At 35.8% G+C, this 72089-nt stretch overlaps 3 protein-coding genes across 3 annotated transcripts in view; 2 read left to right on the top strand and 1 right to left on the bottom strand.

Annotated features, from left to right (window-relative positions):
• The first annotated feature begins 3640 nt into the window (after positions 1-3640).
• LOC136218103 (disease resistance protein RPV1) lies at positions 3641-14389 on the top strand. Its single transcript, XM_066004858.1, has 8 exons — positions 3641-4461; positions 4982-6056; positions 6748-7173; positions 8837-10408; positions 10487-11326; positions 11645-13014; positions 13097-13716; positions 13825-14389. Exons 1-5 carry the CDS (start codon positions 3983-3985, stop codon positions 11003-11005), a joined length of 4071 nt encoding a protein of 1356 aa, XP_065860930.1. The 5' UTR covers positions 3641-3982; the 3' UTR covers positions 11006-11326; positions 11645-13014; positions 13097-13716; positions 13825-14389.
• Positions 14390-64695: 50306 nt separating this feature from the next.
• Positions 64696-68656, top strand: LOC136218104 (serine/threonine-protein phosphatase PP2A catalytic subunit). The gene is made up of 6 exons (XM_066004859.1): positions 64696-65332; positions 66015-66129; positions 67054-67162; positions 67241-67318; positions 67899-68090; positions 68184-68656. Exons 1-6 carry the CDS (start codon positions 65080-65082, stop codon positions 68355-68357), a joined length of 921 nt encoding a protein of 306 aa, XP_065860931.1. The 5' UTR covers positions 64696-65079; the 3' UTR covers positions 68358-68656.
• A 703-nt stretch (positions 68657-69359) lies between these two features.
• LOC136218105 (uncharacterized) overlaps positions 69360-72089 on the bottom strand; it is a 3795-nt gene continuing 1065 nt past the window's right edge. Inside the window, exons 3-4 of the mRNA XM_066004860.1 lie at positions 70946-71242; positions 69360-69641 (exon numbers count right to left, since the gene is read on the bottom strand). Of these exons, the coding sequence (XP_065860932.1) occupies positions 69528-69641; positions 70946-71242 (411 nt within the window). The 3' untranslated portion in view covers positions 69360-69527. The remainder of the gene's footprint in view (positions 69642-70945; positions 71243-72089) is intronic.

Genomic DNA, 72089 nt, shown 5'->3' on the forward strand with positions numbered 1-72089 from the left:
TTGCTAGGTGTTATCGTTTCGATTGCTAACTCTTAACTAAAATTTAGATTTTCGGCTTTATATGAACTCAATTTTTGGCTTTCTCAATTGTGTTGTTGTTTTATTTTTATTAAACAATTGTTGTTATAGTTTCATCTTTCAGAGATGAAATTCCATTTCTGTCGTTATCCAGATTCCATACCTCTCGCTACCTTATCCATGTTTTCTTATTTATTTATTTATTTTTCAAAATGACTAAAATAAAGATTTTGTATATTTGCATTCTTTTTTAGTATATGTTCCTATGTGTTATTGTTTTGATTGTTAACTCTAACTAAAATTTAGATTTTCGGCTTTTTATGAACTAAATTTTTAGTTTTAATTGAAGTTGGATTAATTTTTCTAATTCGGAACATGTTGAAATCCACTCATTTTTTTAGTTTGAGTTTAGCTAATTGATATGGATTGTATTTTTTATTTTTATGCATTTTGGTACAAATAAATATAAAGTTTCACACGATAGTTGTTCATTGAAGTTTGAGACATATTAAATAAAATATTAAAGAGATATTGGAATATTATACTTACAATGAAGTTTATTTCAATATAAATTATGTTATATTATTATTATTATTATTATTATTTTATCAAGAAGTTATTTTTTCTCAATTTTCTAGACAAGGAGATTGTAAGCGCCTAATACGCTTGATAAGATGTTTATTCTTGAAGAATGTGGATTATGCTAGATACGAATTCAAAATCAAGGTAAATAAAAATAAATTTTGATGCTCAAAATCCTAAAAATGTACATTAATTATGGATATTGAGATAATTGCTTTTGCAACATTGACTTATATAATTTTTAACTATTATATTATGGTTCGTACAAAATTGTTAGTATTTTAAGAGTTTTTAACAGATGAAAATGAAATCTTCTCAAAAAAAAAAAAAAAAAACAGATGAAAATGAAATATGATCATAGGACAAATTATTGAAAAATATTAATTAAGAAAATATTATTATTTGAATCTCTTCAAATTCTCAAATGTTGAGCATAATGATTCTAATTAATATAATTAATTTCACATATTAATTATAAAACGTTTTTTTTTGTACTGAGTGGTTACAATTACGATTTAATTCTACTTAACTAAAATTAATTTATGGACTTAATACTTCATTAAGAAAAAATAAAATGTTTAATTAATGGACAAAAAAATATTTTCACTCTCCTCTTTATACGCTTATGTCTCGACATTCTCTCTTATTTCAAACCCCCCCCCAGAGGAAGATGGTTCTCTCCTAATTATCTTTTTTGTCCCTTCATTTTTTTTCCAATTCTTTTGTTTGTTTTTCTTACTTACAAAATTCAAGAATATATAATTATTAGAAAATATTAATGAAGTCAAATAAGTGATATCTGCGATTATGGCTGATATTCTATATAGTGAAAGAATGAAGAACAAATTGATCGAATGTCTTGATGAGATATTACAAGATGAAAATAGGAGAAATCACCATCTTAAACTGATTCAATTAGATATATTGGGTTATTGTAGCAGAATGAATAATTGAATTCGAATACTTGGTGATCATGAAATTCCATCAACCAAAATAATTATCATCAAGATGAATTTGTGACTAATTCTTACGAATTTTATTTTTTTTATATGTAACATATTCAATTGATAAAGTTTCTTCATATGCAACATTAGAAACGTATTGATTGTAATAGTTTATAGAATAATATATTGATGTTGCTTCCATTTTAACATAGATTGTAATTCTTTTGTATCGTAGATATAATATTTAATTTTAATTGTAGTTTAATTCAATTTTTGTTTAACCTATATTGTAATTCTTTTGTATCGTAAATATAATATTTAATTTTAATTATAGTTTAATTCAATTTTTGGTTTTTTTATTATATTCTAATATATTTCTTAATTAATCTGCTATTTTATTATTATTGTTTCACAGAATATTTGGAATATGAAAATGTATTAAAATTCCTAAAAAGCACAAATCATTGAATTTTGTAAAAATAAATAAATCATTCATCTTTAGTTAAAAATCTATAAAAAAAAGTAGTCAACTATTTTTAAAATTAATTTAATTTGAATTATCATTAAAATATATATATTAATTTCAAATATACATAATATAATTTTTTTTTCATAGCATGATATAAAATTATTTAAAAGTAAATATGTCAATTTATTTATTTATCTAAATTATATAAAAGTTTCATACCCCGTGCATCGTACGGGTTTTCGACTAGTATATATAGATATACATACTTAGGATAATTTAGCAAAATATGAATCTATAGTTTTTTTTTTTTTGAAATTTAAATCTAGTTGAATTTCATCTCTAACTATTCTCAGTGCATTCAAAAGTTCCGGTGTATCCTTGTCAAATTGTAACAAAAAATTGTAAAGAGTGGATGATGTTATAATTGCTTCCTTTCCTTTGACTGGTTTCAAAAGTACCGAATTATCCTCAGCTTCATCCTCATTTTTTGTATGATTTGAAACAACACTCCATCTAAATTTATATAGTAATTCATTAACTATGACGGGGCGTTTGGTATTCCATTCGGATAGGGATAAAGATAAAGGTTGAGATAAAGATAAGAATAATTGGTTGGGATAAAGATAAAAATATGATAATCGAGAATTATTATTCAATGTTTGGTATATGGGATAGAGATAAGGATAAAATAATACATTTTACTATTTTAACATTATTTAAACTATATAACATTAATTTGATGGATATGATGGACTTTTCCATCCTATTAAAATAGGAGCTTATCTCATCTCCTTATACCACCATTGGATATAGGATTCGAGGGGTAACATGTTTATCCCTCATCTGTCTCACTCCTCTATCTCCCAAACAAACACATGATAACTTATCTCGTATTTTTTTTATCCATATCTCACCTCCTATATCCCTTCTAACAAACACCCCGTGAATATTTTTAACATAAACACAATGAACTTCCAAGTTCAATTAACTTATATAATGCACATTTAATTTTATTTGTTCATTGATTTTAGAAAAAAACTTTATTTAAATTAGTAATTTAAAATTTATTTTTAAAAATTTTAAAAACCACTCTATAAATTAATAATTATTAATTTATCGATTAATTAATAACTCTATAAATTAATAAAATTCAATGGTCCCAACATTATTAATTTATAGAGGTTTTACTGTATGTGGTTGCAACTTTTGATCCGAATGTTCGAAAGGATATCCGAATGTTCGAAAGGATATGAGCGATGAAGATCGGATTGAAGTTCCTCTATCATCCAATGGTGAAAACCACACCAAGTAATGGTACTTTGTAAAAAACAAAGTAACCATAGCGAACACCCATTTTATAGATTTTGTAATGTTTTATTGTTTGTGATATTCTTATTGTATTTATACGTTTTTCATCTAATGAAAATATAAGTATTTGGATAAAAAAAATTGACATCAAAAAATAAATAAATTAGAATTGACTTCAAAAAAGTTAAATTAGAATTGAATTTATAAAAATTTAAATATATCTATTATTTTTACTTGTCATTTTTTATTTTTTAAAAACTAAATATACCTTTGAAAATTAGCCCGAAGCGGATCCATCAGATCAAAAAAAAAAAAAAAAAACCCCAGGTTTGAAACTGTTTGAATTACAGTAGACTAGCCCTAGGGGAGCAACATGAACCAAATCCCAGTTAGAGTCAAGACTCGCTTCTCCACAAAATCAGAATCTTCCATCTCGTTTTTATCGATTAAATTAAACTCCATTCTCACTCTATCTTCGATCTACCATCTGCTGATTGGTTGCGACTTGGGTGTAACTATTATAAAATTTCTGGTTGCTAATATTTAATATAAAACCTCAAATTTCTGTTACTACCTTCCGCTTGTTGACTAAACTCCATTTCCAAATTCCTTCACTTTTTTCTAAATGACTACTTCTCTCTAACGAAGAAAACCAGCAATAATGGACGCCTCTGGCGACGACGATCCAACTTCAGCGCCGTCGTTTCGGTTCCGTTGGGACGTGTTCTTGAGCTTCAGAGGTGAAGACACCCGCCATAATTTCACAGAGGATCTTTACAGGAAGCTTCAAAAGCATGGCGTCCGAGCATTTCGTGACGATGAGGAGCTGCAGAGAGGGGAAGAGATTGCTCCTAGCTTACTCGACGCCATTGAGGATTCAGCTGCTGCCATTGCTGTTATTTCCAAAAGATATGCCGATTCCAGGTGGTGCCTTGAAGAGCTGGCCAGGATACTCGAATGCAAACGTTTTTTGCTTCCTGTGTTTTATCAAGTTGATCCATCTGATGTCAGGAAACAGAAGGGCCCGTTTGAGAAGGATTTCCGGATTTTAGAAGAGAGGTTTGGGGTGGACAAGGTTCTCCGATGGAGGAACGCCATGGAGAAGGCTGGAGGAATCTCTGGCTGGCATTCTCAACCTGGGTACCTTTTTATTTATTTTTTTAATATTACTTTAATATTCCTTCAATAACAGAACGCGATAAGACATAAATTAATGCACAAGGTTGTTTGGACCAGAATTTTGCGAATTTGAACTCATTAATTATATAGGATAATTAATTGCTTACAAAGTTATTTTAGCCCATTAATCAAATGACTAGTTAATGGTTCCATACCCTAATCACACAATATGATTGCCTTTATTGTTTGCTTTGCGTAGTTTAATTAGTTGTACTTGAGATTTTCCAACCTATTTAATATCCAATTTTATGGATAAACAGAAGTTAATTGATCTAGACCTATAATGCACGTCTAAACTTTAGATTGGAGAAAGTGGCATAGTGGTGAATTTCTTAGGAATTTCTGGCCAAACCCTTCACTTGCTAGAGTAGAGAACCAAATTCCATTGTATCACATTCCCTTGTTAATGTTATTTCCTTCTTCCTCCTTCAGTCAGACGACTATATTGTGATTTTGATATTGTTTTGGCATGGCATGGCAGGGAAGAACACAGCAGGTTAATAGAGACTCTAGTAAAGAAAGTTTTGACTAAATTAAGTAATAGTCCACTGGGTATACCTAGATATCCAGTTGGACTTGATTCTCGTCTACAGGAGTTGATGAGACTGCTAGATATCAATGGAAATGGTGTCAAATTTTTGGGAATTTATGGAATGGGTGGAGCTGGTAAAACTACCCTTGCAAAGGCTCTCTTTAACAAAATCGTCATGCATTTCAAGCGCCGCAGCTTCATCTCTAGTGTCAAAGAAACTTCCCACCAAAAGGATGGTTTAGCAAGCCTTCAAAAGAGACTTATTCACGATCTTTCTTCTAATGCAACACCACATGAATCACTGAGAGAGATAATTCATGAAGAACCAGTTCTGATAGTTTTAGATGATATTGATGATGCAGCTCGATATGATCCCCTAATTGGAAAAAGACATTGGTATTATGAAGGAAGTAGAATCATCATCACTACAAGAGATAAGCAAACAATGCCTGACAACATAGTGGATGTCATTTATGAGATGAATGGGTTAGGTTCTCATGAGGCTCTTCAATTATTTAGTTATCATGCATTTGGAAGAGAGAAACCATTATCTGAATTTGCAGATATCTCTGAAAAAATTGTGCATCTCACCGGAAATCTGCCTTTGGCTTTGGAAGTTTTTGGTTCCTCTCTCTTTCACAAGAGGAAAAGAAACCTCTGGCTAGAGGCATTGCAAAGCCTGGGACATAATCCTCCTGGTCTCCAAAAGGTGTTAGAAATAAGCTTTAATGAGCTAGATGATCAACAGAAATGTGCATTCCTTGATATTGCATGTTTCTTTATTAAAATGAAGTCAGAAGATGTGGGTTACATATTGAAAGGTTATGTATCTAGTTCCAAGACGTTGATCGTAGATCTTGCGGCCAAATCGTTGGTCAAAATTGTTGAAGGTGATATCATGTGGATGCATGATCTACTCAGGGACATGGGGAGACAAATTGTTCGCAGAGAAAGTCCTGATAATGGTATGCGCAGTAGGCTTTGGGATCATGATGATGTTCTCAATGTGTTGAAGCATAAAAAGGTATAATTCTCATCATATATCTGGCATGAAAGTATTGCTTACTGCTATGCTCTCAATTTTTGTGTTTTAAACCTTTTTTTAAGCTACTCGCAAACTCAGAAAGAATTATCTAACAAGACAGTTGACCATTTTCAGTTGCGTTTCCTATCATATCAGTACAAAATTGTGAATGGTAAAAATATAATAGGTATTTGTTTACAGCGTGATAATACCTCTTCTTAATAATAAAAATTTCCATTCAAGTGGTTCACTTGTTTCCTTGGCAAAGCAATCCTAAATGAGATCTATTCCATTCCATTGTAATCACGTTTTTATTCACGATTAACATTCATTAGGATTTTGGAGATTGTTAAATGTGCATGAAAGTTTTTGTAAACTGCTGATATTGTTCATGATTGACATTCATTAGGAGATTAGAGATTGTTAAGTGTGCATGGAAGGTTTTGTAACCAGCTGATCGAAGTGGAGAATTGGTGCTTGCATCTATGAATGAAGCCCTTACCTTCCACAAATTTATTTCAACCAATTGATTATGTACACAAAATTCATATGCAAGGTCGAAGTATCTCAATGTATTATGCTCATGAACATTGACTAATTGCAGCATGCCTGTTATGCCCATGAATTTCATAATATTGATATCACTTCAATTTCTCCTTCTTGCATTATTATCATTAAATTGACTTTTTAGGGAACCAGAAGGATTCAAGGTATTGCTCTTGACTTGGGGAAAAACTTGCATGAAGTTAGCACTCGAGATGAATATTATCTGAAGTTTCAAATGATGCCTACTTTTACTTCGGCACTCATGTACATGAAGGAGATATATAAAAATCTATTCCATTCTGTAGTTGAGAATGTAAAAGATGAGATTCTGTGCACAAGGTCATTTAAACAAATGATTAACCTAAGGTTACTTCAAATCAATGGTGTGGATTTTAAAGGGAGTTTCAAATATATGCCTCCGGAATTGAAGTTTCTACAATGGAAAGGATGTCATCTGAAAAATCTTCCTGAAGAATTTTGCATGCAGAATTGTGCTGTCCTTGATCTCTCAGATAGCAAGATTACAAAATTGTGGGAACAGAGATGGTACAATTTGCACTCCAGTAACAAGGTATGTCTCTATTCCATATTTTAATGGTATATAATTTGTAGATCTTTTCTAATGATAGTTGACAAGTTACTCCATCTGCATATTTTAATGACTTGCATTCTTTTTTAGAATTATTTGCATAGCTAATTGAGATTTAGTAACTTATTATTTCATATTAAAGTGCTACTTAGTGGAGGTTTGTTTCTCTTTTTTTACCTCATGTTTGCCTTTTAACTCCTCACAAATATCCTACTGTTTGTTTAGTAGGAATCAACTGCTGTTTCAAAAGGCAGTAAAATACTACTTTTCCTATACAAATTTGCCCCCCTAACTATCCTCATGAAAAACTCTCCTTTAGCTTTTTCTACAACTCCAATTTTAGGTTTTAACAAAATCCTTCCCAATTCAAGAAATAATAATTCGACGCATGACCAATTCAATCTATATCATCGTTGTAAATATACTTTAAAATTTAATGAATCTAAAGCTCAAATTCTTTTCTTTTAAGATTTAATAAAAAAAAACGATAAATTCTATCTAGCTATATATATAAGAACGTACATATTATTCATTTTATAAACAAAGAAATATTGTGATTGTTTCAATGAAAGTAAACAATTATATTATTATAAAAAAAATACACGATTATATTCGAAGAAATGCATTATTAGATTCAACATAAAGAAATTGGAGCAACTCAGATTAATGTTTTAAGAAATCAAATCGCTTATAGCTAATTAAGTGCAAAAAATGATTTTTAAAGTGAAAAAAAGATTAAAGAAATTTTTGTAGTTATGTAAACTTTAAAAAAATACTATAGACATTTATGAAAAAATAAAGTTTATATTTTTGTTTTTTTTAATTTTTATTTAATTATTTGGATTATTTTTATTAAGTTTTGTATTGCATTTATATAATCGATGATTGATTTAAAACATGTCCATATTAGTCATTTGACATATAACAACAATTAATCATAATTTTATCAAATACGTTCAAATATAGTACGTAAAGATCCTCTGTGAAATTCGAAATGATTGAGAAATTCTGGAAAATACGTTCAAATATATTACTTGCTATACGTTTCTTGTTTCGAAAAATTTAGAGAATAGAGTATGCTACTCCTTAAAAATATATGGGTACAAGGGTTGATGTTAGAGTCTTTTTTTTATTTTTTTTATTAAAGGCTGGTTATCGAGGAGGAGCCGAAGACGGACATCCCAGCTATGCTGGCACCCCCGACCTCAACCCCATGACCCCGAACCAATATTGTTGATGTTAGAGTCTTTTAGGATATAATAAAAAATATAAATATCGCTTTATAACTAAGAGAGTATTTCCTCTATGATTATTCTGTTTTCTTAGTCGTTGACTGCTATAGATCCATATCGCTAGTTATGCTACATTTCCAGAAAACAAATACTGTAACTTCAGCAGATGATCAAAATACAAAGCGTATCCGGCTATACTAAAAAGGACTTGACTTATATTTCAATTTTTCGATAGGCCTTGTTAGTGTCACCCAAACACCATTTAGACACTAGAGCTTTCAAATCAGATCTAGCTGCATCTATTTTCTGTGGATGTTTATCTTCTTTCTTACATTCTTGCGGTGGTTATGGTGTAAAATTCTATGATAGATGCCTCTACTTTAACTAACAAATGATTTTTTTTTTCTTGATAGAGAGCTGAGAGGTTGTTGGTTATAAATCTCCAAAACTGCTATCGTCTGACTGATCTCCCTGATTTCTCTGTTCATCCTGCCTTGGAAAAACTGATTCTTACGAATTGCAAGGCACTGGTTCGGATTCATAATTCAGTGGGAGACTTGCAGAAACTTATTCATTTGAACCTGGAAAACTGTTCAGAACTTATCGATTTTCCAAGTGATGTATCTGGGTTAAAGCATCTTGAGATCCTTAATCTTTGTGGCTGCTTAAAAGTAAAAGAATTACCAGAGGATATGAGAAGTATGAAATGCTTGAGGGAGCTTCTGATTGATGACACAGCAATCGTTCAACTACCTGATTCCATTTTCCACCTAAAGAAACTCGAAAGGTTTAGTCTAAAGGGCTGTAAGTTGTTGAGACATCTTCCTGTACACATAGGGAAACTAAGTTCACTTATAGAGCTTTCTCTTGATGGTTCTGGACTGGAAGAGTTACCTGAAACAATAGGTTTATTGCCAGACCTTGAGATACTAAGTCTTAGGAGGTGTTATTCACTCACTGCACTTCCTGATTCGATTGGAAAACTTACATCCTTAGTTGATCTCTTTCTAAACAGTAGTTCAGTTATTGAATTGCCGGAATCAACTGGTGCATTATCTCATTTGAAGAATCTTTCAGTTAGCAATTGTAGATCTCTGAGTAAGTTACCTGATTCAATAGGAGGTCTAGCATCATTGGTTGGACTTTGGTTAGATGGAATACAAATCACAGAGATACCTAATGAGGTTGGCTCTTTGAGCATGCTTGAAAGGCTTTACATGGAAAACTGTGTATCCCTTAGATTCTTACCTGAATCTATCGCAAAGATGCTTAGCATAACAACTTTGGTGTTGAACAATTCCACCATCACAGAATTGCCAGAGTCTATAGGAATGCTGGAAAAACTCAACACGTTGTATTTAAACAAGTGTAAGCAGCTCCAACTACTGCCACCCTCAATTGGTAATCTAAAAAGTCTCAGGTATTTTTATATGTTAGACAGTTGTGTTTCAAAATTGCCCAATGAAATTGGGGGGCTCTCCAGCTTATTGATATTGAAAATGGGAAAAGACCACACTCGTCGGCCACAAAATACTGCAAGCTCTACTCTACCTGTATCATTGTCAAACCTCTACTCACTGGTAGTATTAGATGCTCGTGCCTGGAAAATAATTGGTGAAATTCCTGATGAACTTGGGAAGTTAGCATCTCTGCAGGAATTACAACTTAGCCACAACAATTTCCACAGCCTTCCATCTACTCTGAGGGACCTTTCAATTCTCAAAGATCTAGTCTTGGCCCACTGCAAGCAGCTGAAATCGCTTCCCATACTTCCCTCAAGTTTGGTTAGGTTGAATGTTGCAAATTGTATTGCACTGGAAAGTATTTCTGATCTATCAAACTTAGAGAATCTGCAAGATTTTGACTTAACAAATTGCAATAGAATAATGGATGTCCCAGGCTTGGAATGCTGCAAGTCTCTGAGGAGGTTATTCGCCAGTGGTTGCATCGCATGTTCTCCAGCTATAAAGAACAGACTTTCAAAGGTTTATTATTTCTCTCCCTAAAACTGAAAATTTGAAATTCCGAAGATTATAAATTATAATTGATTTAAGTACATGTAGGTTGGTTTGAAGCGTTTGTTCAATTTGAGCATCCCAGGAAAAGTTGTCCCTGATTGGTTTGTTGAGCAAATTCCGAGATTCGCAACCCCTAAAAACCGTGACATCAAAGGCATAATAATAGGTGTTGTGATCAGTCTTGATCAACAGACAACAGACAGATTTAGAGATAAGCTGCCGGCGATAGTGGACATTCAAGCAAAGGTGTTGAGAGTCCAGGAAGCAATATACACGACAACACTCAAGTTAATTGGAGTTCCAAACACAAACGAGGATCAACTCTACTTATCTCGATATCCAGATTTTCGTCAGCTAGTTTTGATGCTGAAACAAGGTGATAAATTAGAGATTGCAATGCGAGAGAAACCCTATTTTGATGGGCTTAGATTAAAGAAATATGGGATTCATTTAATTTTTGAAAACGATGATGACTTTGATGATGATGAAGATGAAGAATCACTGGATGAATCTCAGAGGTCGGTTTCATGGAAACTGGCCAATTTTATTGGATCCTTGGAATAAGTCTTATAATTGCTTTCAGATCTGATTGTATTGTATTGTATGTATAATGTATTCCTAAGAAATTAATACACATCTTTCTCTCCATTCTAAACCGTGCATGCATAATTGCCATTTGGTAAGTGGGTTACTAAACCCAGCCCCATATTCACACTTCCAGCCCCGAAAAAAGACCTAACCGCCCTTTGAACAAAAACTGAAAATTTGAATCCCTCCCAAACTCTCTCAAACTCATTTTCATCCGAATCAAAGACAACACGTTTGATGGAAGACAATCCGTTATCACCGAAAGTAGAAGGGAGTGATGCTACGTCCGAATTCGAGGTATTTTTCCGATTTAACTTCCTTGCATTTCTGTAATTTGAATTGGAAAAAAAAAATCTGGTTCGGCACTCGGGCGTGTGAGCATCACGCCCCACCACATGGTGGGGCGTATGAGTATCACGTCCCACCATGTGGTGGGACGTGATAGCCACACGCCTCACCATGAGGTGGGACGTGATGTTCATACGCCCCACCATGAGGTGGGGCGTAATGCTCACACGCCCGAGCATATTTGTGGCTGTTTTTCGGGTCTAGACATCGAAACGCTATAGAAATGTCACGTTTTGGAATGTAATGTTCGTTATTAATCATTTACAGGAGGTTTCGTGGGAAGAATTTGATGGAAACGGCATAGATTACAGCTCGCAGTTTTTTCCCAAACAAACATTTCAAACATATCATGAAGCTGTTAACTGGGCAAAACAGACGGCAATTGGGATCGGGTTTGAGTTAACCACAGCGTCGCACAAGACGGGGCGCAAGTCAAAGTGGATATTGGTTAAATGTGCTCGTGGTGTTAAGAATTATAAAAGGAAAAAGGATGTGGATATGGATGTTATACTACGGAAGAATACAAAAACAAAATACTGTGGTTGCAAATTCCAGATAAAGGTTATGGAAATCGGCGAATTGGACGGTTGGGTGGTGAATGGGATTCCTGGAGATAGAGGACAGCACTGTCATCAGTTGGCTGTATATCATCAAGGCTACAGACAGATGAGCGGACTAAGCCCGGCTTCCAAAAAACTTGTTCGTGAAATGAGTTCAGCTCAAGCTAAGCCTTGTGCTATTTTTGCTGCAATCAAAGAAAAACATCCGGAGGATTGCCCGACACAAAGACATATCTATAACTACAGGGAGAAAATCAGGACTGAGAGCTTTGAGGGTCGGGATGTAATCGGTCAGTTTTATCGGCTTGCTATAGATAAGGACTATATATATTGGACGCAAGCGGTGCCGGGCAGCAATGTCGTGACTCACTTATTTATGGCACATCCAACATCGATCACACTGTTCCGATCTTATTACTTGTTTGTTGGTGTGGATTCAACATATAAAACAAACAAGTATAAGATGCCATTCTTTGAAATCATTGGAATGACGCATTCTAACAAAAAATTCTTGATCGCCTATGCAATCATGAAGGATGAAACCGAGGGTAGTTACATGTGGGTGTTACAAAAATTGAAGCTTTTGCTCCAACCTGATGTGCATCCGACAGTCATTGCTACAGACCGGGAGTTAGGACTGATGCGGCCGGTTCGTGAGGTATTTCCTCATTCTCATCATTTATTGTGCACATGACATATTAATAAAGATGTGGAGGATAGAGTTGGCAAGTTGAGTGGAATGAAGAAGTTTGGTGAAATTTTTAAAAATTCCAAATGGAAACGTATAATTGAAGCCCCAACAGAAGCTGAATATGAGGCGGCAGTGGTAGCCATGAAGAATACTACTGGCAACTGGCCTGGTGTGATTCAGTACGTGGAGACCACGTGGCTAGTGCATAAAGAGAAGTTTTATCGAGCATGGACGAACAAGGTGTTGCACTTAGAAAATACCACAACCTGTCGAGTGGAGAGTTCACATGCACAGTTGAAACAGTGGTTGAATTCATCTACTGGTGCACTTGATACAGTGTGGGCGAAGGTGCACAAGGACATTGAGGCGCAGATCGAGGCGATCAAGTAAGACATTTATTCTGTTATTTGCTTTAATCTTTTAAAATTTAATACATTAGTTTTGTAATCCGTCATTGTATATAATCAGATACTCACTCGAGGACTCGAGAAGAAGATCTGCGGTGAATCACTGTGGACAACCTTTCACGTATCTCGACTTACACGTTTCACATTACTGCTTGGCTGTACTAAATGATGAGCTCAAGCGTATGCACGAATTGAGTATGGATGTGGTAACTGAATGCGGATGCGTGTTGCCCATGACTCATGGCATTCCGTGTGCATGTGAGCTTAAAACATATATTGACACAAATGAATCGGTCCGTGTTGACCGCATCCATCCTTTTTGGAGATCTCTTGCGTTTGAAGGGTTGAGTGACATACCAGTTACTGCTCCAGTATATGCTGACGGGTCTGAGGATCACCGATTTTTTCAATCTCTTGTGGAAAAGGTTGAAAAATTAGATCCTTCAATGGTGCGTAGCATATCGATGTACATTCATGATCAGATAAACCCGGAACAAAGTGGCTTTAAAGAACCTGAGGTCAAAGACACTGTTAGGGGTAGACCAAAGGGAAATTCATCAACAAAACGAAATCCAAGTGCATGGGAGTACAATCAGTCACCACGAGGGTCCTCAGGTTCGAGGAGTAGTCGTAGTCGAGGCCGTTCTTCATCCTCATCTGTGCATAACAGCCAAATGCCGGGTATATTTTATTTCATTTATATATATGTTGAAGTTAAAGTAAATATATTTTTATTGATAAATTTCATATATTAATATTTTCAATCGGATTTGATGCGGATATCGCCAGTTACCACCATTTACATCGGGTTCAAGGTCTCATCGTACCATTTATTACTGGATTCCATGATGTTGTAGCAGATGGTAACTGTGGATTTCGTGTTTTAGCCGATGCCATCATTTTTAACCAAGAGGAGTGGAAGCTGATGAGAGTGCTCATAGAGAATGAGATGCGGGCAAACCGTGATCTGTATGTGCCAGTGTATGGGAACGGATTTGATGCTGCCCTCACACGTATTAAATGGGTAGGAGCGGGATGTGGTGAGTCCCACTGGATGGTGAGTCCGGATGACTTATTTGCTGCTGCATCTGTATTGAACGCAGTAATTTTCTCTTTACTACAGAACAATTAGGATGTTGCACTATACTGCCGATGCGTTCGGACGATGGAAGACCACCTGAGCGAGAGATTGTGATTTGTCATTTGGGGAGTTATCGTCACTACATACGTCTTTATTTACATCCTTCGTTTCCAGTGCCTCCCATTGCCACCCAATGGCGATTATTTTGTCATCAGAGTGTTCGTCACTTGGAGAATTTATACGCTGAAAGGAGAGAGGCTTGGACTAGATTATATTAGTTTTATATGTTGTGATTAATAATATTTATTAATTAACTTATATTATTTTTTGGTTTTAAGTACAATTCTGTAGTTACGGGTTTAACCGCATATTTACGGGTTTAACAAACTATTTACGGGTTTGACGAACTATTTACGGGATAAAAAAGCTATTTTTTTGCCAATTCGACACGCGGGCGTGTGGCCATCACGCCTCACCTCGCGGTCGGACGTGATAGCCTCACGCCTCACCGCGCGGTCGGTCGTGACAGCCACACGCCTGACCGTAAGGTCGGGCATGTGGCTATCACGGTCGACCGCGCGGTGAGGCGTGAGGCTATCACGTCCGACCGCGAGGTGAGGCGTGATGGCCACACGCCCACGTGTCGAATTGGTAAAAAAAAAATAGCTTTTCCCCTCCCAAAACCCATGAAAGGGCATTTTCATCCTTTCACGGGGCTAGGGGTGGGAAAATGGGGCTGGGTTTAACAACACCCTTTGGTAATCTGTATGTATGAGGTTGTACAAAATGTAATACTTCCCAAGTTTTGAGATGCTTCAGTAACTGGGGTAAATTACACCTATGGCCATTGAACTTTACCCATTTTCACATTATGGCCACTGAACTTCATTTCTTCCCAGTATGGCCACTGAACTTTACACTTTTTAACACCGGTGGCCACTCAATGCCTCAAAACGACCGTTGACGGCTAAAAATAAAAAATCCAATGCGCTAATAATATTTTAAGGAACTTTAATTCTTGAAAATTTTCGTTTTGAGGTCATTTAGGTGTTGTTTGGTTAGGAGAGAGAAAGTGAATTTTTAGAGAGAGAAAGTTCCAAAAAATGTGATTTTTGAAAATAAAAAGTGTGGTTTCATGGTAAATATCATTTTGAACAACTTTAATTCTTGAATATTTTCATTTTGAGGTCGTTAACGATCGTCAACGGTCATTTTGAGAAGTTAGTTAAAATTGAGTGGCCATTGGTGTTAAAAAGTGTAAAGTTCAGTGGCCATACTGGGAAGAAATGAAGTTCAGTGGCCATAATGTGAAATAATCAATTCCCTCAACTAAACTGATTAACTTGTTAGTCACAAATAACGAATTAGTTCCCGATGTTAATTAATTAATTGATTCTCATTTATTAAATACACTTTATGTATTCAATGCTTTAACTTTGTTCCACACGTTCATTTATGAACGATCCTATGGGTCCGTCCTCAGTTAGTTGTGGGCCTAGGGCCTACTAAATATAAGTGGGTTCCAGCAAACTATTATAGCCCCCAACTAATACGAGTTAGTTCAACCTTCTCAAGGAGAGATGAACACCATGTAGATAACTTCAATAATCTTTTACCAACAGCATATCAATATCATAAGTCCGAGGCATGGTTTAATTCATCCTTTCATGCTTATTATATTCCTTGATCCCGAGTAAACTAACGAACAGATAAGCAACCTACTTATCAGGGTATGGCTATACACTTCTCAATTTAACTCGTCAAGAGGCCGGTGATATCTTCTCACTGTTAGGTGAGTAATAATTCCCCCCCCCCCCATTTCAACTATCAGTAAGTATGTGTTCACTAATCCATCCAACGTACCCATATTTGGCATCATGTTACAGACCTGTTAGGCATACATCAAAGTGTAACAGATTCCACATCGTATACTATATTGAAATTGGGTCTAAAGATCACTAAGATCTACATTGTGGAAAGACCAACGACACTTCAACCATGTGTCTTTCCAGATCGAATCGGTCCAGTCTCGTGCTAGGCAACACACACCTACATTCATACCCCATTATACAAGTGCCACATCTATGCAACCTACACAACATGTTCATTCCCATGAGTAGGAGTAGCTTCGAATAATTTTATGATTATAATCAATGGATACTTCATTCACTATACTATATCACAACATACAAAAAGTCGAATCAATTAATGCCTTATTCATAAAACACAAACAATGTATTACAATAAGATACACCAATGTCTAATATAATGTGTGAGCCACTATGCCTAAGAACTAGGGCACACCAACAATCTCCCATTTGACCTAGGTCCAAGTAGGTATCACCCTAATCCCTATAGATCTGTAATTACCATCATGCTTCGCCTGCGCTAATGCCTTGGTCAATGGATTTTCAACATTGTCCTTTGTGTCTACCCTCTATAGTGTGATGTCACCTCTACTCACAATCTCTCGAATGAGGTGAAACTTCTAAATCTATTAAGACTCATTCCAATCCTATTGTCTAAGCATATCATCATGTGTTTCAATCCGTGAACTAAATCTATCTATTCTAACAGGTTTAATATTTATTCCAGAACCCTTTAACCCGTAATTAATCGCATTTTACATTTTGGAGTATATATATGCCTAATTATGCCTAATTAAATGTAAATTTATAGAAACAGGAAATTACATACTCAACCCAGATGAAAAAAAGAAACATCAGAAGTCTGTAATTCTGCAGCAATGGCTGACCACCTCTGCAGAATTACAAAATTATGTTTCTTTCTGGCCTGAAGCCATAGTGAATCGAAATGAATTAAAATCAAATTGTACATTCAATAGAAGGCTTTTAAACCTTTTAGGATGTTACCTTGGTGCTATAATCTGACTTTGCATGGAGATAGACTCACGAACACGAACAAATCAGGAATGCAATTGAAACTCGCGAATAGAATCCCAAACTAGTGGAATGGCACTCGAACAAGATTAAATTGGTCTCTAATGATTGATTTAATCCATTTCCTTGCTTCTTAGAAGGATTATAATGTTGAATTGGTGATTACCCGAAGAATCATTGAGAGAAATCAATGATTTCACTAACTTTCACGCATTTCAAGTGTTTCTCTCTAGAAATCTCTCTCTAAACTCAATATTATAATCTCAATTGATGTTTAGCATGATTTGAGAATGAATTGTATGTTTTTTGGGTTGATTTGGAATGATTTGGATTGAAAAAGATGAAGAAGAAGCTTTCTCACTCATCTTTCTCTCTATATCTTTTTTGTAACTTTCCATTTATTCTAAACTAATTTTTTCCCTCCTACTGACAGTTTTTGATGTTTAAAACCCATATGTTAGTTGTATTTTGAGTTACTAGGGATTAATCAGATGGTTACAATAGAAATCAGAAACTACTGTAACTTCCCGTCAGTGGTCGATCGGCCACCACCTAGTTAGGGGTAGACTTGCTCCTAAACTGGATGCAGGCCATGTTGGGGTTTAGTGTCCTATAGACAATTGTTCTAGGATACAAACTTAATGTAAATGAATTGTTCTTTATATCATTTGTTTTAATGAGATATATGTTTTATAACTATATAAAGGCATTCCCTTTTAAGCACTAAATAAAGTCTAATAAAAGGAAATCCGTAAGTTTATTTAAAGTGATTATAAAGTGTTCATACAAGCATGAAGTGAGACAAAACTTTATAATAAACTGATAAACTTAAAACCACCCCAAGTCAAGTGATATGTTTGGGATTGATATATCACTGTTGAGACTTGTATGTAACAATGTCTTCTGTCCGACAGAAAGCTGGTCTCACAAGCTTCATATATACAGATATCTGGACAGTTATATAGATCCGATGAAAAGTTGTTCATTAGGATTGGGGATCCGATTTGAGATAACGGGATGGGTAGATCATCCTTGTCACCTATTCATCTCATTGGTATTAATAGGTATAACTAATCCTCAGACTCAAAGGAATATTAATTGGTATTCTGGATTACGGAATGTGACGCTTTGACTCTGGTGTAACACGATCCTTAATAGAGATGACTCTGGGGTGTGAACAGTAGACGTTGGGTATCACAGGAAGTGATTGCGGGATCGTTATATATTGTATTGAGCATTTATCACTCCCGATAAATGGGAGATACATCCAAGGATCGCTTGTGGAAGACTCGACTCTAAATCCTTGCAAGGTGATAGCTTAAGACTTGAAATACATATTTCACTTAACCTATCTATTTGAGTTGACACGGCCTGTACAAGTAAAATGAACGTCTCGCTATATGTGACTTGACATCATCCATAGTCATAAGATTCAGTTCAAGGATGTAGTTGATAAAGGATCGAATTATACTGTAACTAATACGGAAAGGTTAACGACAGAATCAACATGTCTTCTTATAGCTCTAGGGGAATGATTACGGACTTGCTAATCACATACTCTGTACATCATTCCGTTATGCAAAGATTAAATATAATTCTTTAAAAATTAATTTAATAACGTTGCATACGGCCAGAAGCAATAAGAACCTAATGGGTCACGCATAAGACTTGGAACCTAAAAGAGAGATAGATGTTAATTAATTGATGGAAGCCCAATTGAGCCCAATAAGTCCCATGGACCAAGGGGGGGTCAAAATTCATGTAGTGATATATATGAATAATAAATTTGATTTTGTTAAACCTAATTAGATTAGGATTATGAATTAAATTAATTAAGAGATAAATAAGTTAGGAGTTTTAATTAGATTATAATACTCCTATTATTATCCAATAAGGTTATTATTATTATCCTTAATATATTAGATATATAATGAGATAATAATTAGGAATTCTATTCCGAATGGAATTCCTATTCAGTAACCTAATTCTATCTAACTAGGGATTAGATACAAGAGATTATAAATACCCCTCCCCTAGTGATTTTTGAAATCCCCCAAGAGAGCAAGCCCTAGTGATTTTCGAAATCATACATTAAAGAGAGAGAGAATTTCGACACCCCTAGTTCGAGGACGAGATTTTCTACGGCTTCTTTCCGATCAATTGATTTCATCTATTTCTCTTATCCTTGATCTTGTGTTGATTAGTTAGAGGCAATCTACTTTGGTTGCTATTCAACGGTTGATTCTAAATTAATCTTCCCGTGTTTTATTTCGTGTTTGGGAACTCGGAGAAGAGTTGTGGGCACTTCATTAACAACGGTAGATTGATCATCAAAAGGTAATTCTTCTTATCCCTCTTTATATGAAATAACGATTAACGGATCCTATGGTTAAATGGAAATAGGTTAAAAAAATTTATATTTCTGTTGATATCCCTTAGCCTAATTTCCAACAGGCCAGTTCATTCCAACTTTCGAAAAGGACCTTCCCAACCTTCAACTTTGATGATTCTTATACCTTTGGATTTGTCTCGACGAGACAAACATTTTATGTTTAAGGTCTAAAGCTAAAAATGACATGATTTAAAGTGGTCTACACTTCGAGTGGACTTCAAGTAGTCATAACTCGTTCGTTTAACCTCCGAATCAAGCCCAGAAAAGTGATCTAGACTTAGAATGGAAAATAGTTGACTCTAAGCTCTAATATTAAGAGAAATGAGTTTGATCTTCAGTCTTTGATCCTGTACAAATCGATGCGGGCCCCACCTATAATATACTGAGCATAGGAAACCTAATTTCATAATTAGGGTTGGAAACGTCTGTGCTAATAGTCAGCTTGTGACCTCCTGCATCGAGGGCACTGATCATGTTGGACATTTCTCTCAAATGTTTCTTCATGCTATGATCAATTTTCTTCTTGTAGGTATCAAACTTTATAGTAAGAGACGAGAGCTTAATTAGAGATGTGCCTCCAAACTTGTACTTCAAATAATCCTATAGATCCTTTATTGTCTCCTTAGTTTGATACTCATTCGAGAGATCACCATCCATCGCATTGAGCAAGATGAGTCTGAATTGAAAGTTTTTCTTCTTCCAAGCCATATAAAGATCTTTATCGCTTCGATGCTAAGCAGTAGTTCCTTCCTCAAGTTCAGTCACAACCGTCACTAAGGTATTGAGAACATCATTGTCCTCAAGAAAATACTCAATTTTTATGCTCCACGAATCATAGTTCTCTCCATTCAGTTTGAGGTCTTTATTCAGTTCAACCACTATGTGTTTGGTAGTTGAAATCATTGTGATACAGATCTACAATGAAGTAAGCGTTACATGACTTATTAAGAAGTTCTTACAATACATGTTCAAGTTATTTATACAACCTATATCTAATCAATCTCAGCTTTACACTAGAGTTCAATTCGAAAAAGAGACCTAGGTAGCTCTAATCACCCTTTAATTATAATGTTCGACTTTGATTAACTAGATAACATGCATAGAGAACACTTATTATTGGTTTGGAACTAGCTTAACGCGTGTTAAGCTAATGATTGAAAGATTAATGGTTTATGTAGTGCTTTCATTTCTATCATAAACAGTTATAAAAGTTATGTAACAGATAACATAATACATCAAACCATAATAAGAAAAACAAATTCTCATATTTAAATCAATCAATAAAACCAATAATCTTCTGAAAATGGAAGTTCTAACAAAAATAAAAATCCAAAAACCACATGTTCAAAAATATCTACTCAAAACCAGAATATTAAACTCTTCCGAAAACACTAAAATAGCTCATAGCCTACAACCCCTAGATACATCTATAACCTAGACAAAATACGCCTTTCTAACTTCAACTATCTCATGACACGTACAATGTACCTATCAATGTTTCAGGTCAAGGTGCTTGTGTATACATGAGTAAATATTATCTTTCTCGATCGCAGAGTTATAGTCGAACAATTTTGAGGAACTCTAACACCCATATTTCCTAGTCTGCTCATTAGTAACCGCACAGCTTGCATGTAGTTGTTCTCATGAATGTCCCACATTGCATCTAGGATTTTATAGAGCTTCCTATATTGCAAAGATTAATGGAATCGCTCGTATAGAGTCCACTCATTGTACACTCTAGATAAACCACCTGCCCAAATGCACTCTTGCATTTGAGCATCCAATGACTCCATGTGGATCGTAATAGCCTCAATGTCATTCTAGATGATATGTTTATCTAAGCGGCACCTCCTAATATTCCTCTCCATTTGTCTCACTTTAATCCATTTTTTGGGGAAACGAGCAAGAACTGGGACCCTTATAATGCCGACCATAGCTGTCAAAGCAAAGAAGAAAAAAAAATAAAGATTAGGTCATAAACTAAATCTTTCAGGGATCAAAAACCAACTTTGATCAATTTCTTTGAGGAACATTCAATTCATGAGGAAAACAATTTTCCAAATTACATATGTGTATGAGTTTATTGGTTACGCAATATTTGCAAACAGATTAAATTCATACAATTATATGCAACAGACGACATATAATTTAGTTAAAAATAATCTTTGATTATCCATCATGAATTAATAATAAATTAATTAGAGAAAATATTTCTAATAATTATTTTTAATCACACGTGCACCCAAAATATATTAGAAATACATTTTGAATATCTAAAAATAAAAAAGTATAATCAATATTTTATTAATTTTACTATAATAAAAAACGTGTCTTTGAAAAAATTATTTTTTAGAATCGAAAAATGTTTTACTTTTCTGTAATTTAATTTTAATTTATATAAATTTATGGGCATTTAAAACTATTTTTACACATTAAAAATAATTACAGAATACTAATTAAATCAATGTTAATTATTCTGTACACCCAAAAATAAATTAAAAATTACAAAAACATCCCAAATATTCATACGAGCCTACCAGTGAAATTCGACACTGAACGAATGTCCGGAATTACCGCACACGCCACACGTTTAGTGCGTGTGGGCGGTGGCCTAGCGGCGCATACAGACCATGTGCCGCCCTTACGACATCTGACGGTCTCTAAGTTTCAGCCGAAGGGAGGTTTCGGGGTTTGGGAGTTCGATGGTGTTTTCGGTTTTGGGTTTTAGTAATTGGAAATTAGCAAAACAGTACAAACAGACCCTAAATCGTGTGTGTTAAAACGCGCCAGAAATTTCCAATAGCCACAAGGAAAATTCAATAGATTAAAATCATCCCGAGACGCACAACATATGTAGATCTCACATACGATTCGACCAACCAAGCATTTATTCAATCAAACCAATCAAAAGAATATCAAAACATGAAAAAAAGGTTCCTAACAAACGGAACACTGAGTTAAAGGGCTCTGATACCAATGAAGGCTTTTAAACAACCAATACATATTATCTCTAACCTCAAAAGGACATGTAATGAACCCGGAACGATCAATAAACAAACAACAAATTTAGGGTTACCTTTTGTAGCGTAGATCTGTTGAATAACATCAGAAGAAATTGACCATGGCACCGTATCACCGTCCTAGGAGTCTACTACACCAGAGGAGCAATCATAGTTGTTCCACGAACTAAGAATGCACTCCAAAGACAAAAGGGGGCGGTGACTAGGGAGAGTAGAGCGTGAAATTGTCTTTTGCAGTATTCTCTATATGTTGTGTTATTAGGGTATTTCCTTATCTTAGGTTTAGCCTCTGTAGACGAAGGCTATCTCGATATGGTTTCACCAATGGGAGGTCCATCATGACTAATGCAGTACTATTTGGACTCATAGTCCAATTGAGAAAATGACTAGCTCGGTAGGACCAGTGTCGGAGAAAGAGTCGTCACCTGGATTTTAAGTCTAAGAATGTTACTGAGATTCCTTGCAGGAAGCAATTGGGTTCGGGAAGTTAGATACGCTTGGGGAAGGTTAATATCTCATCGAAATGAAATATTAAGCACCCCCAAAATCGCCTAGTGAAACCACCAACCTCCTACTTAACATTTCTAAATACACTCAGACTATTAAAAACTCTTTTAAGCTTTTTAAATTCATTTTGAATGCTTGATTTGTTTGGAAAAAATTATTATTATTATGTCATATTACACATTTATACATAAAAGCAAATAAACAACAAAACATTACAACCAAAAACAATGAAATAGGTACAAATGAAATACAATTACATTCGGACATTTTCGGGTCTTCAATCCACACCAAAACAATGTTTTCACGTACTCATATCAACCAAAATAAAAAGTTATAAACAAATAACATAGCTGTACAATTAATTATGATGTAAAAATGGAAAAAGGACTAAATTGAATAAACTTAAAGAGTTTATTCAAGGATCCAATTGAAAGAAAGAGAAAAACTTTAAATTAAGGACCAAAGCAAATAAAATATAAAATTCTAAAATAGGGACTAGAATAAATAAAATGAAAAGTTTCAAATTAGGGTCTAAAATAAATAAAACAAAAAAGTATTAAAATAAAGATTAAAGTAAACAGAAATAAAGTTTAGTAAATCAGAGATTAAAATGAATAAAAATGAAGTATTGCGTTAGAAATTAAAATGAATAGAAAAAGTAAATTATTAGATTAGAGATTAAAGTGGATAAAAATAAAACTATTAGGTTAGGAATGAAAATAAATCAAAAACAAATTTTTATTATAACTATTGGTACTCGAATTGGTTCGTTTATCCCAAATCATCGTTATGAACAAAATGAACAAATTAAATCAATAATATTAACATGTAATGTTATTAATATCAGATTAAAAAATAGAACTATAAAAAGAGTAGATTAATTAGAATAAATAAAAAGACTCAAAACAAGTTATTTAACTGGTAAATCATTGCTTTAGGGTTAATTTAAATCAATTTAGGGATCAATTATATACAGAAAATATATTTAATAGCATGTTGATATTAAAAATCAATACTAAAAAATAAAGGGTAAATAATTATAAAGTCCCTAAGTTTTTACTTAATACATTAGTTAGTCCCTCTATTTTTAGAAATAATTATATAGTCCCTTAGTTTTTAGTTTCATCAACTCCTTAGTCCTTATGTTTGAGTCAATGGTCAAACTATATCAAATAAATTTTAAAATACCAAAATTACCCTTTATTCTATATTTTAATAATAAAACATCTATTTTTCTTATTTTATGTTTTTTTCTCCTTTTTTCCTACATAGTCTCTACAATATTTTTTTCCTGCATAATATCTACAATATTGAGTAATTAATTTATTAAATTTTATATAATTATAGAAATTTAATTTAGTAGCCTAAATTTTATTGACTAAAAAAACGATTGAAAAATATTTCAAAAATTATCAAAATAAGAGCAAAGCTATATAAATTATAAAAAGTAATCTTTATTTATCTCTAATAAATTTTATAAATGAAAAAAATGATTTTTTAAAAAATTTATTAATATTTAATGCTAGTTTAAAGACATTATATTAAAAAAAATAAAAATTTAAGAGAATAAAAATACATCTTTAATGATTAGTATATACAATTACATAAATTTTGGTATATATATACTTCATAAACTTTATTAAAACTATTTCGATTAAATTTGAAATTAAAAAATAAGTTTTTTTATGTAAATAACTAGGGACAATTTGGACTTTCATCTACAAAAACACATGGAAGGACTAAAAAGTTGATTAAAATAAAACTTAAGGACCTTATAATAATAGGATGGACTTACTAGTATGTTAAGCAAAAACATAAGGACTTTATAATTATTTACCCAAAAATAAAATAGAAAAAGGGAAGAACAATCTATATTACGGAGTACAAAAAAAAAATAATAAACATGATTTGTCCCTCAGAAACCTTCACTAGGTTGTGGGATGATTGGAAAAAGGGAAAATTACAAAACTGGGTCAAATGGGAGATCCATTTACATATTTAACCCATTTACTCAACCTACTATATATCTAAACTGTTTTTGTGTGACTTTCCCATAATACCCCTAACATTTCCTCTTCCCCCTTCTCCTTGGTTACGCGAACGGTTGGCAGCTCTTCCATTAATGATTCTCAAACTTTTGATCTTCCTAACTTCCTTTAAATTGCACGAAATCTGCACCATTTCTCCAAATCACCATGTATTTCTCTTCTCCCTCTCTTCATCTTTTGATTCTTCATCTTCCTAATCCTAGAAAACGAAATCATGGTTCTTCATCTTCCTGTTCCTGCTCGTTCCCTGGTTTCTTTCTTCTTGTTACCATCAAAGAAATGGTTATTCTACGTTATTTCCATCGTTTTCTCCAGTTTATCATATTGTTATTGTCGCTTTTAAGGGTGAAAGGCGTAAAAAATGTAAGTATCTACTGTTTTCTCTGCGTTTTCCCATAAAATCACTTCGTGTAGTCGATGATTTTGCGAAGATCTGTGATGAGAAAGAGCTTGAAACGTGACGATCTACTTAACTAATCGATTATTTCGTGAAGTCTGCGAGTAGAAAAGTTCATGATTTCACTCACAGACTTCGCGAAAGCATCGATTCGCTAAGTAAAATCATCCTCTTCCCTGCACATTTACATTCACATGCTTCGCTAATCCTCATTTCGTGAAGCCAAATCGTCATTTTTCCTGCCTAACACGATTAATTTTTCCTGAAGGTGGTTGAATACATAACATCCCTTTCTGGAAGGCGACATATTGGGTGTAGAGGAGATGACTTTCCTTCCTGTATAGGGATTAACTTCCCTCAAGATTGGCACATTCACTTTAAAATGATTCGTTATGAGAGGTTGTGCTAATCTTGGTGTGCACCATGGAAACGTCCATCCCAAAAAGTCTGGACTTCCATTTCTCATTCCAAAAAGTTTGGACTTCCTCTAAAGAGAGAAATTTCCATCCAGATTCATCATGTTCACTTTGAAGAGATTTGTTAAGAGTTTATTGTGGCAATCTTGTTATAAATTTTGATAATGTTATGATTTTAATGTTGTTATTGTGGCAATCTTGTTGTCAATTTTGATAATGTTATGATTTTAATGTTATAATCTGTTGTTGTTTGGCATTTTTTGTTATATACCACTTAGTGAATTTTGTTAAAAACACAACCAGACTTCGCATATGCTAATTAAAATCATCAGCTGAACCAAACATCAGCTTCGCATATGCTAGAATCTGCGAAGTCAAACGGGAGGGAGACAGTCGTGCCGTAAATTTACAAACATATTGAGGGCATTATGGGAAAGTCACACTAAAACAGTTTAGATATGTAGTAGGTGGAGTAAATGAGTTAAATATGTAAATGAGCCTCCCATTTGATCCAATTTTGTAATTTTCCTTTGGAAAAATCATAAATAATGGAACACGAAATTAATATTCAGACGATTGGGTTTTTCTCGAGTGATAAAGATAGAGTTATGACTATTTTTAGCACGAAATTCGTCCCCTCTAAAGCTGTGTCAAAGCTTTGTATTTATAGGCTAAATTAGGGTTGCATGGCTAAAGTTGGAAAAAGAAAAATAAGTTAGAGGTTTAAAAATAAGTTTTACCTATTTTTTTTTTTTATAAAAGGTTACGAAACCTAAGATAGAGGGGGCGATGTGGGATAGCTACTGATGCAACGCGCCAGCATTGACATCCCTGCCATGTTTCTGGCGCGTTCCAGTCACGCGCCAACACGTGGCCCTTTCCCAAATTATTCCCATCTATATTTTAGTCCCAAAAATACCCTTAACGATCTTCGATTTTGACGATCTTGTTCCATTGAACTTGTTTCGACGAGACAAACACTTTTACATGACTTAAGGCTAAAAAGGACCCGAACTAAGTTTATTATTCATTTTCATCTTGAGTTTCACCCGAAAACTTCAACTAGTCACAAATTCTTCTTTAAATCTCTGAATTCAGCCTGGAAAAGTGCATTATGACACTCTCGGAGGACACGACTCACTAAGATACCCTAAAATTCAATTTGGTTCTTTGAAAGTTTTGGTTTCGAATGGAGAATGGTTGGTCTGGACTTCCTAACGAGTGATTTTTCCATGATCCATTTTCGATTGTATTTCTAATCATCTTTAAAAGGTTTTCATCATAGGGCTACGACTCTAGTGTCTACATCCTCAATAGCTATCTATTTATAGTTAAGCTAAACCTAAGGGCCTAACTCTAACCCTAACTGATTAGGTTACGAACATGCCATAAATGGATCAGAAAATTGGTCAATCCCATTTACTCCATTTATTTCTACATACTATTGTTATTATTATTATTAAGAGTTATTTGGTTTACGTGCTGTTTGCTGTTTTTTCAAAAAGCATGAATTTTCTGTTTTGGTAAAAAGTTACATTTCAGTTATAAAAGATAATACAAAGTAGTCTAACCAAACACCTAAAACTTTCATTTTAAAGTGAAAAGGTAAACAGGAAGGGAAAAGTAGGTAATACGCCCCTTCTTATTACTATAGGCACTCTTAATGGTGTATAAAGAAAAGGTTGCGCAGTCCATAAGTGGGTGGCACCGGGATAGAATGCTTGAACAATGAGTATCTCTAAGATATGACAATTAGGACATGAATGAACTGAATTCCACATTAGAAATGGAAAGCGAAACGTGCAAAACGTTGATAAAAGAAAATAAAATACATCGCATTTTTTTTAATGATAACTTAGAATTTTGGTCCTAATATTTTTAATGAAGTATAAATATAACTTTAAGTAATGATAAATTTTTATTTTCAACCAACTACGTGTACTATCAACACTTTACAAATGAACAAAAGAATGGTATGTGTAATGATCCGGTTCGGAGTGAGTGGCACCGGGATAGAAGGCTTGAACAATGAGTAGCTCTATGAGCTGACAATTAGGGCAGGAATAATAAACTGAATTTCATATTGGAAATGGAATGCGAATGATTGAGGTTTATTAGTAATGTTAGAATCCAATATATGTAAACACGTTTTAAAACCATGCAATATAAGGGGTTAGATTTAGCCGAAGGGGATAATATCTAAATAGTACTAGACCGGATTATTATAACATAAGTGTAATAGGTGCACGCTAACAGCCTCGTATCCCTACATCCAGGGACGAATCCAGGATTTTTTTATAGTGGGGGCAAACTATATATACGATGTAAAAAAAAAATCAATAACAACATAAATAAATAAAGTAATATATTTCATAATTGTCCTCTACGCTTCTTCATATGTTGAAAACCTTAGATAATTTTTTCATTGTCAATACTATCAAATACTTCTCTCTCAATATATATAACTAAACAATCATTTAAAAAATCATCTCCTAAACGATTTCGTAGTGGAGTTTTCACTAACTTCATAGCCGAAAATACTCTTTCCACTGAAGCAGTTGCAACCGGTAAAATTAAAGCTAACTTCACAAGCAAATAAACAAGAGGATACAAAACTTCATAAGCATATTAAATATAATGAAATTTAAGTTTACAAATTTAAGCTAGTTAAGTCAAATGTTAAATTGTCCAATTGGTTGCTGATAAAAAGTTGCTTGTAAATTATTAATTGGTTCAGATGAAACCATTGCTTAATTGAATTTAAATTGGTTCAAAACTTAAATTGATTCAACACCAGTAAATTGGTTCAAAGGAATCACACTAAATTAGTTCAAAGATACTGATTACATTTTCCACAAACACACTGAGCAACCATTCAAAACACTTGGACTTAATTGGTTCAATTTATTCAAAATAAAACACTTGGACTTAATTGGTTCAATTTATTCAAAATACTAAATTGGTACAAATTGGTTCAAAACAATAAATTTAACAACCCAAAGAAAGCAAACATTCAATTCAACACCAACAACAAACAACCAACCACAATTTAACAACTCAATTAAAGATAAAAGAAGCAAATCAGAAATAATTCAACCTTCAATAGCCTTCTGTTCAATTGCAGAAGATGGGTTTCTTAAATCCTTCGATGAAGTTGCAGGAAGCAAGCAGCAGAAACACTGAGATTTTGACAAAAGACGGCCGGAGAGAGACGAACGGGAAAGAGAAGAGAAGAGGGGATGATGGCCAGTCGGTCGGACTTGAAGAGTAGTAGAACGTTGAGGTGAGGACGACAGAATCACAGAGAGATCGATGATAATAGAAAGTTAGGGTTCAGTTTTTTGGGATTTTAATTCCGTTTGGCTCAACAAAATAAGAGAGGGATAGCAATGTAATTTTCTTTTCCTTCTATTAGACAAAACGACGTCGTTCCACTTAAGTGGAACGACGTCGTTTTGTCTAACAGAAGGAAAAAAAATTAGGTTTCCTGCTTCCTTCCTCCTACGCGCAGACAGCAGCAGAAAGCTCCTCCTCTATATCAATGGCGTTTTTCATGTTTGAGGGGGCAAAATTTCCAGAAAATCCAAATCAGTAGCGGTAATTTTATTGATTCCTAGATCTCAGTGGGGGCAAGTGGCCCCATTGCCCCCACTGTAGATCCGCCCCTGCCTACATCCGTCTTGGGAGGTAAGAATCTCAATCATTTTTTCACCAATTTTTTGGTGATAAATTAGGGTGTTATTCTTATCTCAATTACTGGATTACTAACTAAAAGAAATAGAAAAATAAAAAAAGTTAAAATTCGGAATGGATATGATTGATTAGTAATAGGGCTTGAATGAGAAGCTAGGTGACAGTACAGAAGAAGAGAGGCAGCATTGGGTTCTTAATTCCGAATTATGTAATGTTTGTATAGTAAAGATTCATATCATATATGTTATTGAAAAGACAAAATGGGGACACATATGCTTTGCCATATTAATTATACTAATATTCCCTCCCTAGCTAACAATAATTAATAAAACATTCTACCAGATTTAATTAGATCTTTCCTTTCTTTCTTCGAAAGACTAGTAATTTTTTGAGAAATTACGAGTGGTTCAACTCACATCAGCATATATACGTGGGGTGGACCATGCCGGCTGGAATTGTAAAGTTAACAAAGATGTGGATATTTACATACCTCTACATATACATTAATTTACATGCTATATATAGGTATAAAAACTATTCAACCAAAAACCTCTTTGTATCTGCGTGTGTACTAAGTCATTTATAAATATGAGCTGATCAGGGACGGATGACCTTTGGCCCGTCGAAAAACTCTTAGGAACGATAGTTTTAGTGGGCTTTACTCTGAGCTACCATGGCTAGAGTGAAAACAAATGCGGCCCGACTTCCCATCTGTTTAGTTTTTTTAAATTGACCAAATACAGAATGACGTCGTTTTTACGAAGTATAAAACAATCCCACTGGTTCAAGGCCACTATCAGAGGGAGAGAGCATCGCATTTGAAAGAAGTCGTCTTCGTTCACCTTAGAGGTAAGTTTTCTATTCTACCTTCCGTTCCACTTTTACTTTTTAGAGTTTTTTTAGGGTTTTTTTTAGGGGTGTTTGATTGTTCCTTTTTGTTTTTTCATTTCAAAAGGGGGAGTTTTAGGTGTTTGGTTAGTGACATTCTGTTTGCACATGTGGCACGTGTGGTTGATCCGTAACAGTAACAGCAAATGGCAACAACAAATAACAACCCGTAACACCAAACAACAAACAGTAAGTAAAACAAACGGACACTTAGTTTCTAAATTAGCTATTAGATATCTGTTAAATACTTAGTTATTTAATTAGTTTGATTTTATTTGATTAGGTATATTAGATGAGTTAAATTTAGGATTTTTCTTTCTATAAATTTGTATTGATTTTATGTAATTAGGTCGGTTACATTAGTTAAATTAGTTCGCGACATATCCTAAGATTTTCAACTAGTCAGTGAAAAATATATGTAAAATAATAAGTTTACAAACAACCAACAATAACCATATAAATAAATTATTTGAATTACAATGTACCAATATAAATTACAAAAATTAGTATCTTTCATAATTATTCTCTACCAGTCTTCATATTTTGAAAGCTTTAAATAATATTTTTATTACCAATGCTATCAAATGTTTCTCTATCAATATATGTGATATCAGATGAATATAAACTCATCCACGTGGTATCTATGAAGTCAAGACCACCACCTAGGAAGGAGAACATTCGGAGTCACTACAGTAAAACTACTCAATATGATCACGCTTAAAGACCTTGGCTCGGAAAGTCTTCAATAACTCTGTCAAGGATCCACCCATTACAATAATCACGATTGATCCGGTAGATCATGAATCTAGTAGGACCAAATGATATCAAACCCTAATATATAAGCGCACGTTCACCTATCAACAGGTAACACGTAGCACCACTACAAAAAAATACTTATAACGAGAGGGCATATTCTTATTAAAAGCTCAAATATCCTCACTAAATCAGTTTTAGTGATAATAATTATTTCCATGCCGCCCTTCATTATTAGGTCCCTTACTAAAGGAATTAACGAGAACAAATATATCATCCTTATAAACTTACAGTGATATAAATTCATCCCTATTAAAATGGGATGCCGTCTTTAATTGGACGATCTAAGAAGGAAGTGTTCGGTTTTATCAAAGAAAGGTTGGCTAATCGGTTTCGCAGCTGGACTTACAGATTCTTATCTAATGCTGGCAAGGAGGTTTTGTTGAAATCTGTGGCCCAAGCACTTCCTACCTTTTGTATGAGCACATTTCTTTTGCCAAAATCTATGTGTGACGAGCTTCAAAAAATGATGAACTCATTCTGGTGGGGTATGAAGGAGAATGGTGGCAGACGGATACATTGGAGTAGTTGGGATAGGATGAGTGTACGTAAGGAGCATGGTGGATTGGGTTTTAGAAATTTGTATGAATTTAATCTGGCCATGTTAGGAAAACAGGGATAGAAGTTGATTAAGAACCCAAACACTTTGGTGAGTAGGATCTTCAAAGCTAAATATTTCCCACAGGGATCTTTCATTTCCTCCAAATTAGGCAATAATCCTAGTTTCGTTTGGAGAAGTGTTTGGTGTTCGGTAAATGTTATTGAGAAAGGGATTCGTTGGCGAATTGGAAGAGGAGATAGCATCTCGGTCTAGAAGGATCCGTGGATTCAATTGGAAAATTATCGATATGCCCGATCTAGCTGTACTGATGAAAACAGGGAAGCGGTTTTAGCTGAGCTGTTTATCCCAGGGACCCGTATTTGGGACAAAAGGAACTTAGAGGATTGGTTCTCGCAGGAGGAGGCGGTGGTAATCGGACAAATTGTGGTTCCGTTCTCACTTAGAGATGATTGCTTATTATGACACTACACAATGAATGGGGAGTATTCGGTAAAGTCGGGTTATCGCAGGTTGGAGGCTGATCGAATTGGTAGTGTAAGCAATCCTGGGTGGAATCGAATATGGGATTTAATGGTACCTCCTAAAATTAAAATGTTTGTTTGGAGGCTTTGCTCAAAAACCTTACCGCTCAGGACCAGATTAGCTTAGAGACATGTCCAAATTCAGTTAGTATGCGGAGTGTGCTGCGAGGACGTTCAACATGGCTGGCACTTGTTCGCTGGCTGCGGATTTTCGGTTGAATGCTGGTCAATAGTGAATTTGGTACCGCCTGATAGTGTATGGGATTGGGTGTTGGATATGCTGAGTTCGACAGCAAAGCAACGGTATTATGGGCGATATGGTCATATAGAAATGTGAGAGTTTGGGCGGGAGATGTGGAGAGTGTGGAACGCGTGGTGGGAAGAGCAATTGATTGGAGATCAGAATGGCAGATTGCATAGGAGACGAGGAACAAACAGCAGCAGAAGGAGGTTGGTACTGTACCAATCAGATGGAAGCAACCGACGGACGACAAGATTAAATGCAATGTTGACGCTGCACTGTTCGTCAACTCTGGAGAATTTGGTGCAGGGGCGGTAATGCGTGGGGAGAATGGTGTGTTTATTGCGTGCTTCAGTTTTTTTCTGACGGGAAGTCCTTCTGTTCTGCTGGCGGAAGGTATCGCACTGCTTGAAGCGATCCGTTGGTGTATAAGGCTCGAGTTGCAGCAAGTCATCTTCGAATCTGATTCTAAGGGGTTTGTTGATCGCATCAGTACTCGTAGAATTGATGATTCGGAGATTGGAGGTGTGGTTGAGGACGTTTGCAACCTGTTAATTGAACGCCAAGATTTTCTGTGGCTTTTGTGCCAAGATTAGCGAACGGGGTGGCCCATTGTATGGCTCGTCATGCTCGTTCCAATGCTAATTTTTTTAGTGATTTTTTGGTTCCTAGCTTTTTAATTCCTGCAATTTGTAATGACTCTATTCTTGGTTAAATAAAGGGTAATTAATTTATTAGTTCCTATATTTTGACAAAACATATTGTTTAGTCCCTGTATTTTAAAAAACACATGATAAAGTCCCTAACCTTTTTCTCGATGAACTATTTAGTTCCTAACGTTTTTCTCGGTGAACTGTTTAGTCCATGCCGTTAGAATCTCATGAAGATTTTGTTAGTCAATTTGGATTTGCGTTCTTTTTTTCCTTTATTTTCCTTTCCTTTAAACTCTAATGCATCTGAAATCAACTTTGAGTGTTCTTCTTCTTGATTTTCTCTTAATCGTTCAAATTCGTAAGCATTGGGTCTGTTCTTTTTCTTGTTCTCCACACAAATAGCTTCTTCTTCTAAATTGGATTTCCTCTTCTAAAGTTTGAAGGTAAATAGTAAAGGGTAATTTAATCATTTCCGAAGTCATAAACGGTAAAAAATCTAACAAACAGACGGAAAGACTAAACAGTTCACTGAGAAAAAGGTTAGGGACCTTACCATGTGTTTTTGAAAATACAGGGACTAAACAGTGTGTTTTGTCAAAATATAGGGACTAATAAATTAATTACCCTTAAATAAATTGGTTTTGCTTCAAAAATAATAATAATAATGTTTACTAATTAGTAAAACTTCTATAAAATATTTGTAATGATTTAAATATATTTTCATTAGAATGTTTATAATGATATAAAAAGAGGGCAAACACACCATTTGGTTCCTGACCTATCCAAAATTTATGCATTTGGCCCGGACCTATTATTTGATCACATTTGGCCATTGACCAATATAATTAGATAAAATCTAACCCATTTTGGATGGAGATTTATCTGAGTTTTATTCTATTAGTGACGTGGCAGTAATGAGTAATATAAAAATGACACGTGTCATAATAGTAAAAATTATTTTCCACATAGACATAATGACATGAAATGGTAAGAGTAAATAATTTTCACAATAAAAAAACTTAAACTATTCAACTTGCTTAGTTCTTTCCATCTGTTCATTCAGCGACTTCCAAGATTCCTTTCGACTTCTGCAACTCCTTCCATCGTTCACGTTCAGCAACTTGAACAACTTCTGTCTGTGTCTTCAGGGATCAAACATTCTCCATACTTTTTGTTCACCTTCAATGGAGGGAAATCAGCATGAGCATTGAGGATATAAGGGGAGCCCTTACCGATGGAAGAACGAGTTTGATGATTCTCAGTAAGCCTCTGTACAGCTGCCGAACGACAAATCAGCTTAAGGTTGAAAATGGCTTCAATCAGTATGAGAAAAGGAAATAAGAAATGAACAGGAGGAGCAGGTTAGACGAAAAAGTAACTAATGGAATGTATATTTGTATTCAAATTGCAGTTTTTGCAATTCTATATAATGCTTTGATCCATTAGTTTAAATGCAAATTCTTTCCACAGTACTCAGAAAATTTTAAATAACACAATTTATTAACATTCAAACTAACTGAATCAATTTAACAAGTCTAAGAGTTGACAGTTTTCATGGCTGAAACTCAAGTGAAAAAACAAAAAGTATGGAGAATTTTTGTTCCCTGAAGTCACAGACGGAAGTTGTCGAAGTTGCTGAACGTGAACGATGGAAGGATGAGAGTTGCAGAAGTCGAAAGGAATCCCGGAAGTCTCTAAATGAACGTGAAAGATGGAAAGAACCAAGTAAGTTGAATAGTTTTTAAGTTTTTTTTACTGTGAAAATTATTTACTCTTACCATGTCATGTCATTATGCCTACATGGAAAATAATTTTATTGTTATGACATATATCATTTTTATATTGGTCATAACTACCACGTCACTAACAGAATAAAATTCAGTTAAGTCTCTATCTAAAATGAGTTAGATTTTATCTAATTATATAGGTCAATGACCAAATGTGATCAAATAATATATCAGGGGTCAAATGGTGCGTTTTGCCTAAAAAGAACAAATAGAGCTTAGATGTTTCGATTTCACAAACAGAATGCATGTAGAAAGCTTCCATGGAGTTAGCCAAAGTGAGAGATGAGAAAGCTAAACCCTGAAGCATCGAGTTCAATGAAGAAACTTAATTTACTCTGTAAGTTTTGGTTTATATGACTGATGAAGTAAAATGTAAAACGTTTGAGCACATTAAATTTGGAATAAGTTTTGGTCGGCCGTGTAACTTATTTTGTTTGCCGTTTTTTTGTTTTCAGACAACAACGACAATTATATATACGTTCTGTCATCTGATGATTACGAACATTTTGGATTAAAATCGCGTTTTTTTGGATGACAAACATGTGTCATCGTAACTGATACAGATTAAAGTCGACTGAGAGTTTGAAATCTTAAACTCACAAAGATATTTCTTCTCTAGCTAAAATAGAAGGAGTTAATCCCGGGTTTTACGGACTAAATCCGTAGAAAATCAAGATTCCCCATTGTTGAAGGTGAAAACCTTAACAAGCTTCTTGAAGAAGATTAATATTTGATTGATAAAAGTTAAAGATTACAATAGAAAGAAATGTATTTATATCATCTCAAAAACCTAATTGCCAAATTACATAAATGACAAATTACATAACTAATTAAAATATAAAGATAAAGGGTAAATTGGGTTAATGGTAAAGGGGTGGCATGATTGTAAATATGGAGTGGCATGGGTTGTAAATAAGAAGTGGTCCATAACATGAAGAACTTGGGGAGGAAGTATTCTTTGGATGAGGCACGCCCGCGTATATCTTCTCACGCCCCGCGTGAGTGCATCTCTGGACTTGAAGGTTCTCGAAGGTGATCTTCACGCTCCGCGCCCTTGGGAGTGCGCCCCGCGTATATGCCCTCCTAGAACTGGTTCTCCCCGAAGGCTCGATCCATGCTCCGCGTACTGGACAACACGCTCTGCGTGGAATGCCCTAGTGATCTCCCTTCCATATGGTTTTCTTCCCTTCTCTCGGCTCCGGATTCACGCTCCGCGTGTTCTATCTTATGCCCCGCGTATGAGTACCAAATGCCCTCATCATACTCCTCTTCTTCAAAAGATTTGGTCCCCAACTCAACTACAGAACAAGAATGGTGCTTGGTAGGTGCTATCTGCTCCATATGTTGTTGGTTTCTCCTTCTCTTCATGAACTCTCCCCACACCTCAACTTGTGTCTTGCCCCCGATGCTCATCCTCCATAATGCTCGCCTCAATATCCGACCGACATCGATCGGAATATCTCAACGAAGTTGATCAAACCAATCCTCCACAATGTCTTGGAAGATCCTCCACACTCCCACGACATATTGAACCAACCAACCTCGGACCTTCTTGATCTCCACTTCACGAACATGGACATTGGTCAAAACTTCATTCCGCTCATAGCCAACATCAAATAGGATGTCCTGACGACACCCATCAACCCACTTCGTAGTGATCCCAAGCACACTTGTATCAACTCCTTCTTCGTCTTGGGTTAACAATCTCGCGGCTTCTTGAGTCACCTCTTCACTAACTTGCTCACTATCCCGCCATTCTTGAGTTTCTCCCATTGTCTCTACATCACCCGGATGACCATTCCCATTCACTAAATACTCTATGAAGCTCACTCTCTTCACCATAAAATCACTCCTCATTGACTCCTCATAGGGTTGATGTCCCCTCAACAAACACAACATATATCCCAACACATACATCTCAATCAAGAGCACAATAACAAGTTCCGAATTTACCAAGTGGGAGGCTCGGTCCATTCTGAAGGTGCATGTGCTAGGAATCTCGTTTCTTCTTAGAGGCGTCACAAAGTACTCTTTGTCCGTTTCCTTGAAGCTCAAGCGACTATGAGGAAGATATAGCATACGACCTCCGGGATCCCATGCCATGTCACACGGTATCTGCCCCAAAGGTAGAATACCCCGTGGTTGTCCGTTGAAGGACACATACTCCCTATCTTCGGATGTTGGTCTCACACCACCACTTTCCTCAATTCCCTTCCGGAACTCTCGCTCATAATAGTGAAGTTCATCATCGTTAACTAGCTCAATGTTGAAGTTCCCTTCCCCATCAATCTCCTCTCCTAGCTCATCTTCTTCTTGACCATACGCCATTTTGCTTCCCTCTTCGTCCTCAATCTGTTTTCTCCCATGACCTATCGTTCCTATTGGCTTCTATCCATAGTTCAAGCCGGCTAAACCCTTTAACAAGTTATCCGACTCGAAAGACACACTACACCCCAACATGGTAGAACCACCAACATCTCTCCCATCTCCATAGCCATCAACCTCCACACAACAAGTGGTTTCTTCATCCTCCACAAAGAGATTGACAAGTCTAAACTCACTCTCCCCACTCTCCTCACACATACAAGTAAAGTTATGCTTAAGGGGCATCTCATCAAACACTTGGAGAGCATCACTAGCCACATGGGTTTTCTCAATGTTACTACACACAAATTCAACCTCCCCCATGTTCTCACATACAAACATCCCTTCCTCCTCATCCACAAATGAATTTAAATCCTCCTCCACAATTTCATTATCAACAAATTCACAAGAAGAATCTAAACCCACTTCAACATCACAAACAACCAACTCCTTCCTAGCAATGGGTCTATCCACAACTTCAATATGAAAAATTGGGAGTTTAGGATTTACCTCTTCAATGTGTGGAGGAGAAAAGATTGGTGATTGATCTTTGGGAGGGACCTCCAAGGTTGGTTGGGAAAGTTTTCGGATCTCTAGGCTAAGATCCTCACAAGCGGCTAGACATCTCCTCAAAAACTCTCTTCAAACCCTTTACTCCAAGATGCAAAGCTCTCTCCCCTCTTGATGGCGGTTTCTTTGGATCCATGAGATGAACTTGGTTGAACCATAGTCGAAAGAAGTCTCCGTTAAGGAAAACAATCGGCTCTGACACCAACTGATACAGATTAAAGTCGACTGAGAGTTTTAAATCTTAAACTCACAAATATATTTCTTCTCTAGTTAAACTAGAAGGAGTTAATCCCGGGTTTTACGGACTAAATCCGTAGGAAATCAAGATTCCCCATTGTTGAAGGTGAAAACCTTAACAAGCTTCTTGAAGAAGATTAATATTTGATTGATAAAAGTTAAAGATTACAATAGAAAGAGATGTATTTATATCATCTCAAAATCCTAATTGCCAAATTACATAAAAGGGCAAATTACATAACTAATTAAAATATAAAGATAAAGGGTAAATTGGGTTAATGGTAAAGGGGTGGCATGATTGTAAATAGGGAGTGACATGGATTGTAAATAAGAAGTGGTCCATAGCATGAAGAACTTGGGGAGGAAGTATTCTTTGGATGAGGCACGCCCCGTGTGAGTGCATCTCTGTGTTGAAACACCTTTCCACATGATTTTAATTTGACAAAATTATTTAACAAGAATTAAATCTCCATGATAAAAAATATTCCAACACATTAAATTTAAATGCTTTGATTTATTTGTACTAATGTGTTTGTTCAATGTTGAGTTATTTAAATCTATAAGACATCAAGTTGCATGGCCCAAAGGCCCACAAGAGAAAGTCAAGCCCAAGTCAACGTGTCAATGCCTCACGGCCCAAGCAGATCAAAATGCAGGTCGCACTGAGTAAAACGCAAGCCCATCATTGAGAAGGATCGAGAAACCTTCGACCAAAAGCTTCAAGACGAAGCTGCTGAGTTGAGCGACAAGATAGTCAGGTCAGCAGCTGGCCTAAATAAACTTGGAGACAAAGTATTTCTACTTCGGGTAAAGTTCAGAAGACGCAGAAAGCTGTCTAAAAGACTTTACGATAAATGTGGAAACATTCTGTTCTGTCTGACGAAAAGCTGCTGAGCACTGTCGAAGATAGAAGATACAAGGTTTTGATTGGTCGAAGACGCTGAGCACGTATTGAGTGAAAGCAACAGGAAGCCGTTTCCCTCCAACGGTTATTTCCAGTGCATCAAGTGTCACTATAAATAGGCCACTCAAATGCTTCACTCGATGCAGATCTTCAATCAAGTCGAAACACTGACCAAATTGTTACTCGAAGTTCTGTGAGAAAAGCAAAGCAAGTCTTACAGCAATTCCAATTCTGTGTAAAATTCTAGAGTGATCTAAATCATCTAAAGTGCCATAGCAATTGTTGTTTAGGACAAACAAACACTTATCATTTCTAGAAGAATAGAAAGGAGAAGCTGAGTACTCGGTTATAGTACTCAGCGGTAGAAATAGGAGTGAGTAGAGGAATAGAGGAAGGTACTCTTGTATACTCAGCTTGCTATTGTAAAAGGTTTGTGCTCTACCTTTAAAGAGCTCAGTAGAGGATTCCAAAAAGCTCGGAAGGAATTCCGGGGACTGGACGTAGGCGGAGAGGTCGAACCAGGATACATCTACTGAGTAACATCTTTCTAACACTACCTAGTTAAACGCTAAAAAGAACATAAGCTGAGTTGAGTGAACTGAGAAGCTGAGTTCAGGAATAGACTCAAGTCCTATCTCTTGACTCAAGGATAGATTCAGTCTTAGTCACCTGTTGACTAAGCTTGTATCTAAAACTTACTCAGTTTCACCCTGCTAAAAGACTTCGAGAAAGTATAAGTTCGAAATTAATAGTCAGCCATACGTGAAAATTTTAAATAGTTCCTAACCCCCCCCCCCCTTGGAACTAATATTGTCACGTTACATAGGACCAACACTCTGGACTTGAAGGTTCTCGAAGGTGGTCTTTGTTGAAACACCTTTCCACATGATTTTGATTTGACAAAATTATTTATGTAATTGATAAAAAATATTCTAACATATTAAATTTAAATGCTTTGATTTATTTACACTAATGTGTTTGTTCAATGTTGAGTTTATTGGTATATAAGACATTAAGATATAAAGCCCATAAGTGGAAGTCAAGCCCAAGTCAACACATCAAGACATCACGGCCCAAGATACAAAACGCGGTCGTTTTGTACAAAGCACAAGCTCAATATGAAGAAGGATCGAGAAGCCTTCTCTTAATTGCTTCAAGATGAAGCTGCTGAGTGTGTCGATAAGAAGTACAAGACAGCGGCAGACAAGAACCAACTTCTAGACAAAGTATTTCTACTTTGGGTAAAGTTCAGAAGGCGCAGGAAGCTGTCTGGAAGACTTTGCCAAAAATGTCGAAACATTCTGTTTACCGGACGAAAAGCTGCCGAGCACTACCGTGGACAGAAGATGCAAGACTCTCATTGGCCAACGACACTGAGCACGTACTGAGCGATAATGACAGGAAGCCGTTTCCCTCCAACGGTTATTTCGAAATTCAAAATTACCGGTGCCTCAAGTGTCACTATAAATAGGCCTCTCATTTGCTTCATTCGATGCAGATCTTCAATTAGTCGAAACGTTGTCCAAATTCATACTTGAAGTTCTGTGAGAAAAGCAAAGCAAAAACCTTACACCAATTTCCAATTATTGTGTAAAAGTCTAGAGTGATTTTCAATCATCTAAAGTGTCTTAGCAATCATTGTTTAGGACAAACACTTTATCATTTCTAGAAGAATAGAAAGGAGAGGCTGAGTACTCGGTTATAGTACTCAGTGGTAGATATAGGAGTGAGTAGAGGTATAGAGGATGGTACTCTTGTATACTCAGCTTCTATTGTAAAAGATTTCGTGCTCTACCTTTAAATAGCTCAGTAGAGAATTCAAAAAGCTCGGACGAGTTCCGGGGACTGGACGTAGGCAGAGAGGCCGAACCAGGATATGTCTGCTGAGTAATATATTTCTAACCCTTAAACTCCTTTATATATTGCTTGCTATAAAGCTGACTAAGTAACGAACTCACGCTGAGTTGAGTGCACTAAGAAGCTGAGTTCAGGAATAGACTCTAAGTGCTATCTCCTGACTCAAGGAAAGAAACAGACTTAGTCACAAGTTGACTAAGCTTGTGTCTTAAAATTACTTAGCGCCGCTGTGTAAACCTTTTCTTAAGAAAAGAAGTCAGCCTAAACGGACAAAATTTTAAATAGTTCCTATCCCCCCCCCCCCTTGGAACTAAACTTGTCACGTTATAAGGGACCAACAAGTGGTATCAGAGCTTAACAGCTCACTGAGCAAGATATAACTATCTTGAGCTGATCCCCATAATGGCTGAGAACAGCACTCGTTTCCTCCCAGGAAATCAGACAACTCAGATTTTACCTGAGGGACTGTCCATTACTCGACCTCCTCTGTTCTTCGGGTCTAACTATACCTTTTGGAAGAACAGAATGAAAAATTTCATTCAGGCAACAAATATGAGTGCATGGCTTTCTATAGTCCAAGGCCCATTTGTTCCTGTTGAAACTATTGACGGCCAAACGGTTGTTAAAGCTGAGACTAAATGGACAGAGGATGATCTCAAGAAGCTACAAAATCATGCTTCGGCTATAAACATGCTTCACTGTGCGTTAGATGCTGCAGAGTACAACAAAATTTCAGGTTGTGAGTCAGCGCAGGAGATCTGGAAGAAGCTGGAGGTCACCTACGAAGGAACCAACAAAGTGAAGGAGTCCAAGGTGAACCAGCACATGAGGTTGTACGAGCTGTTTGAAATGAATGATGATGAAGGAATCTCTGAGATGAACGCAAGGTTCATAAACATTATCAACGAGCTCAAAAGACCTGGCAAGATCTTTACTGAGGAAGAGCAAGTCAAGAAGATACTGAGGAGTCTTCCTAAAAGCTGGCAAGCCAAGAAAACTGCTGTTGAGGAAGCTCAAGACTTAACCACCTACAAGTATGATGAACTCATTGGCTCGCTGCTGACCCATGAGATCTCAATGAAGAACTTTGAGGTGAAGGAGAAGTCTAAAGACAAGAAGCAAACATCTCTTGTCATGAAAGCTGACTCCACTGATGGGAGCTCAACAGACGATGAAGAGATGGCCATGTTCACTAGAAAAATGAAAAGGCTGTTCAGAAAGAATGACAAGTATTCAAAGAAGCCTTACAAGAAGTTTGATAAGTACAAAGCTGAGTCCAGCGACAGCAAGTACAAGAAGGACATCTCAAAGCCAATCACATGCTTTGAATGTCATCAAACTGGCCATATCAAATCAAGCTGTCCTACCTTGAGGAAGGAAAGGAAGAACGGCAAGAAGGCAATGGTGGAAACCTGGAGTGATAGTGATGAGTCATCATCATCAGGAGACGATGCCACTGAGGCAGCAAAGATCTGCTTCATGGCAGATGAGCTTGCTGAGCCTTGTGTTTCTGAGCATGCTGACCCCTCCATTACATCTGACGATGAGGAACACTCAACTGAGGTAATATCACTACCCTTGCTCAGAAATGAAATGGTTAATGCCCTGAGTGACCTCTACACACTTGTCAAAAAGTGTAATAAAAAAGGTTAGAGCACTCAGCAGGCGATGTGACGAGATTGAGGAGGTCAAGCTGAGTGACCTTCGATATCTTCTCCAAGACAACTCAACTTTGCATAGTAACGTAGAAATTATGCAAAAGTTTATCTCTGAGGTCCAATCAGATTCTAAGAAACTGAAGAAGGATGTCACATCTATTCAGAACCAACTTAAGGTTCCGAATAAAAGAAATATTCCTCTGAACACTCAGTACCGAAGTACTAGTCAGCAGAGATGGAATCCTCAGCGGAATGTCCAGTGTGACTTCTGTGGGAAGAAAGGACACACCACAAACGTGTGCTGGCACGCTCAGCACTGGGGTGCTGACCAGTCAGTAAGATATCCTAAATGGAAGGTCAGCTGCGACTTCTGTGGGAAGAATGGACACACTGTCCAAGTATGTCGTCATAAAATGAAATATGATGCTTTAACTGTTGAACCTAACAAACAAGGACCCAAAAAGAATTGGGTACCTAAAAGCAACTAGCTATATTGCAGGTAAGCCTGAGGTGTGCTGAGAAGTCAAAGATGTGGTACATTGACAGCGCATGCTCGAGGCATATGACTGGTGATGAAACTCAGTTCATCACATTTGTGCGTAAACGAGGAGGAAGCATAAGTTTTGGAGACAACAAAAAGGGTAAGATAGTAGGGTCAGGAACCGTTGGTGGTAATCCTACTATTGAGTCAGTCTCCCTAGTCAGCGGACTCAAATATAACTTGCTCAGCGTAGCTCAGCTATATGACAATGGGAGAAAAGTTATATTTGATAAAACTGGATGTAAAATATTCGAGGGTAAAACAAATGAGTTGATTTTAACTGCCCCTCGTATTGATAATGTCTTTATGCTGAACTTAGAAAAGAAATTTTCAAAAACTGTATGCTTAGTGTCAAAGGAAGAAAATTCCTGGCTATAGCACAGGAGACTTGGTCATGTAAGCATGGACCTCTTGGCCAAATTAGCAAGAAAGCAACTAGTTGAGGGATTGCCAGAACTTAAGTTCGAAAAAGATCAATTATGCAACGCTTGTCAAGCTAGAAAACAAACCAAACAACCTTTTCATAGTAAAAACATTGTCTCAACTAAGCGCCCATTAGAGTTGCTACACTTGGATCTCTTCGGTCCAGTCCAGCCACTGAGCTTGGGTGGAAGAAGATTTTCCTTGGTCATTGTAGATGACTTTTCTCGGTACACTTGGATCATCTTGCTGAGTAGCAAGGATGAAACCTTTGAGACGTTTTCAACTTTAGTAAGAAAACTTGAAAATGATAAAGACCTTAAGTTAGCTCACATCCGAAGTGATAATGGTGGATAATTCAAGAACCAACAATTTGTTGAATTCTGTGAAGCCAACGGCATTGACCATAATTTTTCTGCTCCTAGAACGCCTCAACAAAATGGGGTTGCTGAAAGGAAAAACAGAACCTTGGTTGAAATAGCCAGGACAATGCTGAGTGAGCATAGGCTTCCAAAGTACTTTTGGGGAGAAGCTGTCAACACAGCGTGCTACATACTTAATAGGGCTCTAGTTAGACCTATATTAAAGAAGACCCCCTATGAACTTTGGAAAGGACGAAAGCCCAACATTGGATACTTTCGTGCCTTCAGTTGTAAATGTTTTACCTTAAATACCAAAGACAACCTAGCTAAGTTTGACTCAAAAGCTGATGAAGCTATCTTTTTAGGCTACTCAACAAACAGCAAAGCATACAGAGTTTTCAATAAACGAACTCAAGTCTTAGAAGAGTTAGTACACGTTGAGTTCGATGAAACTAGCCCTGCAAGAAGAGACATGCAGCTGACTGAGGATGATCCACACTCAGCGCCCGCTGACCAAGAAATAGTCGCTGAGTCATTGCCTCAAGGGCTGACCAAAGGTAAAAGTGAAACTCAAATTATTTTCACTGACCAATCTACACCTGTAGAGATTGTTGAAACACAACCAGCACAAGACATCAATCTACCAAAAGAGATCAGAATACCAAGAGGACACTCAGAGAGTGCCATTCTTGACGCCGCTGAGAACACCCTGATGATGAGAAATCAACTCAGGAGATACCTCAGCAACGTAGCATTCGTCTCAGTCCAGGAACCAAAGAATTTCGCTGAAGCTGAGTATGATGAATTCTGGATGAATGCAATGTAAGAAGAACTTGATCAGTTCAGAAGAAATGAAGTATGGGACTTAGTGCCAAAACCAAGAAGCCAGAAGACCATAGGAACAAGATGGGTCTTCCGCAACAAGCTGGATGAACAAGGGAACGTGGTCAGAAACAAATCAAGACTTGTAGCTCAGGGCTACAATCAGCAAGAAGGTATTGACTACGGTGAGACCTTTGCCCTAGTGGCAAGGCTAGAGACTATTAGAATTTTATGTGCATATGCAAGTTATATGAACTTTAAATTGTTTCAAATGGATGTTAAGAGTGCATTCCTTAATGGAGTTATAAACGAGGAAGTCTATGTTAATCAGCCTCTAGGGTTTGAGGATCCTAAGTTCCCAAACCACGTTTATAAGCTCAAAAAGGCTCTGTATAGTCTCAAGCAAGCACCACGTGCTTGGTATGAGAGGCTGACCAGTTTCCTGCTGACTAGAAATTATGTCAGAGGAAAAGCTGATACAACCTTATTCATTAAGAGGAAGGGTAAAGATACCCTGCTGGCTCAAATATATGTTTATGACATTATTTTTTGTGCCACTAACGAGTCAATGTGCAAGGAATTTAGTAAGCAGATGCAGACTGATTTTGAAATGTCAATGATGGGAGAACTCAACTTCTTCCTTGGACTTTAAATCAAACAAGGGAAAAATGGCATCTTCATCAGTCAAACTAAGTATGCTAAGGAGATATTGAAGAAGTATGAACTTGAGAATTGTAAGTCAATATCTACCCCAATGGGCACTGACACTGTCCTCTGCGCTAACGAAAATGGTAAGTCAGTAGACAAAAGATTGTACTGAGGTATGATTGGTTCTCTACTCTACTTAACTGCTAGTAGGCCGGATATTCAGTTCTCAGTATGTTATTGTGTTAGATATCAATCTAACCCTAAGGAATCTCATTACATAGCTGTAAAAAGAATCCTTAGATATTTGCAAGGCTCGGTGAATGCAGGTTTGTGGTATCCCAATACTCATCATTTCACACTCATTGGATACACTGACGCTGATACGGACGAGACAAGCTTGAACGAAAAAGCACCTCAGGAGGATGCCACTTCCATGGGAGCTGTCTTGTGTCCTGGTTCAGCAAGAAGCAGGTGTTAGTAGCCTTGTCAACCACTGAAGCTGAGTACATTGCTGCTGGAAGCTGTGTTGCTCAATTCCTATGGATTAAGCAATAGCTTGAAGATTATGGCGTTCGGACTAAAACAATTGAAGTCAAATGTGACAATAAGAGTGTCATTGACCTATCAAAGAACCCAATCCAGCACAATAGGATGAAGCATGTCAGCATAAGACATCACTTCATCAAAGATCATGTACTCAAGGGAGAGATCAAGCTGACCTATGTCCCAACGGATGAGCAGCTTGCTGATATCTTCACAAAGCCACTGGCTCATGAGCAATTCAACATACTTAGAGAAGCCATTGGTATGTTTAATCCTCTTCAATAAATTCCAAGTATAGTATGTATGCATGCTGAGTGAATTACCATGCTGAATGATTTATGCTAAATTGATAACTATAACATGCTGAGTGTTTATCTTAAGCTGAGCAACTAAGCATAAGAATTATTCCTTCGCGTAACAACTGACTACTCAGACCTTTAAACGTTTGAGATCCTTAACACTGAGTAAAGATCCGTTGCAAACTTTAATGCATAACACGCGAATTAAATAGCCACCTAGGATGACGTAAGCGCGATGATTAGAAAACACATGCGCCGAATGTGTCATAAATGCCAGAATATTTGTCGATTGAGTATCTTGAGGTCAAACGGCCACCTCAACGCTTCAGATCAATTCGACACCTCTATAAATAGTGGACATTTTCCCACTTCTACCTCTTTACGCTTAGAAATTTTTGGTATTCAAATACTCTTCTCTAAAATCTCCCAAACTTCTCAAAACTTCTCTAAGAATCATGACAAAAGATTCTCAGAATGTCTCCAGTGCCGGTTACACCAATAATCGCTTCGATGAAAATCCTTCATCTCCTACCCAGCGTGACCACTCTAAGGTCACTACACCGAGCAAGCAAACCAAAGCTGACCAAACTGCCTCCTCAAGAGGAAAACAACAGAAGGATAAGGTAAAGAAGCCCGTGGAATGCACCTACACTCAAGTTTACGAGAGTGTGAGGTGGTATAAGGTAGACCACTCCAGATGGTTCTCAAGGGGTTTTGTGGAAGCTGAGCAACCCTTTTGTGACAAGATCAAGAACAACGGCTAGACCGAGCTGTTCTCAGTTCGCGACGCTACCTATCCAGAGTTAGTTAAGGAATTCTATGCTAACCTAAAAGTCGCGGATGATAATCGGGACTCATGGTCATCCAGGTTCGAGGGAAGGATATCTTCATCAACCCCGCTTATCTTGCCTCACTACTCAAGCTAAAAAACGAAGGAGCAATTCTTCGTAAATCTGGTGACCAAGATAAAACCAACTACTCCGTTGAATTCTGTAAACCTCCTAGTCATGTAGGAGAAATTTCGAGTACCTCCATGGGTCGGAATCAGAAAATGGCCCAATACATACTGACCAATTTCATCTTTCCCAAGATTACTGCACCAACTCAGCGACAAACTTTGAGCAGTGCTTCATCTGGCACATGCTGACCTACACGCCGATAAACATGCATGTCTTCATAATCGGTGGGTTTCAAAGAAGCACTGGAACCCTTAGGTTAGGCTCCATAATTACCAGAATCCTCAAAGACCACAACGTGAGCTTAGTTGAGGAAATCCACACTATAGGCACAGAGATCACTGCAGCGGCACTGTTTGGTCTATTCTATGATCAACCAATCGTGCCCAAAAAAAGGGAAAGCAGCTGTTGTTCAGGACACTGAGGTAATGGTGACTCGAAAGGGAAGGACGGAAAGAAAGAGGAAAGCTGTTCAAAGCACCTCTAAAGAAGTTGTTTGTCCACCAAAGAAGCTTAAATTCGTATCCAGAGGAACTAAGCCTCAGATTCAACAAGGTCAGGATGGACCTAGGTCAGCTGAGAAAAGACCAAGGCAAGCTGAGCCTGAGGTAGAAGAGAGAGAGGAAGCTGATGAGCAACCTCTGAGGAAGAAAAAGAAACTCTCCTTTGAGTTAAGACCCATCAATGCACCTCTTACCAACGTTGTCATTCCTGAAGACTCACACTATGTGAGAAGTCTTGGCGTTGACACTGAGCAATCACAGGATGAACAACAGTCAGATGAAGAGGAAGAACAAGACTAATTGGGTGGTCAGTTTGAAGAAGAAGAAGAACTGGGTGGTCAGGTTGACACTGAGGAGACAGCTGATGATGAGCAATATGAACCAACCAACACTGAGCTGGTTGATGAAGATGACGATGAGCCAACGGTAAATCATCCCGCTGTTCAAAGGGAAACTTCACCTACTGACTCTATTGAGTCCATTCCTGCTGACCCTACTCCTCCAAAGATAAAGAGACTAAAAAGACTTAAGAAGAAGGCATATCGATCCCCCGTCATTGACCTCATGGGTGACTCACCTCTGAGGGATGAGATCACTGACCTAACAGATATACACCTTAAGTTCTTTTCTAACCCTATTGAGTCTCCACCAGAGCAACAAGAAAAGCAAGCCTCTGTTTCTCAGCCGAAGGAACATGCCGACTTAACTGCTTCCCCAAGCCGAAATGATGACGAGCAAGTGCTCGAAGATCCTGCTCCTCAACATATTGAGCAAGCTAAGGAAATGCCTGCTCAGGTCAGTACTAAACTTCCTCAGCTTCCCAAATCCAGTCAGCTTCAGCCTGACTCTGAGCAAGTAACACTTTATGCTGATCATCCTCTTCCACAAATCCAAGTACAGAATCTAATCCAGTCAGCCACAACTGGAAATGTGAACTCAAGACCAGCCGCTGATCATACTGGCACTTCTAATGTTGAGCAGAACCAAACACCGCCTCCATTCGGTTCTACTCCTCTTCCGGCATCTGGGCCAACAAATGATGAATCCTTCGGTTATCTTACTGCCTCTGAGTCTGGTCGAAGAATCATTGACTCAGCTCAAGCCCTTCTCCAGGACCTTCATCAAACAAACGCCGATGCTGCTGGGTCTATTAATGTTGAGCCCACTCAGCTTTCGTCTGTCACTCAGCTTCTTATAGAGATCAAAGGTCTTAAGGATCTTCTGAGTGTCATGACTTCATTACAGTCTCAACAGCCCAGGCAGGAATCTATAACGAAGCTGGCCGAACTCCAGCTGACCATGGTTAATCACATGAACTCTCTATAGGGTCAACTTCATCAATTGTCAGCTGCGAACACAATGTATGCCACTTCTGCCGAAGTCCATCAACTCTTCAACCAGCTTCACACTGAGCAGGAGAAAACCAATCACCAACTCTCTTCCTCCTCCCAATGCTCCATTGAGCAAATTAGTGAGGTTGTGCGTCTGCTAAACTTAAGCAAGGAAGAGATGGAAACTGACCAGCTCAAAACGAACGAAATCCTAAAGTACTCTCGAGTTACTTTCAACCACGTGCGTCACTCCAATGCTCAACGTCAGTACTTTGACACGTCTTTGCTAAAGATGTTTCATCAAGCATTTGCAATGCTCACTGACAATACACACTGGGTTGGAAAATCTCAAGCATATATCCTGAGTATGCTCAGTGCTGCAGCTATCAGGATTCCACGTGCTATTTTGGATGATGGTGTTCCAATTTTTAACGGCATAAATGAAAGCACACGAAAGCTAAAGGCATTCTCTAAACGCCTAACTCAAGCTGCCCTTGAAGACACCTTCATTCCTCTTCCTACCGATGGTGGCAAAACGGGGGAGAAAGAACAAGTTCAAAGAACTCAACATTCAGAGGAAGCTTCAGGAAGTCAGCAAAAAATTCAAAGGAAAGGGTAAAGCTAAAGAGCATGAAGCCCAACTCAACTACAAGAAGAAATAGATTGACTAGGTATGACTAGATTCAATTTTGTTAAAACTTGTAGTCTTTCCCTTATGTGTTTTTGTTGTGCTGACCCTGAATACAAACATATGCATGCATCTATCCTTTTTAAAATTGACCAATCTTATGTGATGCTTACTTATGTTTTGTACTGAATAGTTAACGCATCTTCATTAAATCAATTGTCTATGACCGTATGCTGTGTTGATCAATATGTTGACCGCTTTTATATGTCTTCTTAAACACATTGAACAAAGATATACTCAGCGCTCTCTGATATCTAAATCTTCCGCATAAACTGAGTTAAATAGAATATGTTCCATGAGCTGACCTAATTCTGAAAACTGACCTTAGACTTACTTGATTAAACCTTGAAATGTTTAAAGTAAAACTAAGTCAGCAGTTCAACCCTTACGGGGGAGTATACTGAGTAATATAAGGTCAACTATCATGGGGGAGCTCAACACTGAGTTCTTGACTGAATATTTTTGCCAACATCAAAATGTGGGAGTTTGTTGAAACACATTTCCACATGATTTTGATTTGACAAAATTATTTATGTAATTGATAAAAAATATTCTAACACATTAAATTTAAATGCTTTGATTTATTTACACTAATGTGTTTGTTCAATGTTGAGTTTATTGGTATATAAGACATTAAGATATAAAGCCCATAAGTGGAAGTCAAGCCCAAGTCAACACATCAAGACATCACGGCCCAAGATACAAAACGCGGTCGTTTTGTACAAAGCACAAGCTCAGCATGAAGAATGATCGAGAAGCCTTCTCTCAATTGCTTCAAGATGAAGCTGCTGAGTGTGTCGACAAGAAGTACAAGACAGCGGCAGACAAGAACCAACTTCTAGACAAAGTATTTCTACTTTGGGTAAAGTTCAGAAGGCGCAGGAAGCTGTCTGGAAGACTTTGCCAAAAATGTTGAAACATTCTGTTTACCGGACGAAAAGTTGTCGAGCACTGCCGTGGACAGAAGATGCAAGAATCTCATTGGCCAACGACACTAAGCACGTACTGAGTGACAACGACAGGAAGCCGTTTCCCTCCAACGGTTATTTCGAAATTCGAAATTACCGGTGCCTCAAGTGTCACTATAAATAGGCCTCTCATTTGCTTCATTCGATGCAGATCTTCAATTAGTCGAAACGCTGTCCAAATTCATACTTGAAGTTCTGTGAGAAAAGCAAAGCAAAAACCTTACACCAATTTCCAATTATTGTGTAAAAGTCTAGAGTGATTTTCAATCATCTAAAGTGTCTTAGCAATCGTTGTTTAGGACAAACACTTTATCATTTCTAGAAGAATAGAAAGGAGAGGCTGAGTACTCGATTATAGTACTCAGCGGTAGATATAGGAGTGAGTAGAGGTATAGAGGAAGGTACTCTTGTATACTTAGCTTCTATTGTAAAAGGTTTCGTGCTCTACTTTTAAAGAGCTCAGTAGAGAATTCAAAAAGTTCGGACGAGTTCCGGGGACTGGACGTAGGCAGAGAGGCCGAACCAGGATATGTCTGCTGAGTAACATATTTCTAACCCTTAAACTCCTTTATATATTGCTTGCTATAAAACTGACTAAGTAACGAACTCACGCTGAGTTGAGTGCACTAAGAAGCTGAGTTCAGGAATAGACTCTAAGTGTTATCTCCTGACTCAAGGAAAGAAACAGACTTAGTCACAAGTTGACTAAACTTGTGTCTTAAAATTACTTAGTGACGCTGTGTAAACCTTTTCTTAAGAAAAGAAGTCAGCCTAAACGGACAAAATTTAAAATAGTTCCTATCCCCCCTTGGAACTAAACGTGTCACGTTATAAGGGACCAACAGTCTTCACGCTCCGCGCCCTTGGGAGTGCGCCCCGCGTATATGCCCTCCTGGAACTGGTTCTCCCCGAAGGCTCGATCCACGCTCCACGTACTGGACAACACGCTCCGCGTGGAATGCCCTAGTGATCTCCCTTCCGCGTGGTTTTCTTCCCTTCTCTCGGCTCCAGATTCATGCTTCGCGTGTTCTATCTTACGCCCCGCGTATGAGTACCAGATGCCCTCATCAGTAACGCAATATGTAATTTGAGGTTGTTTGTATTTAAGCTTTCACATGACAAAAATTTAAAATAATGTTACGAAAAACATTGAGATTACACGAAAACAAATGTCTATCGTATATCTTGTGTGATGTGAAAGGAAAAATTGATACAGTGATGATAAATTGAATCTATATTGTATAAGCTTCAAATTTAGACAGTGGAGAGTATAAGAATATGTTGTACCTTGTGAGGGATAATAAGTCCCCTTTAAACATTTATATGAATTAATTACGAGTTTAAAATGGTTTGTTGTCAACACAAAGAGGTATCGAAATCTTGTGTTACTGTGGGTTCCGTGAGCTATTTCTGTTCACCAAGTTTGTTGGTAACATGTTGAGGGAGAGAATTTTATACTTGTCGTATGTATGTCTGCATGAAAATACACATGAAAGAGAAAAAAAGGAAAAAGGTGTGTATTTTGGGACCTTATAAAGCAAATGGGTTCCCTCCTTGTGATGTTCGAAACCAGCTAAGCTAAGCTAACCCATCTCTCTCCCTGAATTCGATAAAGAATCACTCCAACCTATAAAGACTACCAACTTCCCCTAACCCTTCAACTTATTTTTACAAATCAGACTTCCTTCTCTCAACTACTTCTATATATCCAGATAAAAGGGGGGTTAGTAAAAAAAAGCAAACAAACATAGGGAGTAAAAAGAAAAGATGGTAAGTAGAGATTTGAAGTTGTTATTAGCAGTTTTGGGTATTGTCTTGTTTCTGTCAGTCTCAGTCTCAGTTGGAACTGCCAAAAGAAGCATAACAACAGCAACTACAGTTACTGTTCACCAAGTTCAGATTGGAAGAGAAAAGCTTGTTTATGATCCTCATTTGGATTTCAATTACATGATGAGCAAGAGAAAAGTTCCCAATGGTCCTGATCCCATTCATAACAGGTACTTCTTTTTTTATTCTTTCTCTGTTCTCATGCATGTTTTTTATATTCTTTTTCTAAAAATAGAAAGCTTCACTTATTCAATTTCCAGTTTCAGTTTATATATAGTTCCATTAATTAACCTTATTAGTTATATTAATTAGTTTAAACTTTCTTCCTTAAAAGTTGGTTTATACACTATAACAATTCTTCTTCCTCATTATCCCATGGATTATTTTTGATACATTCTACAATTATTTTCTCAAAAACTTTCTTTCCTTTTTTTCTTATAACTGAGCAAACCATATAGTTTAATGAAGGTTTACATTGAAATTTATATTTAACAGGTACTGAATGATAACAAAGTAAGTCTTACTGTATGTTTCACTGTTGGATAAATGGAATGTAAACCTAAAGACACACATTAAGCATAGTCTCTATCCTGTATATGAGATTAGATTCCAATTTATTTCTTTAAGTGTGTGGTAAATAGCATAACAAATTTCATATAATAATGCTGTGGAAAGCCTTTTTTTTCCTTATCCTATTAGAGAATCTATATCTTCAACTACTATTACTAAAGCTTTATTTATCCCAACATAGATATTTGATGGTTGTACTTTGAGTGTTGAGAGCTTTTAAAATATATTTGTTTTTATTTTCCAATGAAAAAATAAAAATGGAAGCATCAACTGTTACATTGAATCGTTAATGAAATCTTGAACAGTAATATAAAGATGTATTAACCCCCACTTAATACAACAAAGGAAAAAGAAAAATAAAGCCTGTCTGTCTCTTTCGCTTTATTCCATCCGTCACTCTTAAACATGTTTATTCAAACCTAATTACCATTTTATTTTCTTCTTCCTTTTCATGTACCCTTTTCTTTTCTTTTCTTTATTTTTCATTAACTAATTAATAGGAGGATATTAATTCATTTGGAAAGTAAATATTAGAAAAGAATTGGTTCCTAGCCGCAATTTTTTGATCACAAATTAATTCTTTTACTTCCACTTACCTAAGTACAAATGCTCCATTTCCATGATTTGGCCTTACCCTAAATATTCTATGCTGATTATGCTTCCACGTTCAAGCATTACACCTTTAATTAGGTTAACTTCTCATTCAATCTGCCTTTTTTGAAATTATATTTAATATATACAATCTTTTATGAAACTATGTAAAACATGTTTGTAGAGTTTCAATTTGATAAGTCACTTTTAATTCATTTATTAAATAATTGAACATGATCACTTAAGTTGTATAGTGTTGTGTGTTTTTAGGAGAGCTGGGAACTCGAAACGACCTCCTGGAAGAGTTTAATCAGCAAGAAATGCAAGGGTTTTAACAAGGCTGGTGGGCAGAATTATGTGCAAAAAAAGCTGATCAGAGAAGAAGAGGAAGAAGAAGATGGCTGCCATGTTTGTATGTATTCATTAGAAATTGGGACTTAAAAATGCTGCTGAAATTAATTGAGAAACCCTGGCTGCAGATCTTGAAAAGTCTTTCTTGGTTGCACAAAAGTTGTAATTTTGGGTTAGTAAAAGAAAAAGAGAAGCTAATTAATTATCATACACAAAAGAAAAGAGTCTAGGGAAAGAAAGAAAGAAAGACTAGACAGCCTTTGCAAAAACTATATATACTTTATTGTTCTTTTTATTTTGTTAAGTGTGACAGAAAAGAGAAGAGACATACAAATTTAAAATAATAATAAAAGAACCTAAAATATGTGTTTATATTATATTCAGCAGCCAAACATATAACCAAAATCTATCTGATCAATTATTTTGGATATTGTTCTTGTATATCTAAATTCCTTTTATGTTTAATAATTAATTAATTCTTTGAAATTATTAATTATATTTTTAAAAGAAAAAAAAAAAAGGCATGGATTAAAGGTATAGTTCATGGTAAAGCATATAGTGTTAGTCTCCATCAAATGATTCTTTAATCTAAATTTGGTGTGTTGAAAGTAGAAGTTAAATTTGCATGAGATTCTTATAGTCTCGTGGCATTCAAAATTTTTACTAAAGAGGAGAACAATTACATATGCTTTTCTTTTCTTTTCTATGTTATGAATCTAAAGATGGCTCTCTACTCCAAAGCTTTTTATGCCCCTTTTTCTTTTTCTCTTTTTCTTTATTTTCATTTTTATTTTTCTTATAGTTGATTTGATTGTGGATCAAACATTGCTCACTCTAGTTTTAAATATTCAAATTTGTGCAGTCACAATTTATATAACCATTGAAAAAGAAAGAAATTCCACAACTCTTTTAAAACGATACATTTGGGGCTCGTTTGGTTTGCTGAATAGACTAGGAATAGAAGCTTATTCCTATCGGTTTTGAGTACATTGACCTTAATAACCATGTAGTATTTAGTCATTCACCGTTAGATCTAGGGTTATTAAAATCCTATGGTGCAGATTCAAAACATCCTAAGACTTAGATTTAATAAGTCAGATCAAACAGTGAATGACCAAATACCACATTCATTAAGGTCCATGTGAACACTGTTACATTCCTATTCCTACATTTGGTTGGGTTTTTTTTTTTTTTTTTTTTTTTTGCCACGAAATACACATTCCTTAAGTAAACTTAGGAATACATATTCCTTAAGTTATTTTTTATTACATTCCAAAAATACTCATTTCATCTATTGATTAAAATAACGATGGAGAATAGCAAAAATGTGAAAACAGAAAGAAAACGTGAAAAACGAAAAAATAAGGGAAACGAAAAACATCGAAAAATACGGAAAATGAAAAAAATAGGGAAAGCATAGAATACAGGAAATCTAAAAAATGAGGAAAATGCAAAAAACAAAAAAAAACACATAAAATGCAAAAATGCAAAAAACGAGAAATAGCAGAAAATGTGAAAGATGTGGAAAACGTGAAGAACAAGAAGAATACGGGTAAAATGCATAATATAGGAAAAACATAAAATACAGAAAAAATATAAAATAGGCTTAATACATCATTTGCCTCCTGAACTTGTCCAAAATGGTTGATTGTCCCCTTGAACTTTCAAAGTGTCTCGATAGCTTCCTGAACTTGCATAAACCGTTCAGTTAGCCCCTTGAACTTGCGTAAAATGTAATCAATTAATCATTCGGTTGTAAAAAAATAAGTCAAATGCGGAAAATATGTTACACGTGCCTTAGAATGTTATTACATACTTCACAAAATAGATTAAAACATGTTAAAAAAGAATTTCTTATTTTTTCAACTATAAAACATTTTCTTCTCTAATATTATAATTGCATACCCCGATCTTGGTCCTTTTACTTTTTTAAGATGCGTGCAACATATCTTCCACATTTAACTTACTTTTTTTACAACCGAATGATTAATTGATTACATTTTATGCAAGTTCAGGGGGCTAACTGAACATTTTATGCAAGTTCAGTGGGCTATCGAGGCACTTTGAAAGTTCAGGGGGCCAATCAACCATTTTGGACAAGTTCAGGGGGCAAATGATGTATTAAGCCTATAAAATACATGAAATTGCAGAACACATTTAAAACAAAGAAAATGGGAAGACGTGAAAACAACAGAAAACACGAAAAATACCGAATCAGAAAAAAAAACACAAAAAATATAAAATATAAAATACAGGAAATTGTGGAAAACAAAGCATATGGGAAAACACGGAATACATGAAAATACAGAATATAAGAAAATCGCATAAAAGAAAAACACGAAAAACAACAAATACGGGAAATGCATAATAACGGAAAACGTGAAAAAGAACAATATAGAAAAACCGTGAAAAAGGAGAATATAAGAAAAATGCAGAATACAATAAAAAAACACAACATACAAAGAAAAATGCAGAATACAAAAAAACATAGAAATCGTGGAAAACATTGAATATGGGAAAAACAGAGAAAATGGGAAAACACAAAAAAAAAAAAGGAAAAAACACAGAAATCGTGAAAAATGTTAAAACGTAGAAAACACATAATACAGGAAAAACACGGAAAACATAGAATACGAAAAAAGCGCAGAATACATGAAATATTCAGAATATAAGAAACACACAAAATACAAGAAAAACAAAGATTACAAGAATATAATCGAAGTACCTTCCTTTACACTCAACACTCAACTATCTATCTACCTCTCTTGGTGTTCACTTATAACCGAAGTAAACAAAAGAGCTTTCGAACTTTTCTAACCTATTGATAGTTTTGTTCTAACTCAAAACACAATAAAAGAAATTAGAGCTATTACACAAATGAATATAATAAGTGTGTATAGAATTTTTTGTTTTGCTTTTGGAACTTCAATAATGACTCTTTCTCGAATTCAGCGTTGATAATCAAGTCCAAATGGAGCAATTGATGGGGCTTTTATAATGACACTTTGAGGCTGATTATTTCGAAATTCAAAATAACCGTTGGAGGGAAACGATTCTTCTGTCGCTTTCATCCTCAGTAGCCAGTGTACTTAGCCAATGGTTGTTCTTCTCTTTTCCATTCTATCTTCGAGATGCCACGCTTCTGAATCTTGAAAGAGGCAGTCTGACTGTCTAACCAAATGAGGCAAAGATTCCAAACCGTCTAGAGCTTCTGCTTCTTTCCTTATTTGGTGATGCAAATGTCAGAGGTCCAGAGTCAATGTTGATCTTGTCTCTAATGCCGTGATCTTCTGTCTTCCGGAATTAGTCTTCATTTTGGCATGGCTTTCAGCTTCTGGATCCTTCTAGCTATTCGGCTGAAGTTGATCTTTGGGCCTTTGATCCATTCTTTAAGCCTTTGATTATTTCTTTCTTACTTATACTTAATCAAACATGCACTTAACAAACACATTAGTCCAAATAAATCAACATTTTATTTTAATGTTCTACTTAGTATGGGAATATTAATTTCTTTATAATATTTTTGTCATAATCAAAATTAGTATAGAAATTGTGTTCCAATAGAAACCAAGATTAAAACCGTTTAGGGCTCTTATGAAGGTGCATAGAGAAGACAACAGTTTTAATCTCCTCAGCATTAAAAACACAAATAAGATTGTAATTGATTTCACAATTCAATTTAGGATTCACATTTTCAAGAAATTCAGCATCATCAAATCCATTGGAAGTAAATAAATCCTGAAAATAATTTTGAATGGTAGTACCTAAACTTGTAGACCAATCACACTAACCTCCTGAATCGTTTTTTAGTTGCTTGATACTATTTTTTCTCTTCATGTTAGTTGCTACTGTAAGGAAGAAATAAAAGTTAGATTCACCTCCTTGGAGCCATAACTTCTTAGCCTTTTGACTCCAGTAAATCTCTTGTTGCAATAGAAGGGAATCTATGCAACTTCTTACCTCTAAAATCAATTGATGAGCAACTTGATATGTCCGCCTTTTAAGCGGGTATAACTCTTTTTATAGCTTGAAATTTTGGGTTTAAATTGATTCTGAAGTTCCTCTCCCCAATCGAAAAGCACTTCCCCACACTTATTTTATCGTTCAACAATGTCATTGCTATCACAATACCGCCAAACATCAATCACATTATCTCGATACCCTTCTTCATCGAGCCAAGAGTTCTCAAATCGAAATCATCTTTCCCAAGCATAACCAAAAGAATTAATTGAAAGAAAACGAGTAGAGTGATCCGAGCAATGAACATCCTCCACTAGTGGAAAAATGTTCATTTGCATCGCCTCATTTGCATCGGCCCCTTATAACTCGCGATGCAAAAAAAGGCATTTGCATCGGCCCTTTAAAAGGGACCGATGCAATTGTCATGAAATACAGTATTTACGTCGACCCTTTATTAAGGACTGATGCGAATGCGTTTGTTATTTGCATCGGCCCTTTATTACAGACCGATGTAAAAATCAATTTAGTCATTTGCATCGGCCTGCTTGAAAGGACCGATGCAAATACTATTATCATTTGCATCGGCCCTTTATTACGGACCGATGTAAAAGTCAATTTAGTCATTTGCATCAGCCTGCTTGAAAAGACCGATGCAAATACTATTATCATTTGCATCGGCCCTTAGTTAGAGGGCGATGCAAATAAACATCACATTTTTTCTTAGTTTCCTCGGTAAGAAAGCTGAGAAGTCTAGGTCAAAGTTTCTTCTAGGGAATTTTGAAAGGCAACCCGCCGCTGGAAGACTGGCGACGTCGGTCGACGCAAAGGGAAATAAGCGAGTTGAATACTGGCTTCTTTCCACTCCTAGATAAAACTTGTAAGTGAAAGTCTCTAGTTTGGAAGACTCAAATCGATTGGTTTTCTTGATCCATATGTGTCTCTCTTCATTTTTGAACTGCCCATTCCGTCTACATATTGAATTTTTTGCGATCTGCAGTACAGACGATCCCAATTGATGGGTGTTAACAAGGGGAATACAGATCTCAATCTAGCTTGGGCTCTCTCGATCCATTGCAACTAGGAGAGAGGAAAGGATACCCCTTTTGTTCAAAGTGCCGATTACGCTTTACTCTTTTGTTTCGTGGTAGACTTTACAGAAGCAGTTTTTCTAGCGATCTGTCCTTTTAGGTGAGTTAACTTTTTAAGTTCAAATGAGAATTTGCTTTGATTTTGAATGGTTTTGCTTTAATTTGAATGGGTTTTGTTTAATTTTGAATGTTTGTAAACCAAGTGAATCCTAGATAGGTTAGTATTCCTTGTTTTCCTTTCTATTTCTAATACATGTTTTTATCTATTTCGGATTCTTGGTTATTTCCTTCAAATATCAAAATTTGTGGATTGAGTTGTGGTCTTATGTTTCTTAGCTATTTCATATTTTATTGATATGATTATGGTCATTCCTCTGATACATTGATACAGACTGTACGGGCAGAAACGTAAGCAGGATAAAAGCGAGCAATTACTAAACAGAGGTTTGTGATATCTAATTCAAGATTTTACCCTGTTTAATTTGCACCCAATTACTAAGTTCATTTATATAATATGCTAATCTAATATTATTTTCGTAGTTATAAGGTTAAGCAAGAGTTGTTAATGAAACAACAATAGCATAGGCAATTTTATAAAATCAAAGGGAAAAAGGGTTCAGAAATGAGAGCAGTGTCCCTCGGTGAATCTGAATCTGAATCTAGTTCAAAAGGTGGGACTGAAGTGTTCCATTCCCTGGCTGCATTTTTCCACCTCCGACTACTTCATTCTCTTCTCCGTTCTCCAATTCTAACCCTAGGAAGCTTCTACAATGGCGGTATGCTCCCTTGTCTTTGTTTGCGCTCTCTTCTTATATTCCCCTTATCTTCTTTCTTTAACCTACGATCTATTCTTCCTTCAAAAAGGCTCAAGCAGGACTGTGTTCACCCGATCGGAATCAAACCGTTCCCAAGATGGTTACGATCTCGTCTTCCACTGATACTGGTATTTCTCATGTCCTCAATGATTTTGATTCCTTTCGTATGATTTGAGATTTGTCTATAAACCGTGACTCTGTTCTTTCCTCGAATTCTTTCTTCAATGGCTGCTTTACAATCTCTTGCATTGGCTTCTCCAGTCTCTCATTCTTCTTTGCTGCAGCCTCGCTCTTTCTCCGGTACCATTTTCAATTTCAATTTGCATTTGGGTTGCTTCTTCAATTGTTCTTACCTTTGATTCTTAGAATTTAAAGTTGTGTTTTTTTCCCTTTACTTTGTAATTAGGCCAGTTAATTAGTGTAATACTAATGCTTGTTGAGTAATGTTGGTGAGAAGATCTTTGAGTTGGAAATTTCAGTGATTGAAGCTTATGTTATGGTAAATGTGAGGACCTGAAAAAATTTCTGCCTCCTGTGCAGTTATGATATTAGCATTCAAAAATACTAGCATTAGGCTAGGGAAGAATTTGGAATTTGGAATTTGAAGGCTCAGAGGCATATATGTGTGCTACTTTCATTACATGGACTTAAGATGAGGATTGAGGATTGAGGGTTTTCATTTCTAAATTCTAGTAAAAGAGGAGTACACTGTTTGTTTATGATGAATTCAAATTTTCTAGGTAATCATGGAATTTGTAGTTGAGAAAAAAACATGGACAAGTCACACTGTGCTTGGTCTTATTCTTATAAAAGTGTGTTTATGTTGAGAAAATTTAGCCTAACCCAGCCTGAAAGGCCAAAGCGCTCAAACGAGAGCAAAAACTAATTATCCAATTATCAGGTTAGTGTTAAATGAAATGTGTTAAGCTAATAATTAACAATCCATCAATTGGATAAATTGAGATAGGATGTTGTAGAATAATGGAGTTATTTTTGGTGATAATGTTGCAGTTGATTTTGATGCCTTTGTTAGCACCTCGTATACGAGAGCAAAAACTACTCTCCATAGGTCTTTTTGTGAGCTTCATCAGTGTAAGCTATATTTCATTTTTGGTTTTCCTTCCCTTTTTCTTAATTATTACATTACATTATAAAGGGCTGATTAGTGTTGGTGCAAATGTTTGTTAACAGCATAGCATGGTCAGATTGGGTAAATATTTAGTCCTAAGTCCAATTAATCAATTAGCATCAAATCCTTAACTAATTATACGAAGACAATAATTACTTAATTAATTGTTTGGCATGTTCCTTATGCTGGTACTGCTTTAGGTATTTTTATATATCTGGCTCATCCATCTGTAAGCCATACATACCCCTTAATTACTCTCTCAATTCCCTCCATTAATAATTATGTGATTCTAAATCTTATCATTTCTTAATTTAAGTTACGTAGCATTGTATCCAAACAAATCGGTCCAAATGACCATGTATTTTTTTATTTTATTTTATCTTATTTGATATGCCAAGTTACTATAGTAGATAGTTTTTGTGACAATTAATTTATACTTGTTTTTTAGGGAAAAGCTCAGGGATGCATATCAAGCATAAGTTCCGCTGCCTCCATTATTTCTCCCTTAATTTTTAGTCCTTTGACAGGTAATTATAACTTTATATATATACATGATATTATTGGAATAATTAATTAACAACTTGTTTTTTATTTATTTGTGGAATGAATATATAGCTATGTTCTTGTCTGAAGCACCGTTTGATTTCCCTGGGTTCAGTATGTTGTGCATTGAATATTCAGATTGGTTATTTGTTTGTGTAATTGAATATCAAAGGTGTAGGAGATGAAAGCCGAGTATTTCCCTCCCAAAGAAGATGTGATTCTGCAGAATGAGGCACCAACATACTTTTATATACTTCTTACTGGTGCTATGGTAAAACTCTTGAAAATTCCAAACTGAAAAGAAAAGAAGACTTCAATTTCTCAAATTTATGTCAAATTTATTACATATGGCTCTTTGATTAATGCTAGATATGACTACATCCAAAATATTAATATTAATATGTGGACATCTCTTTCATGTTCATGTAGGCTATATGATTATATAGTATATAATTTACAAATTTTTCTTATGGTTATTAAAATTTGGGATTTGTTTCTTAGTAATATAATTTATTTCCGAGCTCCATTCAATCCAAATATTTTTTTTAATTTGTTACAGGATACTGAAATGCAGGGTATTGAAATTAAATTATGGAAAAATAAATAAATTTATGCAAATAAATTCATTATTTGCATCGGCCCTTAAATATGGCCGATGCAAATAAAGAATCATCTGCATCGGTCGTCGTAAGGGGCCGATGCAAATGATTGTAACATTTGCGTGCAAATATACATCATTTGCATTAGCCCCTTACAAAGGGCCGATTCAAAAGAGGTGATCATTTGCGTCGGCCTCTATAAGGGGCCGACGCAAATGATCACCTTATTTGCATCGGCCAGCGGCCGATGCAATTGCATTTGCATCGAGGGCTTTTGCATCGCGCTGCGGCCGATGCAAAAGGCCCTAAACGGCCGATGCAAATTGCCATTTTTCCACTAGTGCTCATTAATAACTTTAGCCATATTAAATAGATTCAACCAAGACAACGAAGCTAAAGCAGAATCAAACTTTTCTTCTACATAATTTGTGGAACCACGACTTTTCTCCTAAGTAAAACGGTGTCCCTACATAGTAATTTCAAAAAGCCCACAAGAAGTCACAGCATCAGAGAAGCTAGCAATAAGGCTAGGAGGGTGAAATCGGTCGCCTTTTTTCCCGAATGTGAGAGCATATCGTTGAAATCTCCTATAATAACCCAAAGAGCAGAAGAACCTCCACACAAATGTTTAATCACATCCCACAATTCAGTACGACGGGACCTCTAAGGGAAACCATAGAAACCGGTCAATCAATACTTCATAAGAAGACTAGCAGAGTCATTGTTCTTCCATAAGAAAGCTAAACCACCACCACAGTTAACAGAGCGAACAAAAAATAAGCGAGAATAAGACATCTGCGTTTTATTAATTCAACACTATGTCTATTACATTTCACCTCCATAAGAAAAATAAATTCCAGTCTAAATTTAGACATAAGAGTAGACAACATACGAATTGTACGGGATTGTCAATATCCTGAAAGTTCCAGCTTAAGATACTATTGCACAATGAGAGAGCCAACCCACGAAAAACAGAAAGGTCAACTCCTCAATAGGGAGACAAAACATAAACTCCTCAATAGGAAGACATTCTTACAAAAGGATCACTGAAATTCTTCACAAAAAGAACCCAAAATCGGAACAGTAAATTACAGATTACTTATGATTCAAAGAGTTTTGCATTGTCATATTCTTGAAATTAACAAGAATTAATTCATGGACAATCTGTCCATAACTACTCGCAACCACTAAAAATTAAGGAAAGGATTCACATATCGCAATGCTTGAAAATTATAAGTTTTTTTATAATCAATCTAATCTAATCCAACATCAAACAGAACTCGTTACTTCCCTTTTCTACTCTTCAAGAAATCACTTCACCCTCACTGGATCCCGAATCACCATCGTTGTTCATCTAAAAAGGTGCATATGGATTACAAATATGAAGTCTATCTCCGATTAATTTGTATGAATCGAACGATTAGATAGGCTTGACGAAGATCATTAGAGGCAAAAAGAGATCCATTGTGATTAGAAGAAAAGGAAGTTAGGGCGTGAATAATCAGTTTGCTTACTTGTGTGATGTGTACCTGATGGCACTGTGCATAGCATTAATTCTCTCATTGGGGTGGAGGGAGATAACAAGTCTTTGACTTAGCCTTTCAAGTAAGCCCTTTCTTTGTCCTAGTTTCTTTGAGTAGTTCTTTCGTTCTCTAGCTTTCCGCTTTCAAAACAGCCAGTTAGTGTTGCTCGTCAGGTAGCAAACGGGTCTGATACTCTAAAGATAAGGGAAAGTGTGCCTCTTCTAATATTGATTGAGTCGATTTGAGTCATCGATACACCATAAGTGTCCAAGGATGCTCCTGGCTCAAGCCCGAAGGATACAAAGCTCCTTCTTTCTTATTAGAAAGATAGGGCGAATGGTGGATGCTAGTCCCTAGTATGAAAAGCGAGTCAAAAAAGAACTATCTGACTTCTTTTGATATTGGTATAGTACAAAGGTTGCTTGCAATGGTTCTTTTTTCAATTTAAGTTGAATCAGATTGGAGCCCTAAAACAACAACAACAATTCTACTATCCTTAAGGTCGATCGAGAGAGTGCAGAAATGAGAAATGCTCCTATGCCCTACGGTGTGGCTGTGAGGCAGTACCAACGGCTTGGTTAAAATTCTTTTGATATGTAATATAGATAAACTATGATATATAAAAAAGGTGTCTTCTATGCTTACTTTGTTTTTTATAAAGTAAGCTTTATTTTGTTTTTTCCACCATTGGATAAGCTTATTTTGTCAAAGTTCATCACCATCCAATGGTGGAAAAAACAAAGTAAGCATAGCCTAATCCTATAAAAAAAAAATAGTAACACTTTCTATACATTACTTTCATTATAATATTATAATTAATTTTGATTTTTATGTGAAAACCTTTACTATAAAACCCTGTTATGCCAGCCCGGCCCATAAAAAGAAAATAAAATCTTAAATTGAAAAAAAGAAAAAACAGACTGACACGTAATTCGCTTTTGTATCATTTTGACTCGGCGGAGCCACCGGAGAGTAAGAATGAAAGTTAACACCTTTCCTTCGTTCCTTACAATATTGAAGGATTCAATTCAAGTAGACCACCAATAATAATATCTATATCATAAAACTAATCCCTCATTTCATTTGCATTTGAGTTTCATTTCAGATCTCAGCACACCTTCTCTCTCTCTCTCGTCTTCGTTTATAATTATTTCCCTAAATTTAATTATATTTTATTTTAGTAAATAATTCTACCCACAAAACATCAGAAACAAAATTTCATTTTCCTTTTTCTTTTCCATTTGAAAAAAGCTTTCCATTTCACAGAAAACAAAAACACAAAAAGCAGAGAAAGGGAGAGAAGTCGAGGAATGATAGACAGATCTCCAAAACGATTTCGTTTTCCTTTACCGAACCGGCGCCACAAATAAAGATCGTTAGTTAATCGTGGAATCTTCACTTTTTTTATTCGAATTGAAGATTTTTTGTTGACCGTAAGATCTTTGTGGACTGGAGAAGATGCCGTCGCACGGGGATCTTGACCGTCAGATCGCCCATCTCATGGACTGTAAGACTTTACCGGAAGCCGAGGTCAGGACGCTTTGTGATCAGGCTAGGGCGATTCTCGTCGAGGAATGGAACGTTCAGCCCGTCAAGTGTCCGGTCACCGTATGCGGCGATATTCATGGCCAGTTCTACGATCTTCTCGAACTCTTTAGGATAGGAGGGAATTCTCCTGACACCAATTATCTCTTCATGGGCGACTATGTAGGTCTGTTTTCAATTCGTTTTTTAGACTTAGATGTGTTTAAATTTTAGATTTCGAATTGTGGATTTAGATTTTGGATTTGGATGTAGATATGTTTCTAGTAGAAAAGAAAAGTTGGACTGTTGTTCGGTCTTTGTTTATCATACGATCAATGAATTTTAGAGCTAGTTTATATCATTCGATCCTTGTATACTAGGATTTTGTGGAAAACTCTACATAAATGATTTTTTATGTTCCTTTTTGTATTCCTCTATGAAGACCGTGACCTGGATTCAAAAACTAATGCAGCTACGTCCAAATAGCATTTATATCCTGTTAATATGTAGCTGCTGTTAATGATCTATTGACTTTTCCTGTTAATTTATTTATCGGATTCTGATTTATTGAGTTCTGGGAATTGCTGAGAATATGCGTAGCTTTGCTTCAAGTCTGTTTTGAATTATTCTAAATATTTTTGTTCATCGGAACAATTTATTTTTAATGGCCATGTTTTCTATCGGGTAACTTTGTTCAGAGTATGATGAGGATAATATGTTGATATTGCTAATAGGTGTTGCCTTCTGTGGTTCTATTTGTACAAATTTTTTTCGGATCTGATTTCAGCACTCTGATTAAATAATCAAACCATGCTTGAAATGTATAGTTTTTACAAGCATTTATAATCTCCTCAATTACATCAATGCAGATCGTGGATATTATTCCGTGGAGACTGTCACACTTTTAGTGGCCCTGAAAGTTCGATATAGAGATAGACTTACAATTCTAAGAGGAAACCATGAGAGCAGGCAGATCACTCAAGTGTAAGATTGATGTTTTGCTTTGTCAAATTAAGTGATCATAGTTTTTGTTCCTTTTGAATTGTGATAAACCTGTCCTCAAGGAGCATTAGTTTTCTCTTTTTCATTGGTTCATAAGCTTGCAAGTTGTTGCGGTTATTCTAATGTGTTGGTAGAGCATGAAATAGTTTTGTCATATTTTTTGCGCAGTGCCACATTGTCAGTATTATGGTGTAATGTGGTCACTTAAAAGTTAAACAATCATGTATCATTTATTATAGGTTGACTTTGTTAGGAAACATTGTTGTTTGGTCGATATGGTTCACTGGAATGAGAACAAGTGATTGAGTAGAGATCATATGCTTGCATCAGAAAATCATGTCAGTGCAGAAATGAGGCTATGTTCCTTATTGCACTGAAAATAATTTATTAAGCCAGTGTTAAGCGATATTCTATTCCAATTGAAAAGAGAGATTATATAACTATATAACATATATTTGAACGTCATCTGTTTCTAGGGTGGGAAACTATTGTCTTAATGCTATATCTTATCATTTAATTATAATGTGGGACCCACTATCCAACCAAAAGTGTCAAACTAAGCGATTGAAACAATCCCTGTTGTCTAAGTATTTGATTGTGATCTAAATATGAGATATTCACTGCTTTACTACTTATAAGCCGCCCAACAAAATGAATGTCAAATGATGTCACCATTGAGGGAAAAATGGGTGTATTTGGTGATCATTTTCTGCTGGTTATATAAGTTGGATATTATGCTTAATCACCCATGGTAGGCTGAATTTGTCCTGAAAATGAGTAAATTAGGTGATCATGTATTTTGTTCCCATGAGCCTCTTACCCCGTGTCATTTGTGACTGAATTTGCAGATTGCTAATTATTTTGCTATCGAAAATTAATTCATCCTTGGTTTAATTCCACTTTCAGCTATGGCTTCTACGATGAGTGCTTAAGAAAATATGGAAATGCCAACGTGTGGAAGTATTTTACTGATCTTTTTGATTATCTACCTCTCACAGCCCTCATAGAGAGCCAGGTGGGATTCGTTTGCTGACTAGTCATCTACATGGATTTAACTAGGTCTTCACTTCTAACTGTAAGAACTGTCTTGTAGATCTTCTGTTTGCATGGTGGACTTTCGCCATCTCTGGATACTTTAGATAATATCCGAGCTTTGGACCGTATACAAGAGGTATGGCCTAATGCTTGTCATATTTACTTCTGGATTGAACAATATCAGAAATTCGTTTTTTTTGCCAATCATTGTTGTTATGCTTCATCAAATCTTCAACTAGGTCTCGAGGATTTTAAGGAACAATTGATGAGGTATCCTGGTAGTTATTGCCTCTTCAACTAGGTCTTGAGGGTCTTAAGGAAGAAACCATGTCAAACTATTAGACCTTTGTCTTCTACGTGTCACAATGCTGGAGTTTTCAAGAATTTTATAACATGCACTATGATGAGATTGTAGAGCCTTGGAGAGCTCAATGTTTGGTCCAAAATTGAACTTGAAAATTAAAATATGTGCTTTTTCTTCTAGGGTTCTACCTGGTTAGTCAGTTTAGGGTTTAAAACTTTGATTTTCTTATTACAGTAGAAATAAAAATATCGATTAGCATGAAATTTTATTGGAACTTAATTTTTTCTTTTGACCCAAGTGTGAATTTAATTTATATTTCCTTCTTCTTTGCGCAGTCCATCGATTTCTTTGAAGTCATTGTAGAATTTCTTTGATACTAATGGTGTTTTTGTCTGATTTGGTGTACAAGTAGGTTCCACATGAAGGACCGATGTGTGATCTCCTGTGGTCCGATCCTGATGATAGATGTGGATGGGGGATCTCTCCTCGGGGTGCTGGCTACACATTTGGTCAGGATATAGCTGCACAGTTCAACCATACCAATGGCCTCACTCTCATTTCGCGAGCTCACCAGCTTGTCATGGAAGGGTACAATTGGTGTCAGGTGAATGAACCTATATAAGATTTTTATTTTCTTTTTTCCACCTTGTTGTTCTCTCATTGTCTTATTGAAACCAAATATTAATTTCTACTGCAGGAAAAGAATGTGGTAACTGTATTTAGTGCCCCAAATTATTGCTACCGATGTGGTAATATGGCAGCTATTCTAGAAATTGGGGAAAACATGGACCAAAACTTCCTGCAATTTGATCCTGCACCCCGGCAAATTGAGCCAGACACCACACGCAAGACCCCTGATTATTTTTTATAATTTACATGTTTCTACCGGCTGTTTGTAATCCTTGTTTGTTGCTGTATCACTGTAGATGTGTCTTTAAAAAGAGGAGGGTTTTTTTTATTGCTTAAGATGAGGTTTGATCGACAACATAATTCTTTATTTGGAGTTTGTCTTGCTGCTGCTCTATTTGATGTGCTCAAGTAAATCATAGGGAAGTTGACAGTAGGCAGCAATGGCCCATGTATTGTATATTTTCAGAGGAAGCAGCAATTATATATTGTTCTGTAATTCTGTAATTTTTACAAATTCAATGTAGCCCTGTTTTTTGACAAGCTTATGAAATTCTTACTGCTCATTCTCATTTATGTTCAGATTCAATCCGTTTTGATAGTTCTATGTTTTGGTGCTATAACACCATCATGATGGCCAATAGTCAGTTTAGCCGGTCTTAATTATAAATTTCGATAATAAATTACGAATGAAGAAAATTCATGGAGTCAATTGGCAGTGGCTAATAAATTATTTTAAATAAATTTGGGAGGTTGACGTACATTTTGCACATTCAAGATATCAATTATTTTTTTCAGCCTCAGGAGGTTGGCATACATTTTGCAAATTCAAGGTATCAATTAGTTTCAATTAATTTTTAGCCATGTGTGTTCACTTGAACCCTGAATTTTGGCTGAAAGAATTATTTTTTTCAGCCTCAGGAGGTTGGCATACATTTTGCAAATTCAAGGTATCAATTAGTTTCAATTAATTTTTAGTCATGTGTGTTCACTTGAACCCTGAATTTTGGCTGAAAGAATTTTGGTCAATTCAGCGTTAGAGCACTGTCATGAATTTGGTCATTCAGATCTAGGTGAACGTTAAAACATTGATGTGTTCTGAAATCGCTGGTGTATTAAGCACATATTAAAAAGTATAAATTTATCCTCTCTCATGGTATGTAAAATGCAAACTAATTCACCTAAAAAGCAAAAAACTTTTAGATGCTTTGTTGCATTTAGCAACATGAATGCTAGACAACCAACGAAACAGATTAATGTCAATTAATAAAATGATTCATTCAGCAGGCACAATATATTTCTTACGAACTAAAATACAATATTGCGTTAAAAAATGTAATGATTTTACATCTAAATGTGCCAAAATAGTGTTGAATTAATGTAAGCGAACAACCAAAGTATTTATGAATATAAGTTAAAACCTGGCCATCTGAATCCTCCCCCCTCCAACTCCAGACATGGTAGCGCTTTGTTTCTTACGAAAATACACAGCTGAGCCACTTATGAGAAACAAACACAAGATAATCCCCTGTTCAAAATGGATCACAAACAAACATGAAGGCAAAAATTTAGCTAATATGATATATGGTGTCTGCAACTGTTTAACTATATTTGCACTTTGCAGTGTTGAGATTTAAGAATTTCTGACCTATTACTTGCATCATAATGCCATACATTAATAAAGAGGATGTTCATAGACAGACATTTATCCAAACTTGCTTTTCCTTTTAGCTGTTCTCAGTTTACTACTACTACTCTGTACATAACGTATGATGTCCAAAATAAGTTCTCTTTCATGTTTTTGGAAAACCTTTTCTTTGAGGAAAAGAAAAAGTGTAACCTCTTTTTGTCATATAATAGAAATTTTTAAAAAAAAAAGGTAAAACAGTTGACCTAATAATGTTTTAACATCATGCATTTTCAATGCCAGAATACTTAGAAGAAACAGGCATAACTGCGTCATAATTTTGTTATATAGGTCGAATGCTTAAGACTGTATCACAAGTTTTCAAAAGGCAAATTGTCCTCTCCATAACAATATACAAAGATGCAAAGGATGTCCATAGACCTATTAGAAATGAACTTCCATAGATTTTCAAACCTCACAAAGTGTATTACGAAGTTCAATCACTATCAGTATACGAGCATCTCCAAGAGACTCTTAGTTCTCTCTCTAAAAATAATATAAATACATAACTCTTAGTGATTTAAGAGTGACTAATACATATCCACTCTAACAATACTCCTCATATCACTCCTTATTTATTATTTTATCATTAAAATTATTAATTATTGTTATATTTACCAATAGTGAGAGGAGAGAGGAGAGAGACTTTTCAATAATAAATTATTAATAAAAAATGAAATAAAGAGGCACTCTTAGAGGCTCTCTATTAATAGAGAGGATGGAAAGACTCTTAGTGATTTGAAGAGCCACTAAGAGGCAGTTGGAGATGCTCTAAGGAATTAAAGAGTATAAAATACTCGATAGTTTTTTATTGGAATCCTAATCTGCATATTATTTTTGAGATCAAAGATAAGAATAAACCCCTAGTAAACATTACAGTAAACATAGTCAAACTTCAATTTAGAAATTCAATATCAAAATACAGGAGATTAGCTAGATCATTTATCTTCGATTTTCTATGTACGCAAATATGTATATTTACAGGAGATCGTTGAAGATTTTGACACTACTCATAAACACCATTTGGTTTATCTACAGAAAAGAACATAATATTTTTGCACCTTAATTTAAATTTATGACTTCACCTCCGGAAATAGGCAATCAGATAACACAAAGAACAGGGGCGAAAAAAAATTAAGACATACCTCAAATCCAATCACTGACAACTTCTCTTCATTAACCGGTGGTATACAGCTTCTATATGTAATATAACCCTGTGATCCATTCTCTAATGTGGATGAACCATCTAGTAAACTTCTATACATGTTTGAAGAAGCCTCATGCAGCTTTACAAATGGATTTTCTTTTTCATTGGTGTACTCTATAGCAGATCGACTAGTTTGAGATTTCTTCTCAATTCCCTTCTTTGAACCATCTTTAACTTCAACGCATTTTAAAGGGATGCGATAACCAGTCTCACTGCAACGATATTTTTCATCATTCTGCAAACGAAAAAGGAAGTTGAGAGGCAACTAAGTGCACAGGAAAAGCATACTCACCAGGTAGAATGTAGATTCTCGAAAACTATTCAATGCAAGTATTATGATTGGGTAGTTAGTATTAGGAATAGCACGCATAAGTCTCAAATGTCACATAAAGTGTGCATTAGACGTGAAATATAAAATCAAAGCACATTTGTGGTGTTTCATGAACTATTAGAAGTGAATAATTAAATACGATCAAACTACTCAATTAGAATCAAAATATGGAAGTCTTGGCTCTTATTCTAAAAAAGGTTAGTTCTGTGAAACAACACATTTAAGATGCACACATATCATACTTCCATTTTCATACAGTTAAGGCCATAAAATTCTTTTCCATCCCAGAAACACACACCTACTTTCCGTTTGAGTTGTTCCTTTGCCATTTTATATGCTCTGAACCTTTTTTTATTCTTTGAGAATAACACGTGAGGAAGTAAATGGGTTTTTTTTTTAATTAGCATGTTTAGTTTTGAGTTCCACAATCATGTGTTGAAATATCCGGACAATTCATAAAAACCATGAGGTATGTTACTGCTAAACAATTTTATTGCCTATCTAACTTTATCTTTCAGCAATATATATAGGTAATTGTGCAGATTAAATTTAACTTATGAGGTCTCATTATCATGAGCATCCAAGTGAGCTTAATATTGTGGATGCACAAACAGTAGTTTTAGCATCAGACATTAGGTTAAAAAATGGCCTAAGTGGAGACATTGATGTTGATGTTGTAGGTCCTGTCGCAGTTAACCCCAAACTTTGTGAGCCCAGCTCTCAGTTTTCCTACACAGTTACATCTTTTTTT

This window comes from Euphorbia lathyris, chromosome 2 (genome assembly GCF_963576675.1).
Source record: "Euphorbia lathyris chromosome 2, ddEupLath1.1, whole genome shotgun sequence".
NCBI classification, from domain to species: Eukaryota; Viridiplantae; Streptophyta; class Magnoliopsida; order Malpighiales; family Euphorbiaceae; genus Euphorbia; species Euphorbia lathyris.

Coding starts and splice junctions, on each gene's coding strand:
- LOC136218104 (XM_066004859.1), top strand. CDS start 65,080: ATGCCGTCGCACGGGGATCTTGACCGTCAGATCGCCCATCTCATGGAC. Junction 66,130..67,053: donor AGCAGGCAGATCACTCAAGT/GTAAGATTGATG, acceptor TTCCACTTTCAG/CTATGGCTTCTACGATGAGT. Junction 67,319..67,898: donor CTTTGGACCGTATACAAGAG/GTATGGCCTAAT, acceptor GTGTACAAGTAG/GTTCCACATGAAGGACCGAT.
- LOC136218103 (XM_066004858.1), top strand. CDS start 3,983: ATGGACGCCTCTGGCGACGACGATCCAACTTCAGCGCCGTCGTTTCGG. Junction 4,462..4,981: donor GGCTGGCATTCTCAACCTGG/GTACCTTTTTAT, acceptor ATGGCATGGCAG/GGAAGAACACAGCAGGTTAA. Junction 10,409..10,486: donor TAAAGAACAGACTTTCAAAG/GTTTATTATTTC, acceptor AAGTACATGTAG/GTTGGTTTGAAGCGTTTGTT.